The 71,831-nt window shown below is 37.0% G+C and overlaps 7 protein-coding genes across 12 annotated transcripts in view; 2 read left to right on the top strand and 5 right to left on the bottom strand.

Moving 5' to 3' along the window:
* Positions 1-4,426, bottom strand: part of LOC18793005 (disease resistance protein TAO1) — a 9,621-nt gene extending 5,195 nt beyond the window's left edge. The window contains exons 1-4 of the mRNA XM_007224709.2: positions 3,856-4,426; positions 1,219-2,329; positions 716-1,132; positions 1-613 (exon numbers count right to left, since the gene is read on the bottom strand). The exon at positions 1-613 is cut by the window's left edge and continues 965 nt beyond it. Of these exons, the coding sequence (XP_007224771.1) occupies positions 1-613; positions 716-1,132; positions 1,219-2,329; positions 3,856-4,346 (2,632 nt within the window). The 5' untranslated portion in view covers positions 4,347-4,426. The remainder of the gene's footprint in view (positions 614-715; positions 1,133-1,218; positions 2,330-3,855) is intronic.
* LOC18790045 (5-formyltetrahydrofolate cyclo-ligase, mitochondrial) lies at positions 14,375-17,295 on the bottom strand. 6 transcript variants are annotated; one of them, XM_020556657.1, is made up of 9 exons: positions 16,854-17,293; positions 16,592-16,732; positions 16,318-16,482; positions 15,734-15,802; positions 15,613-15,658; positions 15,172-15,242; positions 14,930-15,056; positions 14,746-14,827; positions 14,375-14,659 (listed from the first exon to the last, which is right to left on the bottom strand). In XM_020556657.1, exons 1-8 carry the CDS (start codon positions 17,125-17,127, stop codon positions 14,815-14,817), a joined length of 906 nt encoding a protein of 301 aa, XP_020412246.1. In that variant the 5' UTR covers positions 17,128-17,293; the 3' UTR covers positions 14,375-14,659; positions 14,746-14,814. The 6 variants fall into 6 exon arrangements, with proteins under 6 accessions (XP_020412246.1, XP_007226658.2, XP_020412131.1 ...); XM_007226596.2 differs by having other exon boundaries at positions 15,734-15,775; positions 16,854-17,290; XM_020556542.1 differs by having other exon boundaries at positions 14,742-14,827; positions 15,613-15,802; positions 16,854-17,295.
* Positions 53,369-56,946, top strand: LOC18792190 (serine/threonine-protein phosphatase PP2A catalytic subunit). The gene is made up of 6 exons (XM_007223108.2): positions 53,369-54,068; positions 54,795-54,909; positions 55,725-55,833; positions 55,926-56,003; positions 56,160-56,351; positions 56,456-56,946. The coding sequence occupies exons 1-6, from the start codon at positions 53,816-53,818 to the stop codon at positions 56,627-56,629; spliced, it is 921 nt and encodes a 306-aa protein (XP_007223170.1). The 5' UTR covers positions 53,369-53,815; the 3' UTR covers positions 56,630-56,946.
* LOC18788564 lies at positions 57,127-58,982 on the bottom strand. Its single transcript, XM_007225760.2, has 4 exons — positions 58,851-58,982; positions 58,600-58,732; positions 57,803-58,099; positions 57,127-57,549 (listed from the first exon to the last, which is right to left on the bottom strand). The coding sequence occupies exons 1-4, from the start codon at positions 58,925-58,927 to the stop codon at positions 57,433-57,435; spliced, it is 624 nt and encodes a 207-aa protein (XP_007225822.1). The 5' UTR covers positions 58,928-58,982; the 3' UTR covers positions 57,127-57,432.
* Positions 60,502-62,905, bottom strand: LOC18789128 (probable inactive receptor kinase At1g27190). Its single transcript, XM_007221986.2, has one exon. The coding sequence runs from the start codon at positions 62,563-62,565 to the stop codon at positions 60,748-60,750; it is 1,818 nt and encodes a 605-aa protein (XP_007222048.1). The 5' UTR covers positions 62,566-62,905; the 3' UTR covers positions 60,502-60,747.
* Positions 65,957-68,173, bottom strand: LOC18789693 (transcription factor MYB1R1). The gene is made up of 3 exons (XM_007222580.2): positions 67,617-68,173; positions 67,306-67,517; positions 65,957-66,991 (listed from the first exon to the last, which is right to left on the bottom strand). Exons 1-3 carry the CDS (start codon positions 67,879-67,881, stop codon positions 66,485-66,487), a joined length of 984 nt encoding a protein of 327 aa, XP_007222642.1. The 5' UTR covers positions 67,882-68,173; the 3' UTR covers positions 65,957-66,484.
* Positions 71,682-71,831, top strand: part of LOC18788203 (protein COFACTOR ASSEMBLY OF COMPLEX C SUBUNIT B CCB4, chloroplastic) — a 2,681-nt gene continuing 2,531 nt past the window's right edge. The window contains exon 1 of the mRNA XM_007223188.2: positions 71,682-71,831. This exon is cut by the window's right edge and continues 195 nt beyond it. Within this exon, the coding sequence (XP_007223250.1) occupies positions 71,749-71,831 (83 nt within the window). The 5' untranslated portion in view covers positions 71,682-71,748.

Genomic DNA, 71,831 nt, shown 5'->3' with positions numbered 1-71,831 from the left:
TTGGACTACCGTAAATATAAAACTCCATCAACGATTTGAGGTTGCCAATTGAATCGGGAATAATGCTCAGTGATGTACACCAGAGCAAACTTAGTTTCTCAAGGTTTGCCAAAGATCCCATGGAATTCGGTATTTTTTCTAATTTTTCGCACCCATTAAGGGAGATTTCTTTCAGAGAACACAACTTTCCTATCAAGTCGGGGAGCCCTTTCAAATATTTGCACCTGTTCAAACTGAGCTTTTCAAGTTTTGTAAGCCGGAAGATAGATTCGGGAAGACTTATTATAGCAGTGTCATCAAGGAGAAGTTCTTTTAATGATACCATGCGGTCCATGTTGTTTGGCAGTTGTTTCAGTTGCAAGCAACCAGAGAGGATTAGGTTCTCAAGTTTTGTCAGGCCGGAGACATCATTTGGAAGTTGAATGAGGTTGGAACATTCTCGAAGGTTCAAGTGGACTAATGTCTGCAAATTCCCAATAGAGTTGTGAAGCTTAGTGAGTCCGGTGCAATGCTCAAGAATAAGCTTTTCCAAGGCCCCATTACCAGATAAATCAGGAATACCAGTTAGATTAAAGCAGCCGGTCAGATTCAAGAGCATCAGTTTCTCAGCCACCTGGAAATAGAAAGATAAAAAAATAAAGATCAGTCATGCACATGCATACAATGTCAAAATAATAATGAAGATGATGGATCAGATAATTAAGCTTATACGTACCTTGTGACCACGCCCACGCCACAAACGTTCGAGTTTGCTGTCTGAAAGATCAAGGACGGCAAGTCGGAGAGGAAAAAAATCCAAAGCGAGAGATTTCAGGGGACAACCTTTCCACTGTAACCACTTCAACTCAGCAGGAAGAAACTTCAAGTCTCCTTCCAAATGCACATAATTAATTTGAAGCAGTCTAAGACTGACCATTGCTGCAAGGGGTTTTGAGCAAATTATAACCTCTCTTTTTTTCTCTGCTTTATTTTGATGATGTGCTTTGTATCTTTCCTTAACGTATGTAACTGCAGAGGTAAAAGTTGGGCCTCTTCGAAAGTTATTCCAAGAAATTCTGTCACCACCCGGATCCCTCACCTTCATTGTCCTTGATTCGAAGTCTAGGACTATCCCTTGTATATGTCTTGTTCCCTATTGTCAAGTAGGTATGAATATATATATATATATATAAACAATAAAAATTATTAGAATAAAATTTATCATGCTGGAATCTTTACCTTATCATCCTTGAAGACATTCATGATTTCATCACGATCCCACAGTCTAGTACGCATGCCAGGATCCAAAAGGTTTTCGTCTCTAACGATTTGCCTTCCCATGTCCCTAATCTGATCGTGCATCCACAGTGTACTGTCTTCAGTGATCTTAATAAGTGACTTTGCTGTGAGGTCAGAAATGGCTATCTCGCCCGCAAAACCACAACCCTTCAATATGTTAATTGCATCTTCTCTCTTCATGTTCATCTTTACAAATAAACATGCAATATCTAGGAAGATATACTTGTTTGGCTTGTCTAGTGCGTCATAACTTATCTTTAGCACATCGTGAAGATCACCTGGACGAATCTTGCTCAGCTTCTGCAGAGCTTCTCTCCAGTCCTCTATCTTCCTCTTATCAAAGAGGTAAGAACCAAACACTTCAAGAGCCAAGGGTAGCCCACCAGTAAGAGCCGCAATTTCCTTGGACAGATTGAAGAACTCATCTGTGGGCTTTTCTCTTCTCAGTGCATGGTAATTGAAAAGTTGTAGTGCCTTGGACGAATCCAACTCCCTCACCTCATACAACTTATTCACAAGATGACTTGGTAAGGCTTTTATATCTCTCGTGGTAACGATAATTCTGCTTCCTTTGTAAAACCATTCTGTGTTGTTGCCAACTAAAGCACTTAGTTGGCTCACATTATCAACATCATCCAGAACAAGGAGAATTTGCTTCTCATACGCAATCGCTCTGATTGCAGCAACACCAGTCTCAAGCTCATTTACAGGAGGCACCTTATTAGGGGAAAGATTACCAATGAGTTTGTTTTGAAGAGATAGCAAACCCTCATGTCCTGCTGAGATTTCTCGAACATTTGAGATCAAACTGTGGCAGTCAAAATGACCAACAAGCCTGTTGAAAAGAGCCTTGGCAAGTGTTGTCTTGCCAACCCCGCCCATGCCATGAATTCCCAGAACTCGAACTCCGCTGGATCCAACATTCAAGTCTAAAAGCCTCATCACCTCTTCAACTCGGGAATCAAGTCCCACTGTGTATGCAGCTGGGGTTTTGTTTATTTCAGTCAAAACCCTTTGGACTAAATGTTGAATGAACCCATCTGCTTCGTTGCTGTCATAAAAAATACATTTGAGTTACAAACGGGTTAAAGGGATTCTCACGTACGTATGACCAATATAATAATTAAATCTATGTTTTTAGGCTTTCTAAACCCGAACTCTAAACCCTCAAATCATATGCGAGAGGGACAACGACCAGCAAATGTTTGGACACTAGAGTGCGCATATGGAACTCCGAATCACGGACACTAGACCTGAGACCATAGAATTTGATACTAGAATTTCAACCATTGCTTAGATTAATTCTCCTTATATTTGTGATGTAGATTTAGAGTCATAAGTAGAACATTATTCTTCGTAATTAAGAAGTTTTAGGGGATGTCCCTTTCGAATTCTTAAAAAGAGAAGGTTATTTCATGTAATACACGGGCAGCCTCTGAAGGAGCTCTCTAGAGATTATTAAGAACATATTTTCCTTTATAATTAAGCAACATACCAACGAGGTCTAATTCAATGGGACAGAGCTTTGATTTGCAAATTAGAGATCTCAAGTTTGAGGCATCATAGTTGTGTATGAGAAATCCCCCTCTCCTGTAATTTAGACTATAACTTGTACTAATAAAAAAGAAGGGGAAAAAAAAACATATCCTTTAACTCCACATTATTAATTGGTCGATTGTAAAATTTGAAGAAATGATAACTAATTAGGATCCCTAATATTACTACTCCTCTTGAAATCCGGGACAGTAACGTCATGGAGCAGAGCAGGGCAAGCTTCTTGTTTAGATTTACATAAAGACTTGATTTGTTTCAACACCAACTGAATATACAAGAGGAAGAAAACACGAAGTGGTTAACAGGTGAAGAAGTCAGAAACAAAGACCCAAGTCTCGCATTTAAAGATAACCTAAATAAAAACGACACTTTAAACAAGTGGGAAAAAAATAAAGGAATGAAAATGATAGTTGAAATTTAAATAGACTATATCTTTTTTCAACTGGGGTGCACAGACATGTATGGTACTATGAATAATAAGGTGAACAGAACAGAATAATCAAGTAGGCCTTATAAAAAGCCTAACTCAATTGCTATTTTCTACAATATACAATTCATTACTTGTAATAACACACTCCAAAACCTTTTGTTAATTGTTATATTTATTTAATTAGAAAAATATCCTAATACCAAAACCCCAAAAAGTCCTCTGAAAAGTGAAAAGTCAAATCTCGACCAAATAAAACTATCAGCAAAAAGAAGGAAGAACACCAACTTATTAATTCATAAGTCCTCGTCTCTCTGCAACCTGTGTATGAATCGTTAGTTATCTCATCTCAATGTTTGTATGGCGCTCACAGCCATCACCATCATCTGACTGATCCATACGTAAAAATGAACAACATTATTATGGAGAGAGCTAGCTCGATCCAACTCTAAGCAATGCATCCTAGCTATATCTAGCTAGGGTTTCAACTTTTATTAACGCAGCAGGTTACTAAAATGCTTTAGTAAGATATGAAGAAAGCAGAGCATGCAAGTAATTGAAAAACAAAAAACCAAAAAAGAAAATATATAGGGTACCTGGTGTTGATAATATAACCCGCTATACCGCCTACTTTTTCCATGGCGCTCCGCCACCTAGGGACCTTGTCGGCGATTTCAGGCAGTTGTTCATAAACTCTAAAATGCTTTGCAAACGGTTCGTTTTGATGTCGAACGTGAGAGGGGTCCACTTGGTAGAACACAGGCAGAATCAGCCGACTCCGGCGCTCGCATATCTTAGCCAGCTCTTCCAGACACCATTTTGACTCGGCATATCTCGGCGACAGGATCACGATGGCCGCCGTCGAGTCCTCGATCGCTTCCAGCAGACTCGGGGCGATCTCGTCCCCGCGGTTCAAGGCGTCGTCGTCTCGGAAGACTCGGACGCCGCGTTTTTCGAGCCCCTCGTACAGACTCTTGGTGATTGTTGCGCGGGTGTCTTCGCCTCTGAAGCTTAGGAACACGTCCCAGCGTAGCCGGAAACCCCCCGGACTTGACGAAACGGTGTCGTTGTCATCCCCGGTCGCCATTTCAGGTTACTGGAGCTCTCCTCTATCTGCTTTTTCTGCGTGCGCTAGCTCTGAGAAATCTTTACCTACCAATTCAACGATTGAAGATTGATTTTGTGATGGAACCATATACAAGTTTTGATTACTATATTTATTTGTCTCCAATGCAACTTTACTAAAGGACCATGTGATGATGAGTTAACTTGGATTATTGTTTCCCCCACTTGCTTGACTTACCACTTATTACTAGGTTAATATTATCTCAAATCAGTTTTATATTATATAGTGCTGATCATTATGCTCATCGTCACACCACTACTACAATTTTAGCTTATACCGACGACCTAAGAGCAAGTCCAACGGCAGAGCCCAACCCGAGGCTAGGGGAAAAAAAAAAAAAAATTTGGCGTTCCACCGCGCAGCCCAGGCCTGGGGGAGGTGTGGGACCCACCAACTCGGGCCAGCCCGAAGGCGAGACGAGCCCGAGCTCCAGCCCGCGGTCGCTGACGTCAGCCCTCGCGTCACGCTGACGTCAGCTAGCGCGTTTCAAATTTTTTTACCGTTGGCGCGTGCATTGAACCAGCGCGCGCTGACGTCAGCTCCAATGGGAATAAGCCACGTGTCGCCTCCCCAGCCTTCCGATCAGCATCTTTTTAACCATCCGACGGCTGAGGCTTTTCTGGGCAATAAAAATATGAAAAAAAATCATAAATTTTTTTTAAAAATTCTAAAAAATTCTTATATTTTTTTTTCTATAAATACCTATCAATACCCTTCACTTTCAACACCAATCCTCATACATTTTCTTCTACTTCTACCATTATTCACTCTTTATGCTCAACATTTTCCTCTTTTTCATCTAGTATTTTGATTTCATATTTTTATGGCTTCTTCTATCGAAACCGGAGGGGTTTGGAGCATCATGGAAGATGTTTCCTTGTGTGAGGCTTGGCTCCAAATTTGTCATTGTCCCGTGTCCGGCAATGAGATGAAATTTTTTCATATGTGGAAAAAAATTCATGCCGAATTTTGTAAAAAAATTCCGGGGTCTACTCGTACGGAGATGACATTATCCAGTAGGTGGAAAATCCTGAATAAAGAGTCGGGAAAATGGAGAGCTGCCCTAGCAAAAGCGATGGACAACTATAGAAGCAGGGAAAATCGTACTAACGAGGTAAGTATTTTATAATTTTTGTTTTATTAAGTTTAATCTCCTAATATATATATTTTGTTAATATTGCTTGCATTTTCAATATTTTGTTAATATTTCTTGCATTATCAATATTTTGTTAATATTTCTTGCAATTTAAATATTTTGTTAATATTTCTTGCTATTTCAATATGTTGTTAATATTTCTTGCATTTCCACTTGTTTCTTAATTTTCTTGCATTTCTAATTTATTTGTAAGGTTAATTGCATTTTCATTATTATTTTTTTTGTTACTTGCATATCCAATATATTTTAAATATTTATTGCATTTTCATTTTTTTGTTAAATAGATTATACAAGCACAAATGTGGTTCGGTGCAACCGGGGGTGGCAAAAAAAGTTTCAACCATCATGAATGTTGGGAGGTGGTCAAATATTGCAAACGTTTCATAATTATTCCAACGGGTCCCGACGTTGTATTAAACGAGACTCCACTCCGTGATTCAATGGCACCGGATTCACCTCTTGATTCTCCTATGAGTCAAGACTCACCCATAGAAAAGGAGCCGAGGCCCATTGGCCGAAAGGCCGCGAAGGCAAAGAAAGTGGGTAATTCTTCCAATAATAATTCAAAGTTTTTGGAGGAAATTGCAAGGCAAAATGGCCTAAGATTGAAATGGAGCAAAAACGCCAAGATAACGAGTTGACCCTTCAAGCTGAGTATGCACGAGAAAGGGAGTATTTGCGCAAAAAAGATATAGACAAGACGGATCGGGAAACCATGGCCATGGATACAAGTCATATGTCCCCTGAAACAAAACAATTTTGGAAGCTAGAACGAAGGGATGTTATGAGAAGAAAACTTTTCCGGGATGATGGGCCTAGCAACACGGATTGGTTAAATGATGGAAACCATTAAATTTGTTAGCCTACCTTTTATGTATTTGTATTTTTCATGTTTTCTTTTAAAGTTGTTGTAATTCATGTATTTTATTTTAGTAGTAGTAATTCGTAATGACTTGTATTAGATTTCGTTATTTAATAAACAAAGTATTCAATAAATTACCTTTTTATTCAACATATTCCATACTTCAAACAAAACAAAATTAAAATTAAAAAAAAACTACAAACAAGGCACAATAATAATAACAAACCACAACCAAAGCATAATAAATAAAAATACAACACAACCAAACCATAAACCAAAGCATAATAAATAAAAATACAACACAACCAAACCATAACTAAATAAAACATAACCAAAGCATCTATGCTCCATCATTCTTCTTCATTGCCTTTCACCGCCCATAGATGCTCCATCAAGTGAACTTGATGCATTTCATGAATATACGAAGATTGCATCTCTGTATATCGATCTATCATTCGGGTCATCAAATGACCATCCCTCACCAACGGTTCCGGCTCAAATGGTTCTCCACTTGGCCCCATGAGCCTTTCATAAATCCGTGTCAAGGCCGTGTTCATTGGATCCGGTTCGTACACCTCTAAAGCATCATGATCATACTCATCCTCCACAATCATATTATGGAGGATGATGCAAGTCATCATAATACTTCTGAGGATCTCCTCATCAAACATACGGGCCGCACCTCGAATAATCAACCACCGAGCTTGAAGGATACCAAAACACCTTTCGACATCTTTCCTGTATCCCTCTTGATAGGTAGCAAATAATTTTTGCTTCTGGGATCGGGGATTCGGAATAGATTTGACAAAAGTGGTCCACCTCGGGTAGATGCCGTCAGCTAGATAATACCCCGTCTGGTACACTGTATTATTGACTTGATAGGTGATATTGGGGCCCTGGCCTCTCAATACATCGTTGAAGACCGCGGATTGACCCAGCACGTTGAGATCATTTTGGGATCCTGCAACTCCAAAGAAGGCATGTCAAACCCATGTGTCGAAGCCAGCAACGGCTTCAAGGATGATACTTTTTTGGCCTTTTCTATTTCCGTAATCACCTTGCCAGGCAGTTGGGCAATTCTTCCATTGCCAGTGCATGCAGTCGATGCTACCAATCATTCCTGGAAATCCTCGAACTTCGGCTTTTTGTAGAAGCCGTTGGAGGTCCCTGGGAGTAGGTCTACGCAGGTAGTCCCTAGTATACAGAGTTTCAACTGCTTGATAAAATCTTACCAAAGCCTCCAACGTAGTGGACTTCCCCATCCGGGCAATCTCATCCACCTGATCAGCAGATGTTCCATACGCCAACATTCGTATAACAGCTATAAGCTTTTGCTCCGAAAGAAGCCCTAAAAAACCAGTAGCATCACACTTTTGAACAAAGTATGCATCATAATTGCAAATATCATGCATGACTTTATTGAACAAATGAGGTTGCATTCTAAATCGCCTTCGAAAATCAACATCAGAGTACAAAGAAGTTGGGATAAAATAATCTTCCAAAAGATTCTTACCCCGAGAATGCCTATGTCTTTCCACATTCCGGCGGCGGCCGACTTGTGAACCACGGCGGCGACCTTGGTTCTCTTCATTTTGCAAAGCCACTGCTATGAGAACTTGCTCATCGACTTGTCTCTGCACCTCATTGATTTCATCTGCTCTACGGTTTCTCTTATTTGTTTCTCGCTCTTGCCTCTCCAAGCATCTCCTAAATTCTTCCATTGAGAATGAATGAAGTATGAAATCTAAACTTTGAGAAATGAAAATATAGAAAGATGTGGTGTGAGAGGTATGAGCTGAGCCTCTGGTTTTATAGAAAAATTTGGCAAGATAGACATGTTACGTGGCTTGATTTTATTGGATGAAAATCTTATCTGAAATTTGAAATTCATCCGAAATTTGAACCCAAATTTATCTGAATTTTGAATTTTGAAATTCATTCGAAATTTGGACCCAAAAATTTATCTGAAATTTGAATTTTGAAATTCATCCAAAATTTGAATCCAAAAATCTTATCCGAAAATTTTATCTGATTATGAATAGTCTTCACACGTAGGAATCCGGAAATCTTATCTGAAAATATTATCCAAATTAATTATTTTCATTAAAAAAATAGGGGGAAAAAATAAAAAAATGAATAGTAATTGCCCTTAGCCATGACAATGGGTGGAAACACAAAATACTATTTGCAAGGGCAACCACTATTCACGTGAATAGTGGCTGCCCTAGCTCCACCCTTGCCATGGCTAAGGGCAAATGGGTGGAGTTGCTCTAATACTGACGAAGGAGCAGTTTAGCCAGTATTAGGAACCATTACTGGCCAAGTAAAGTGGTTTGCCACTACTAAATAATACTGGCAAAGTCTTTCGTTAGTACTAGTTTTACTGACGAGCGACAGCGCCAGCCCCTTTAAGGGCGGGAAGCCAAAATATTGAGCGCCCAAATTTGAGTTGGTTTGCCAGTACTAGACTTAAATATAATTTTTTTACTTAAACTTTCTCTTTACTTCCTTCAAATCGACTATCTCTCTCTCATTGACCATAAAAGACCATATCTTCTCTCTCGTCTTTTTCTTTCGTTTTTGGGTTTTGCTCTCTGTCACTCACTCTCCCTTCCTTTTTTTTTTTTTTCCTTTTTTTCATTGAAGAAGAAATTGTTTTCTTCCTTAGAGCTATTGGAGTTAGAGGAATCATGTGGTATTGATTTTCGTATCAGTTGGTTCAGATTGACAGAGAGATTCAATTTGGGGATTTTCTTTGCTCTTTTTAGTTGGGATTGATTCCCTATTCTGGTGAGATTTTTGTTCCTACTTATTTTATTTTTTTTCAAGTATTTGAGTATAGGCAATGACCCACAAATCCTTCTGATTAGTTATAAATTAGAATACAAATTTTAAGATGCAGACATGGACGATGTACCAGTTGTATAGATGAAAGGCTGATTATATCCTTTAATTTTTTAAAGCTCTTGTTTCAATCTTTTATTATTTGTTGATGAAGTCTGGGGCTTGTTTGTTTGTTTTTGGGAGCTTTGTTTTCTGTTTTGCTTTGTTTGGGTTGTGGTTCTGTTTTCTTTTTCTGTTGGGGCTCTGGTGGTTTGCCCTGGGGGATTTTTGTCCTCTTTCTTGTTCTTAATAAAATTGTTTCTATTAGAAATAAAGTATTGGGGGTATTTTGCTTTTATATATGTGTGAGTTGATATATTTCGGTTAATATGCATTGATAATACCTGTAGGATGACTAAAAATGCCTAGAGGAGGGTGAATAGGCCAATTTAAGATTATAATCAAATAAGTAAAAATAAACTTAGGTAGCATGATTGATATGACTTATCAATCCTGAAACGTGCTGAGCATAAAATAAAAGAACACGCAGAGAATTATTTTACGTGGTAAAACCCCACCTCTGGGGAAAATTCACGGGACTCCTCAGTCCAACACAAATCCACTATAGAATGATAATTACAAGAAGTACTCACACACTTATCCTAGACACATTCTAGATAATGTTTACCGACTTCTTCGTAACTCAACTTCTGTCATGGGATGATCTTCGACACTCCTTATGTTGAACGCAATACTGGCCACGATTGCTTGAAGCTCGCCGGAGGAAAACCGCCACCACGGTCTTGGTGCCCTCAACCGTATGAGTCACCGAACAATGCAAATGAATGCAATATGAATGATTAAAGTGTTTGATAAATCACCAAGTAAAACATGGAACACTTGATGATTTATCTCAAAAATATGCACAGTAGCTTTCTTAAGAATTTTAGATGCTCAAACAAAATATGGGAAAGCTATACAAAACCAAAGAGATGCAAACTACTTTTATTCAAAGCTTCCTATACCTAGTCAGATGGCAGCACACGAGTACCAAACCCACTTCAATTATAACTATGAACTTTTAGCTTAATTTGGACTGTTATGAAGACCACAATTGGTTTTCAAACATGAATATTAGTTCAATATGGATTCTTATTGAAAAATGCCAACCAACCAATTTTTAATAGAAAAACAATATCTATTAAAACAAATGAATTAGACCAATCAAGTAAGAGAAGAAGATTTCAACGTGCAAGTCATAATAGGAAAAGATAATATTTTAACTTAAATCAGAATAGAGTCCAACTAAAAAAGTAATCTTAAGAGATAAAGTCTAATCCTATTAAAAATAAGATTAACATAAAAATACTTGATTGAAAAAAACTCAAACTAGGAATCCTATAATGAATGCATGATTATGTCATGATTTACCTGAAATCAAGTTTTTCATATTGGTCAAGTCAAGCCTCGGATGTATGGGGTTGAATGAGTTGTGCCAAAACATCCAGTAACAATTCTTCACACACTAATTTTCAACCTATGCTAGAGTCTAGGAAATGACAATACAAATTTCATACTAACATGCATACTTTATTTGTTTGTTATAACGTGGTCTACTTGTTTGGTGTTATTTCTTCTTTTCTTCAGTTCAATGAATGTACAATTTCTTGTTTAATTTGGTTTTGCTTGTGAGTTGAAGTAGATGGTGTTGGGGATCATCCAATTGAGAGACAATAGATTGTTTTGTATTAAAATGCTGAAGTAATAGGTTTTTTTTTTTTTACCAATGATGTTTGATTAATTTGTTACCACTTTAGATGAGTAGTTCTAGAGATAGGTCACAAGAAGGGCTCAATGTTGACTTGGGGGATGGTTCTGCAAGTGGTACTAGTGTTTTTTCTTTTGATAAACTGGTATGTTTAAATCATTATATAAATATATTGTATATGGGATATATGAGAAACTTATTCCCTTTGTATTGAACAGTTAAAATTAATTTTTCATGTAGGCAATGAGACAAAGCAAGGTCGGGGTCAAGGGATATGCAACTGGTGTCTAAATAACATGAGAAAAAGTATCAGACTCCAGCAAACTTGATGAGTGGGACACTCTCGTGTTTCTTATTCCTAAAATTATTGAATACTTAGTGCACGTATGTGAGTTTATTAGTTATATATTTTAGAGTTGATGTAAGACTACCTTATTGTGGATTCAGGGCACCATTGAATTTTGTCCTGAACAGCAGCCTTTGATTCATGTCTTCAAGGGTGTATGTATAAATGAAGAATAATGAAAAATTGTGGAGAAGTGTCAAGAATGATTTGAAGTAAGCTTATTATAAACCTTTCGAAGGAAGTAAAAGACGGTGGCAATGTGAGGATTCTCGTGTAGACCCAGACCAGTTGCGACTGTTGTTTGAACATTAGGAAAAAGATGAGACTGCAGTACGTATTATTACACAACAGTCAATATATATATAATCTGTGCAATGATTAAGTATGTTTTACTTTTGCGAATAGCAGGAACAAGCTAAATGAAATGCTGAAAATTGAAGTAAACAAATGTTGAATCACACATTTGGCACAAAGTCTTATGCTCGAAGCAAAGCACAATATGTAAGCTTATGATGCACTTGAATGTTTATTCTTTTTTCTTGTTCATTGTTCTTTATGTTCTTTTATTTGTTCAAGTATATGAAAAACTGAAATGTAGAGGTCCAGAAGACTAATAGTACAATTCATCATTGTAGATTTTATTGGTTTGGTTAATCTACGATGACCATAGAATTTGATGGAGAATGATGAACTGAATATGCATCTTTGTTTTTTGTTAGGCTGAAATGCAGGAAAACTTTAAGGGATTAGTTGAAGATGAATATCCTGATAATTTAAAGGCACGAAGAAGAGCTTAGGTTGGGCAACTAAAGTTATGGAACTCTACTGATGTAGGCAGACCTTTGTAATATTTGGCTATTGTAAATTGTAATCCACATTAGTACTTTATATTTTATAAGAATGGTTGTTGTATCTTGTATGGTTCAATCTTTCAGTACTGTACTTATAATTGTCATTACATTTTTAATATCAATTAAAAAAAATTTAGGAATGAAAAATGTGCAGATTATATTACAAAACAAAAGGCATTTGAAGGAAGTATATTTAATGGTGCATTAGCTTAGAAAAGAATTGAATTGACAAACAATCCTGGCATTTTTTATTTTGGTTAAGAAACAATCCTGGCGAATGTTTGGCCACTAGTATCGAAACAATAATCCTCACAAAAGCTTCTTTAATACTGGCCATTTGTTTTGTCAGTAATAAATTGAAGTCACTTTATGACTCGTGTTAGAGACAAACCTATACTGACGAATAAGTTGCAAAAGTTGGTCAGTATTAGTATTACTGATAGGACTTTTACTGTCATTATTGACGAATTCTCGCCAGTAATGAGGTTTCTACCGACCATAGAGTGTTGTCGGTTAAACTAAAATTGTAGTAATAACCATACCCGCGGATTCATGTATTTAGAAAATGAACATTTCCGATTATGTTTAATGTCAAGATTCGTTAATCACAATGGAATGGTTATGAAAGTAAAGTGCACTCAAGTGTTGTTCCATATACCCTAAATTATTTTACCTTTTTTTTATCCTTTTAAATGTAAACATCTATAGTTTCTTCTAGCCAAAAAGCGTTGCCATAATATCATGCCCAGCAAAAAGCTTCCAGCCGAAAAAGCTTTTCAAAATAATCGGCAGCAACCTGCTGCTTCCTCTCGGCGCTCTCGGCAATTCAATTTCCCTCTGAATTAAAGAGGCCCTCCCGCTCCCGCACCTTGTTCTTCCTTCTCCTAAGAGCATCTCCACCCATAAGGGCTAGGGCAAGGGCAAGGGCAAGTAAGGGCTGCCACTATTCATGCCTTGCCTTTTTTGGTTCCACCCCAAAAGGCTAGGGCAAGGGCAAGAAAAAAAAAAAGAATATACAACAAAATATAAATTTGTTATGTATTTATAGGGAAAGTGAATAAAATTGTTATGTATTTATAGGGAAAACATCCATAATTTTTTGGTATTTTTTTTTAAAAAAAATTTGATTTTTTTTTTCCATTTTTTTCAATTTTTTTGACTCGCTGACGTCAGCGTGACATCACCACTGACATCAGCGCCCTAGGACTGAAGCCCAGGCAAAATCTGCCCTTGGGCTTGCCCAGGCTGGTGGGACCCAGGGCTTGCCCGGGCTGCAGGTCGTGCGCTGGAGGGTCTTTTGGGCTGGCAGGGGGCCTTTTGCCCGGATTGGTGGCATGCGCTGGACATGCTCTAATGATTGTGATAGGGTGGAAGAATTTTGTATTTCTAGGGACGGAGTCAGCATAGGCTCACTGGGTGTGGATGCCCAGCTAAATTTTTTGTTGGGAAAAGAAATTCTATAGGTATATCCACTGGTTTACTTGCTTGTAACATTAGCATTGATTTTACCCGTTGCTATTGTCATCGTCGAAAGAGCATTTTCAGCCATGAATATTTTGAAGAATCAATTGTGAAATTGGATAGGAAATCAATGCATGAATGATAACATACATAGAGAGGCATATTTGATGGCATTGATAATGAAGCCATTATGCTACGGTTTCAGAACATGAAAATGCGTAGAGGAAGATTGTAATGTATTTCATGTAAAACATTATGGATTAATATATAAACTTTGTCTTCAGTATTGTTGAATTTTTTACTCTTACTTTGTTGTTTGGAGAGCCCCCATTGGAATTTTTTTTTTTCTGGCTACGTCCTTGCCCCTCCCTCAACCATTTACTTCTGGATTTCTTTTGCAGAATAAAGCTTCTTGCTCAAGCATAGCGTCAAAGCTCTCGTTCTATAAATTTCGAAGGAAAAGGGTAAATATCATGCATCTGCGTTTACTGTGTTACCATAATCCCATGCATCTTTTATGTTGGATTCAGTAATGTTGCTATGGTAGTTCTCCTCTCTTATCCATCCTCTCTTTTCTCCCTCTCTAGTTGCTCGAACGACAGAGGCATGATAGCAACCAATGACTAGTACTGTCTACTTAGTGACCAACTAACCAGAACAACTTGGGGTTGGTATTTTAGTCTTTATAGGGTATTTTAGTCAGTTTGTATTGAGACTTCAGATTTTGGAAATGCTGGTTAGTTTTATCAAGCTACTTAAAAGTAGTATACAACTTGGTTAAAGATACATATACAAATCCTGCTTCTAGTGTTCCTTCTGTAACAAAATATTCAGAAATTACAAGGGGCACTAATCTAGCAAAAACAAGGTTCTTATACCTTATGCACCTCCAAATTTAGTCAATTAGCAATGAGACAGGACTGCAGTAAGGTGGCTATATCCCCTTGCTTGTTCTTAGTAGTTGACAAGATTATCTTCCAAGACACATGAAGCAGCTAACCATATTCCTGCAACAAGAATGGTGTTTTATCCAATGCAAGAGAATTGTCTCAAAAACTTTATAAACGAAGGAAAAAGCATGAGAGATACCCACTCTTATCCACTTTACGTACATTCCATCTTCAAAACACAAATTGATCAACTGTGATGAACCGTACCAGGTTTAACCCATGCTCCTGTTAGATTAGAGGTAGATAAAACGAGAACTGTGAGTTTCCAATCAGCCCTTACCAATTTTAGAGACACAGTGAATCTAGAAATCACTTTTCAAGCTTCACCTCTCCCAAGCAGCAGGGCTTATCGGAATGACACCGGCTGGAGATACAAGAGCATCCACAGAAACATCATTTGAAGTGACAGCTATGGCTCCTTCCTCCACGATCTGTATAGAATATGAAAGTGCAACTGCAACAAAATAATAGAGAAGCAGTCATCATAACAAAACTGTAGTATCAAGCAGTAAGTTCAAAACCATTTATAGTTACGAATTACTATTGAACTAGCAACATTGAGTATTTACCACGAAGGGGCTCCTTCCATTTTCGTTCCTTTGTAAGCTCTTGGTACTTCTTTAGGAACAAATCATAGTAGCTTCAAGATTTAACCAGGCAATCAAATAATGGAGCAAAAATTTACCGGTAACTTAATAAAGATATGAACCTATAAGATGCATTACAGTATTAAAGCACACGTGTACAGAGGCATTTCTTTATGCCTAGTTCTTAGGTAGCTTCCATGTTCAACAATTCAAATCCATGTCTCAACACTCACATGAAACCAGCCATTACTAGCAAACAGAAACACCATTATGGTTTATAACTTGCAAATCATCCATTAGCTTCAATATACCACATGAAAGAAGTAACAAATTTTATAAAAGATATAATATTCTAACTGCCAATCCGCCATTGTTGTAAATAAAGATAATGTGAAACTCTGAAGCGAGGATGCAACAACCCACCCTCCACTACGGCCTAAACGCCTTCCACATCTGTCAAATGCAAGCCCTAGAATAAAGATTGAAGTGAGACAACATAAAACTATACAATATAAATAATTATGAGCAGGGTTAAAAATATCACCAGGTAGGATGAACAAGTCAACTGGATCCCTTGCCTCCATAACTGTAACAAATAGGTCCTTCAGGTCCTCTAAATAATTAACCGTCATTACCAACCAACGAAAAAGGAACATAAATGCCTAATACTTATAACTACTTTATTCAGGACATTATTATCCAAATTTATCACGGAAAACACACAAATTTGTGATCATCAACATGAATAACAAAAATTCCACCTGCCAGAAATAGGAGCAGGATTGAGATCTCGAAATAGATAAGTCCAGTTTCACTAGATATTTTAAAATATTAAAGGAACTAATACTTCTTCTCCGAAATGTTTACTATGAAAGAACACATGGAATAAAATGGCAGACGACCCAAACCTAGGTTTCACTACACACAAAAATTCCGATAGGCTTCGATTAATTTCAAATGCATTAATCTCAAACTACTTTATGTTGCATACACTAGAAGAACACTAGGACAATAATCCCTTAAGAGGTAACTATTCAAAAAAAAAAACAAATTATAACAATTGGATGTATAAACGGATTTTGAATATTTACTCGAGCCCGAGCAACTTATAGGTTAGAAAAAGGGTACCATCTTCATGCTGCTTCCCCTCAGAATCTGAAAGAGCTGGTTCCAAAATGTTCATTGAGTTCACAATCAAATCATCAACACTGGAAATCCTGAGCATTCTCATATTGCTATTCCTATCCTCTACACGAGGAACATAAAGCTTTTTCCTGTTCGGCACATCACTCCCTTGAATTCAAATAAATAATAAGCTGTAAGAATCTCCACGAGTTTTAAGAACAAAAAAAACAACAACATTGCATGAGAATATGAACATAAAATGCAAACACGCACGCACCATTGGCTGGTTTGGATAAAATTTCTGAAACAATTCTTGTCGTATCGACTTCTCGTAAAGCAGGGGAGCTAATGTAAGCACATACACTCTTGCTAGATTTGAACCAGGGATTATTTACAACAATGCTCTGAATTGCAGCATCTGAGAATCCACAGAAAGAAAAAGAATCACATTTTCATCTTCAGTCAGACAAAAACACAAACACTTAGGGATCAAATTGAAAGAATGCCAGTATGAGGATGCTGGAACTCGAAAAGACTACCTTCTTCGGATCTTCGAACCGGGTCCATGTTTCTGAGCTCTTTGCGCATTCTGGACCGGAGCGAGCGCTTCTGCTGGAATAGAGCTTCGATTGGGTCGTCGTTCCGGTTCATGGTGGCGAAGGAGCGGTGAGATTGGGACGCAAGGTGTTCGTTAGCGGGGCGCGAGGTGAAAAGGGGAGGAGAAGCTAACGTGCGCGGCTGGGTGATGAGCGTCACTGCCTCCTTTGCCCTGTTTATGAGCTCGCTCGCGCTTGCTCTACTGTGACTGAACATATTTCGCGGCTCGTGCTTTGCGGTTTTTTCCGTTAGAATTAGGCGCTCTTGGTTGCGAGTCGGGACAGGATTTGGTTAAGGTCCTCAATCCAAGTGGACAGATGACGGCTGTAAGATTATAAGAGCAACTCCACCCATTTGCTCTTAGTCATGATAAGGGTGGAGCTAGGGCAGTTACTATTCACGTGAATAGTAGTTACCTTTGCAAATGGTATTTTGTGTTTCCACCCATTGTCATGGCTAAGGACAATTACTATTTATTTTTTTGTTTTTTCCCCCTATTTTTTAATGAAAATAATTAATTTGGGTAATATTTTCAGATAAGATTTCGAGATTTCTACGTGTCAAGACTATTCATAATCATATAAAATTTCCGGATAAGATTTTTGGATTCAAATTTCGGATGAATTTCAAAATTCAAATTTTAGATAAATTTTTGGGTTCAAATTTCGAATGAATTTCAAAATTCAAATTTCATACAAATTAGGGTTCAAATTTCGGATGAATTTCAAATTTCAGATAAGATTTTCATCCAATAAAATCAAGCCACGTGGCATGTCTATCTTGCCAAATTTTTCTATAAAACCAGAGGCTCAGCTCATACCTCTCACACCACATCTTTCTATATTTTCATTTCTCAGAGTTTAGATTTCATACTTCATTCATTCTCAATGGAAGAATTTAGGAGATGCTTGGAGAGGCAAGAGCGAGAAACAAATGAGAGAAACCGTAGAGCAGATGAAATCAATGAGTTGCATCATCCTCCATAATATGATTGTGGAGGATAAGTATGATTATGATGCTTTAGAGGTCTACGAACCGGATCCAATGAACACGGTCTTGACACGGATTTATGAAAGGCCCATGGGGCCAAGTGGAGAACCATTTGAGCCGGAACCGTTGGTGAGGGATGGTCATTTGATGACCCGAATGATAGATCGATATACAGAGATGCAATCTTCCTATATTCATGAAATGCGTCAAGTTCACTTGATGGAGCATCTATGGGCGGTGAAAGGCAATGAAGAAGAATGATGGAGCATAGATGCTTTGGTTATGTTTTATTTAGTTATGGTTTGGTTGTGTTGTATTTTTATTTATTATGCTTTGGTTGTGGTTTGTTATTATTATTGTGCCTTGTTTGTAGTTTATTTTTATTTTTATTTTGTTTTGTTTGAAGTATGGAATATGTTGAATAAAAAGGTAATTTATTGAATGCTTTGTTTATTAAATAACGAAATCTAATACAAGTCATTACGAATTACTACTACTAAAATAAAATACATGAATTACAACAACTTTAAAAGAAAACATGAAAAATACAAATACATAAAAGGTAGGCTAACAAATTTAATGGTTTCCATCATTTAACCAATCCGTGTTGCTAGGCTCATCATCCCGGAAAAGTCTTCTTCTCATAACATCCCTTCGTTCTAGCTTCCAAAATTGTTTTGTTTCAGGGGACATATGACTTGTATCCATGGCCATGGTTTCCCAATCCGTCTTGTCTATATCTTTTTTGCGCAAATACTCCCTTTCTCGTGCATACTCAGCTTGAAGGGTCAACTCGTTATCTTGGCCTTTTTGCTCCATTTCAATTCTTAGGCCATTTTGCCTTGCAATTTCCTCCAAAAACTTTGAATTATTATTGCTTGAATTACCCACTTTCTTTGCCTTCACGGCCTTTCTGCCAATGGGCCTCGGCTCCTTTTCCATGGGTGAGTCTTGACTCATAGGAGAATCGAGAGGTGAATCCGATGCCATTGAATCACGGAGTGACGTCTCGTTTAATACAACGGCGGGACCCGTTGGAATAATTATGAAGCGTTTGCAATATTTCACCACCTCCCAACATTTATGATGGTTGAAACTTTTTTTGCCACCCCCGGTTGCACCGAACCACATTTGTGCTTATATCATCTATTTAACAAAAAAATGGAAATGCAATAAATATTTAAAATATATTGGATATGCAAGTAACAAAAAAAATAATTATGGAAATGCAATTAACCTTACAAATAAATTAGAAGTGCAAGAAAATTAAGAAACAAGTGGAAATGCAAGAAATATTAACAACATATTGAAAATGCAAGAAATATTAACAAAATATTGAAAATGCAAGAAATATGAACAAAATATTTAAATTGCAAGAAATATTAACAAAATATTGATAATGCAAGAAATATGAACAAAATATTTAAAATGCAAGAAATATTAACAAAATATTGAAAATGCAAGCAATATTAACAAAATATATATATTAGGAGATTAAACTTAATAAAATAAAAATTATAAAATACTTACCTCGTTAGTACGATTTTCCCCTCTTCTATAGTTGTCCATCGCTTTTGCTAGGGCAGCTCTCCAATTTCCCAACTCTTTATTCAGGATTTTCCACCTACTGAATAATGCCATCTCCGTACGAGTAGACCCCGGAATTTTTTCACAAAATTCGGCATGAATTTTTTTCCACATATGAAAAAATTTCATCTCATTGCCGGACACGGGACAATGACAAATTTGGAGCCAAGCCTCACACAAGGAAATATCTTCCATGGTGCTCCAAGCCCCTCCGGTTTCGATAAAAGAAGCCATAAAAATATGAAATCAAAATACTAGATGAAAAAGAGGAAAATGTTGAGTAAAGAGTGAATAATAGTAGAAGTATAAAATGATATGTATGAGGATTGGTGTTGAAAGTGAAGGGTATTTATAGGCATTTATAGAAAAAAATATATATCAGAATTTTTTAGAATTTTTTAAAAAAATTTACGATTTTTTTTCATATTTTTATTGCCCAAAAAAGCCTCAGCCGTAGGATGGATTCGGAGATGCTGATTGGAGGGCTGGGGAGGCGACATGTGGCTTATTCCCGTTGGAGCTGGCATCGCGCTGACGTCAGCGTGACGCGAGGGCTGACGTCAGCGACCGCGGGCTGGAGCTCGGGCTCGTCTCGCCTTCGGGCTGGCCCGAGTTGGTGGGTCCCACACCCCCCCGGGCCTGGGCTGCGCGGTGGAACGCCATTTTTTTTTTCCCCTCGTATCGGGCTGGGCCCTTCCGTTGGACTTGCTCTAAAGGGTTAATTACATAAAATTCCCCGAATTTTGGGGTCGTTTCAAATTGGTATCTGACATTTCAAATGTTGCATATGAGTACTTGAAGTGACGAAAAACATACAAAAAAAGTCATGTGTTACTCAGACCGTCAGTAACTCTTGTACCCTCTTACACAGTTTAAAAGTCGAGTACTAATTTAAAATGACCTCCAAAGTTCAAGGGGTTTTGTATAGCTAACACAAGATATTTTAAATGTGGTTAATTATGAACTATCACAATGTTTTGTCAAGAAAACATCTTATTCCGCTGCATTACACCTACTATAGTGTACCTAGTGTACCGATACACCCAGATTTTTTTTTAAAACGAAACATGTTGTTCAAGTTGCCATATTTAATGCCAACGGGGTCTAGTCCAGTAGAAAAGGGTCTTGACTTGCAGACTAGAGGTCTCATGACAGGACCCGATCCCAATTCCACTTTGGAATTCGAACCAAGTCCTGTGCGTGTCCGACACCTGGCGAATGTCGGGCACAAATGACCTTTTTACCCTTCCTGTTACAATTACTATTAAAACTTCCCTTAGACTCCTGTCAAAAATTCGGCAGAGTCTCCCTTGTATTTTGTCTAAACCCAAAATCTTCCACCTGTTAAACAAGCAAATAATTTTCCACCAACTGCCAGAATAAAATAACCAAGCATTCACCAGATCAAGTTTCCCACTAAAACGAGATATCAGAGCATTTTCTACTAATTTACAAGATTTCAAGAACTTTTACAATAAAATCCTACGTTTCTTGGTGGTGCGGAAGCTAGGAGTGGCCCGGTGGTGGATGCCTGCGCACTTCTACAGCCTGGGGGTGAAAAACAAGTTTGAAAATGTGAGTGGACAAAAATAATGTTCTTGAAATCAGTTTATAATCACAATAACCCCCATGGTAAAAATAACTTGCTAAGTAAGGCTAAAGTTCAACTGTGTTTAATATAAGGTATTCATCTAACTATATATAAATGTATGTATATAAATTCGTAAAACTGAACAATTATATGGAGATATAAAACATGCACGAACATTGAGAAAACTTATATAAAATGACTGAAAGCAATAGCTGTATAAAAGTACTCAAATTTCTTTAAACTACCACCTAAATGTACCCCTGTAAAATCCGTCAAATCCCTTGGCAGGTCTCGGCGACACAAAGTCTATCCGAGCTGCAAACTGGCAGGATTCAGGGGACTATGGTCAGCCTGATCCGCCGGTAGGTCTCGATGACACCAAGTCGACTCGAGCCGCTCTGGCAAGATACAAGGGGCCGTAGTCAGCCTGATCCGCAATCCTGACAGGTCTCGGGGACACAGAGTCAGCCGAGCTGCTAATCCTGGCAGGTCTCGAGACACCAAGTCTGCCGAGCCGCAAATCCTGGTAGGTCTCGGGGACACAGAGTCAGCCGAGCCGTAAATCCTGGCAGGCCTTCGGGGACACAGAGTCAGCTGAGCCGCAAATCCTGGCAGGTCTCGGGGACACAGAGTCAGCCGAGCCGCAAATCCTGGCAGGTCTCGGGGACACCGAGTCAGCCGAGCCGCAAATCCTGGCACTCAAAGTCCGAGCGTCCCCGAAACTCGTGAGGCAATGTCAAGTGCACTGACAGAACTGTAAACAGACTGGATGTCCGTAGACATCGGTCTGTCTGAGGGTAATCACTAAAAACAAGCGGGTACATGGTGGTTCTAATTTATAAAAATCTGATAATTCTCCGAAATCTGATAAATCTAAGCTAAGTTACTATTTCTGTATCAAAGATCTCAAGTCTGCTGTTCAACTAAGTATTATAAAAATAAAGATATTTCACAATGCAGTTCAGGCTCAGAAAATATGTAATAACACTTGTTCAAGATCAAATATAAAAGTTAATTATAAAATCGTTTAAGAAAGAAAAGTCCACTCACTGCTGGTCCGAGCTAGCTGAACCCTTTGAAGGTCCCTCCTGTGGTTCTGCCGGTCCTTTGGTGCCTTATTACCCATAAAGATTAAATTAAAAAAACTACTCAATAAAAGAATTAAATTAAACACCTTGCCCCCGGCTCCTAGAAATGCGTGTACTCATTTTAAAGTCACTCCTATGCCCACTTTAGCCTTTCAGACAATTAGAACGGCCTTGAAAGACTTGAAGCTGTTCCAAGCGATAAACTGTCAGACCGGTCGATCCGGAACCTCGTGGGGTCCACGATCTCCGATGGCCAATCTGGGATTCTCTAAAGGTTCTTTACAGAGAAATACCCATGTCCTGCGAGTTTGGTCCAAAACGGACGGTCGGATTAGCCAAAATTGCATTAACGCTTAAAACCCAAACTCTAGCCCCAGGGTTCGGGATTTTGGAGTATCCGGGACTCCGATTTCGCAATCCGTCAAATCCTACACGATCCTGAAATCATGTAGAACTGCACCCAAGGATCGACGACACTGCACCCAAGGATCGCGTAATATGAAAAATCTGTTCGGGGCTCAAACGGACTCCAAATCGAGATCCGCGAAATCCTACGCGCTCGTGACAACACGAGGATCGCAAAACTACTCAGAGTCACTTCACTACCCTCACCCACGCGCTGCCACACGGGCGGGCAGTTTGGGTGTCCAAAGCGATACCGGGTTGCCGGAAAAACTCGAAACCAAGACTCCAAACTCCTATCCTAGGTAAAACACCCCATTTGGAGTCACTTTTGTTCTTGGACATACTCCAAAAAGTGGCCGAAAATGGCCTATCATGGCGGCCGAAGTTCGGCCGATTTTCAATTCGAAAATCGAGTGATCTCGAGGTAAAATCGATCAAAACCCAGCCAACCATCAGTTAAAGCATGAAAAATAGCTGAGAAACCATACCTTACTCGAACGATTTGGTTGAGAAACGAAGGAGATCGAGGAGCTTGAAGTTTTGACTGAAAACCGGCGGTTTTCGCCAGTTTCCGGTGAACTCCGGGCGGTGCCGAGGCTGAGACCGGTCGGGAAAGGACGGCGGCGGCGAGGCGGTTCCAACCGTACCGGTGCTGTAGATCGGCTCGGGCTGTGGCGTCGGCTGGAGGAGCTGGAAGGCGCGGGGTCGCTGGCGCGCGGGAGAAGAGAGAGAGAGGAGAAAGGGATAAATATCTGACTTTTTGTCCAAATTACCGTTTTGCCCTTCGCGGTATTTTGACCGTAATTTCTTCGTTACAATTCCGATTCGAGTCTACTCCGTGTCTACGAACTCGTTTCGCCGTGCTCTACGCAACGGCGTAAGCGAAATTGCCAAATTCCTTCTCAATCAAAAAGTCAACTTTTTCCCTATTAATTAATGCGAGGGCAAAATCGTCTTTTTGCTAGAATAAATTAATTCTAATTTTTAGATATTTTGTTTTGGGTTATTACATCTCAAGTTCAAACCCCCATAGCATCATAGTTGTGTGTGTATGTGAGAAATCATAATTCCCTCTAATTTAGACTATTGTTTGTACTCAACCAAAAAAAAAAAAAAAAAAGTTGCCATATTTAATCTTTGTCTTATTCAATTTTTAGATAAAGTCATCTTAACCCAACTAACCCAATCAAATTTTATAACTTTATATAAATCCAATCAACCAAATTGACTTTTTTTTTTGTTAACTTGTAACCAAAAACAATAATAATTACAAATTTATTGGGTATAAAATAATTATTTTAATTACCCTTCAATTTAAAAAAACTTAAGAAAAACAAATAGAACAACACTGCAACTGTTCACAGTCCCATGGTGTTATGGTTTTCTTTTTTCTTTTTTTTTTTACTTTTTCTAAATTAATGTAATACCAAAAATTTTAAAATAATACTTTTATAATGAACAAACTTGTAAAAAAAAAAATTTAAACACCTTTTTTTTTATAAAAAAAAAAAAAAAGAAACATTGATTGAGTTTGCTTATAAAATAATTGAGTTCAAATAAAAACTTCCCTAAAAAATTTTAATTACTAAATAGACTAGAGTTAAAAATTGATTACGATTCATCTACTGTATTATCCAACATGGTTCTAAATCTTTTGTACATAAAATGCAATTGCAGTCCAATAAGCAGCTCATTTATGCAATTACTATCTCCTTGTTTGGTAATTGCAGAAGTAAGGGTGGACCTTTGAGAAGAAGTTTTCATTCATAAGCAAAAACGACTTTCAAAGATTGACATGATACAGTAGCCTCATTAAAACCTTCCTAGGAAAACCATTTGGGACAAACCCAAGGATAGGAAAGTGTACCACACATGCCAGTGACTAACAAGAGAGTCTGACCCATAACACAAAATACCATTACAAAAATAGAAAAAACTAACTAACACCAACACGGAAGACCCACCAAGAGAATTGCATCGCATCCCAACTGTCAAAATAAGCCATCTATGAAAAAAAACTCATAGTCTTTTGACCACTCACAAACTGCAAAAACAAACCAAGGGTAGAAACTCAAGAGAGCACACGGAGGAAGATCACAAAAACAATAACAAGAGAGGCCCCTGAAAAGCACCCCAACTCAACTCAGAACCTGACAAAGAAACTCCACAATGTAAAACTGCCAAAGAAAACCTCTGATGCACGCATAGTTTTTTGTACATTGCATAACAATGAGCGTCAGAGCAGAGACAGCAAAAGCACCAAAAACCATCTCCTTATTTCTTAATCTAGACCCTTAACCAACAAGGCAGGGGGGCAAGATTGGCCACTTAGCATGACAAACTTCCAACAGAAGATCATCAGAGTAGGAACGTTTATTGAATACCAAGCCCACAAAAGTTCCAATGAACACATCAGGGAAACTGGGGAGACCCCTCTAGGCTAGTCTCTATCACCTTCACAACACAGGCTTTGAGGCAAATTTTACTCTCACTAAAAGAATCCATGATAGCTTCCCTCAGATCCACAAACCCCATCACAAAAAAAACCAACCGAAGAGATAGCACCCAACAGTCCTAACCAAGCCATGGCCATCGCCGAGAAGAGGAGCATCAAAAACAGAGATCTAATATCGTAAAACAGCCATGTGACCCCAAGAAAACCCAAGCCCTAACCACCACTACCATCCACCAAAAACTTGTTCTCCCGTAGCCCTCTTGTCCAAGTACCGGAATTGCAGATTGCCACAAAAGACCATAGGCATACCCGACCTCCTCTCAAATAGTACCATAGAGAAAATAAAACCTGAAACAAGATAACCTAGCCGACACGTGTGATTCTCCTCGCGAGTGAAGCAAAACCATCACAAGAAAAACCTTAGCAGTGTAACATACGAAAGGGGAGGAAGAGGCACCGAAGACCACTGGCGAGATATGAGATCACTTGGAGTCCGATGGAGGTGATGGTGCCATAACTTGAGAAAAAACCCAAACCCTAAAAAATATTGCTTCGCTCTTCTCGTGTGCGTACAAGAAAAATGGCGACCACACTGCAACCCACTACACAGGAAGCACCGCCACCAATCACAGAAAAACCAACCATCACAGGAAAAAGTCACACCACCTCAACCCAAATCTAACTAAAAATCCCTAAAAACACACAACCAGCAGAAAAATACCCTAATTCAAAAACCCCATAACCCCAAATCACCACTGTAGCCCACCACTCCTAGACGACACTACAAGGACCAACCATCACAGTAGTGAAACCACCCCACCATGATCCCGATCAAAAGCCCGGAGATAGGAGCGACAATGAGGCACACCGACGACGAAACCCTAACCCTAGATTTTTATGTAGTGGACCTCATCGCATAGGAGAGTGCATCAAGGGTGGACCTTGCATAAGTAAATGTGGTATTTATTCTTGTAAACACAAGGATTTACAATATTAAGAACCCATTTTACAATGTTTTGGACCTCAACATTCCATAAACTAGTAAAATGTATCCACAATCTTGTAATACTATGATTTACAATAGAAAGGATCCCCAATACGAGGTTAAGGAAAGAGTGAACCTTGGAGAAGTAAAGGTGGTCGTTATTGTCGCAGGAGCAAAGGGGGTGGATCAAGACATATATTACAATTTAATTTGTTATTTCATGAGGTATTATTATTTTCTTATTTATGTAATTTTAGGATATCTTTTATTATCTATGTGTGATTTTATAATTAATTAGTTTACTTTTGGACCAAGTAGCCTTGGTGCCCAAATCTTGTAAAGCCTATAAATAAGACTAATGTAATAGTTGCAAAGAAGTTTTATGTTGATCATTAATGAAATAGTTTATTTGTGGCATGCATTTGCTACGATATATGTGAGTTTGCATTAATCCTAAATTTCGTTGCTCGTGTGTTGTTGGTGACCTATGTCCTGACCCCTATCCCCATCAATTGCTATAAGAGCTAGGGCTCAATATCCACGTTCTCAAGGAGGTTTTTGGATGGAGGGTCGTGTCGACACCTACAATGACATGGAGGAAATTAGGAGGGTGCTATGGCAACTTATAGAGCGCATTGCTCGCATTTAAGCTCAAACCCGGATAGGTAAAAGTTCTGACGAGGAGGGATGTGTGAACCCTTATCTGAACCGAATAGCTCGCATCGACACTCTAAGCCGTGGGAGTCTCGACAGGGAGTACGAAGAAGATTGCCTTTTTCATTGTTACATTGTCACACCCCAACCTACGAATTTATGTAACCTTGGGTTATGACGTGATTCACACCTTAATTATAGAATTTAATAATAATAAATCTATAACTAAAATGTGAAGAAACATTTAAATAAAATAAAATAAATATTTCACATAGAATATTCAGCGGAAACGACAACATCTGAAATCTTATAATTTTTATATAGTTAAAACTATTCAAGAGTTCACTAAAAGAGTAGCTCATTATTCATCCACAAGCTATGTACATAATACACTATATAGATATGCCAAAATCATCACAAGCTCTAGATTTCAAGTTCAGTACGTAGCTGCAAAATCTGTTAGGAGGTGAGCGAAACCACAACTCAGTAGGGACATAAACCTTTTGAGGGTAAATTGATATAACTAAATTAAGTGATATACAAACACACAACCAAATATCATATTAATAAAATTAATGCACGAATGCTCTTTATCTAATCCCGTTAATTCATATAACTCAACAAGCAAACCTGCACGACTCATACCATGCTTATACCACTTGGTCCCAAATGCCTATTTATATGAACTATCCCCCATCTAAATCATCACATAAATCCCCTTTTGTTAATCATCTTGTCTAACTCCCTGTCGCCAATCCTGTATCACCCAATAAAAATCATGTGCACTATAGGATCTCTCAGATCTGGTACCTGCCAAGAATTAGACTCAACTACACAAAAGATCATTTCCATTACCCTCTGTTTCCATCATTATTTTCCTAACCCAACAATTCCAACCAATTTCCATGACATGATATAATTATGGCTTTTACATATCCTCACAACAATGTAACCATTTAAAACATTACTAATGTATATATAATTATGCCAACATTGTTCAAATAGTTAAGAATACGTAAACACCCAATACAAGGAATGTCAACCAAACTGTAATACCATGCATAATATAATGCTCATGAAATTTAATTAAATCAATCTTTGTAAAAGGCCCCCAAGAAACCGCTAACTTGACACCAAAGCTTTTGCTAGAAATGTTAGGTGTTTCTCAATTTTTCACCACATTCAAAAACTCAGTCTTCTGCTCTATTTCCCTCCAATACTTCTTCTTATCTCTACCTGTCTTACTATCTTTCCTTCTTTCTATTTTCTTTCCTCTCTGTTTTTTTTTCTCTTCGCATGTATTACTGTGCAAGTTCTGATCAGTGCATAATTGTATATAATTTTGTATCCTTCTAGCTTATAATTTCGTTATGTTTTTTAGTTAAACGTGTGCCTTTAATCTCTTTTATGTTAGTTTCAGTGTATAAAGCTTTGGGACTCATTTAATGAATTTTGGAGTCAAGTTAGTTCAAAATTGTGTCTGCAGATCAGTCAACTTCACGAATTGGACTGTACATGCTCAGGAAGAACCAGCTAATGAGCCTAACACCATCGGAAAGATGTGGGAGTCTAGATTCTGGAGCATTTTACGGTTCATGATTTTGAGTCTTGTAGAGGAAGTTATGCAAGTTTTGGCAGCTTCGGCAGCATCTGCATTACTGTGCCAAAAATGACATTTAAAGGCCTTTCCTATTTTTCCTTGAATTGGGCTACATATGGTTGGAAAGATAAGACAAAGAGATTCAAGACCCATATTGTTCCATAATTTTATGAATGGAGGAACAAGCTCAAAACAAGCCTACATGTAGACTGCAATGCATTGTCATGCACGACATATGCATGAGCTAATTAATTTTTGTGGGGAAGTTAGGTAAAGTTGGTGAAGTGGGTGTTGTAGGTAGAAGCAATACTCAATTCAGATTTTTACTTCCATTAGGCCTATAAATAGTGAGATTCTCCAGCTTTCAAGCACACCCCAAGTGAGGGAGCTCTTAAACACCTCTCTAGAGCTCCTCTCCCTTCTCTTCATCAAATTCTCTAAGTTCTCAAACACCTCTCCCTTCTCTTCATCAAATTCTCTAAGTTCTTAAACATCTCTCCATTCTTTCCCTCAAATTCTCTTAGTTTTTATTTCAAGTTCTCAATTGTTGTAACAAAACCTTTTTGCTAAATTTTCCTTTACGTTTTTCTCAGTTGTACTTTATTTTTCATTGTAATGTAATTTCTTATTTTAAGTTTTCAAGTTTGATTAGTTCCCAAGTTTCAATTATGGTTCTTGTTCTTATTCATTATGCTTATAAATTAATATGCTTGTTTGAATGATTGATCACCATTAAAACTTGTATGTTAGCTATCTTGGTTGAAATTAAGAGTAGACACCATATGCTTTAATGCGAATTGAACTATGGATAGGAAGAGTATGTATGGACATTCGAAAACATGGATTAGATACATGCTTGGTTGTTTAAAACATTCTTCTATACTTAATGGATTTCTAATGCTTTAATTAGGTTTGACAACAGAGGATCACATTAGAGAATTAGGACTACAAGGTTAGGACCAGACACTATGGCTTAATCATACTTTAACTAGAATCAATCCGTGAATCTAAATTAAACTTGTTAACTGATTTGCTTGAGCTAGTTATTTTTTTCTTTTATTTAAGTGTTTACTTTCGTCATTCAAGTTTTGTTTTTGTTTTCCTTACCTAATCAGAACACCCAATTTCTATTTTTCATAGGGAATCGAATTGAATCAATCTATCATCAATCCTCGTGGGATCGACCTTGCACTTACATATGCTATACTACTGAACGGTCGTGCACTTGCGAGTATCACAAGTTGAGGATGCAGCTGAATCTATTTTGGTGCAGCCCATACGATAAACCACAAGTTCTTAACGTAGAAGGTTTCCTATTTAAACAACAAAAGAGGCGGCAATCCAATGTACCTATTGGCTGGTAACAACTTGTTATCAATGGTAGCCACTTGTTATCAATGGTACCTATTTGGATAACTTCTTCAAATTAATGACAGTAAGAAAAGATATACATGTAAAGAAACAAAATATCTTTCATACTCTAATATTAATGGTAGCCACTTGTAAGTCATTTACGAAATTTGCATGTACTAAAGCCACCTCATTCTTTAACATGCACTCTGCTGTGTGAGTCAAGTGAAGAGGGGTATATTGATTCTCATTGTGTTTTTTAATGTACAAATGGATTTAGTAATTTTGGTGCATCTTGTTCTTCGTCACAATTATTAAATTTAGACTTGCCTCCAATATTTGATCCTTGCAATTGTGAAAATTGCAATGAAAATTATTTGGGTCGTGGCCCGTGAGAATCAATGAGAGATCAATATTGCATTAAATATGGAGAATTGGAAGGGAACATTCCATGCTTTTCCCATATTCTTAAAATTCCAACAATCGAAGAAAATTTCCGAAGATATTATTGCTTTTACGGACCTTAATGTTTTCGCCTGGGAGGTTGCTAAGAATCTTGTTGATTTTGTCAGTATGTTCACGGTTCTAGAGAGAAACATTTGCATTGTTAGAGGGAGTAAGAAGAAGCCTAGAATAACAAATATTATAAATATCTTTTTTATTTGGGAAGGAAGGTTTCAATTGGGTACTAAAAGATCCAGAATTAATATGAAGCAATTGAAGATTCTATTCGGATTTTCCTCAATCAACGGCTTGAATTCGTGGATGAATTCTTTCCAAACAGGGAAGTCTGATGCAGGAGCAAATGTGGTGGATCAAGACAAATATTACCATTTAATTTTTTATTTTATGGGATATTATTATTTTCTTATTTATGTAATTTTAGGATATCTTTTATTATTTATGTGTGATTTTATAATTAATTAGTTTACTTTTGGACCAAGTAGCATTGGTGCCCAAGTCTTGTAAAAGCTATAAATACGACTAATGTAATAGTTATAGAGAAGTTTTATGTTTGATGATTAATGAAATAGTTTATTTGTGGCATGGATTTGCTGCAATATATGTGAGTTTGCACTAGCCCTAGATTTTGATGCTCGTGTGTGTTGTTTGTGACCTATGTCCGGACCCTAATCACCATATGTTATTCTTATAAACACAACAGCTTACAATATTAAGGAATCCTATCACAATGCTTTGGACATCAACTTTCCATAAACTTGTAAAGTATGTCCATAATGTTGTAATACTATAATTTACAATAGAAAGGATCCTCATTATGAGGTTAAGGCAAGTGTGGACCTTGGAGAAGTAAATGTGGTCGTTATTCTTATAAATACAAAGTTTTACGACATTAAGAACTAGTTCTACAACATTTTGGACGTAAGCATTCCATAACCTTGTAAAGTGGATTCATAATCTCGTAGATTACAAGATTTGGTCCCATATACATATTAATGGATATAGAATTTGTGTCATAATTCATGAATTAATTATAGAATTTTTTTCATACGTGAAATAAACGGGTTATTGATATTTCTACAATAAGTATTTTATTGAAGAATTAAGTTATTACTCAACAAAGAAGAATTAAAATTCTTATTGAAATTATTAAAGTTAAAGAAAGGGTAAGATCGATTCAGAAGTACTTTTTTTATTTATTATTAAATAATTATAACAGACAGAATTCAATTGGTCTCATTTAGGACCGTCCAATAGATTTTGACTTTATCCGTGCTACTTTGAAATCTGATGGTGTTTTTTGTAGCAGTCCAAGGGGTTGGTTTACTTTTGGGCATGCTTGGTTTGCTTTGCTCTTCTTCTTCGGACACATTTGGCATGGCGCTAGAACCTTGTTTAGAGATGTTTTTGCTGGTATTCGTTGTGGTCGGACTCTATTATGGATTTCTGACCACATTCTCCATAGGGCCCTTGTGTTTACAAGAATAAAGACCACATTTGTTTCTCCAAGGTCCACATTTACCTTAACATTATAAGGGGGATCATTTCTATTGTAAATTAGGGTATTACAAGATTATGCATTATGATAAACCTTAAAACTATAATCATGGTGCACAAAATCATAAATGAGAACCCAAATCTTGTAATCTACGAGATTAAGGATCCATTTTACAAGTTTATAGAACTTTTACGTCCAAACTATTGTAGTACGAGTTTTAAATGTTGTAAACTATTGCATTTACAAGAATAAAGACCAATTTTACATCTCCAAGGTCCACTATACCTTAACTTAGAGATCATTTCTATTGTAATTCATAATATTACAAGTTTATGGAATGCTGAGGTCAAATAAATTGTAAAATGGATACTTAATACTGTAAACCTTACAAGAATAAGGACCGCATTTATTTCTCCAAGGCCCACCCCTACCTTAATATTGTAAGAGGGATCCTTTTTATTGTAAATTAGGGTATTACAAGATTATGGATTATGAAGAACCTTAAAGTTATAATCATGGTGCAAAAACTTATAAATGAGAACCCAAATCTTGTAATCTATGAGATTAAGGATCTACTGTACAAGTTTATGGAACACTTACGTCCAAACCATTGTAATACGAGTCATTAATGTTGTGAACCGTTGCATTTACAAGAATAAGGACTAGTGTTACAATATTTGGGACTAAGAATTCCATAACATTGTAAAGTTGATCCCTAATCTTGAAAAAACAAGGGTTTACAAGATTAAGGACTCATGTTATAGTATTTGTGACTTGAGAGTTCCATAACATTGTAAACTCTATCCATTATCTTGTAAAACCAAGGGTTTACAACATTAATGACTCGTGTTACAGCGTTTGGGACATGAGGGTTCCCAAACCTTGTAAATTTTATCCCTAATCTTGTAAAAACATGAGTTTACAACATTAACGTTTATCCCTAATCTTGTAGATTATAATATTTGGGTTCGAATGTACGAGATTTGACTTCATTATTAAAACTTTAAGGTTCACTTTGATCCATAATATTGTAATAACCTAATTTACAATGAAAGGGATCTCAGTTACAATATTAAGGTATTGTTGGACTTTTTTTTTAGAAGAGAAATTTCATTAATATTCCAAGAACAATGCAATAGAACCTGCACGTAGAAATGCAGCTTCATTAAAACCTTCCAAGTACAACCATATGGGAAACTCTGGGGAGGAAAAAGAGTGTCACACATGCATTAGACTACAAGAGAGTCAAAGAACAAAGACCAAAAATGAAATAACATAGAGCACAACTACAAGCTCAGCAAATAACATCCACCATAATGTAAAACTGTCAAAGAATGACTTCTATGCTCGTATAGTTCTTTGTATAATGCCAAAAACCTATCGTGAGCATCAAAGACAGAACAAGCAGAAGCACCAAATGATATCTCCCCAAAATCCAAACAAAACAAAACACAGCTTCAAGCCCAACAAAGAGCATCTCACCATAATGTAATATTGTCAAAGAAAACCTCCTATGCACACATAGTTCTTTGTATACAGCATAATAATAAGCGTCATAGCAGAGCCAGCCGAAGCACCTAAACCATCTCCTTATCTCCTAATCCATACTCCTAACCGTCAAGTTAGGGGGATCAAGATTGGCCTCTTAGCATGACGAACTTTCAACATAAGATCATCATAGTAGGAACGTTTATCATATGTCAAGCCCACAAGTGTTCCAGCAAACACATCTGGGAGACCTGGGAGACCCTCTAGGCTAGTCCCCGTTGCCTTATCAACAAAATATGCGATGCAAATTCTATACTCACCAGAAGAATTCATGAGCACAAGGTGTCTTCTAAAACATTGCTTAAGATCACCAAGGGCTCGACAACCACCCGGATCTGTGGTCCCTATCATAGAGAAATCAAATAGAACCGTAAACAAGGGTACAAAGATGGCACCCCACATCCCAAGCTGCTTGAAGTCTTGCCCAACCCCGAGAAAAGGAAGGTCAAAACCAGAAGGCCGAGATTGCAGTAGATCCATACAACCCAATAAAAATTCAACCGCCAACCTCCGCTAGACCCAAGTTAGCACCACCAACAAATCACAACACAAGAGAGCAAACTCCACAAATACCAAAACAAATCGTAAAGCCCGCATAAAAAAAAACCCAACAACGAAGGAGACCATACAAAGAGTTACCGTTACACCAAGAGGAAACCCCACAACCACTGCATCGTGAAAATCGTACTCGCAACAAAACCAATCGTAACTAGAAAGTGGTGCGACGATGAAAAGTAGGGATCAACACTCCTTATTCTGATAAGCTAGTGACGACAGCGGACCGAAGAAGGAAAAAGAAAAACTTAAACCCTAATGTTTTCGCTTGGCTCTCCTTGCGTGTGAGAGTAGGGGTGGGCACGGTTCGGTTTGGACCGGTTTTTGCCTAAAATTAGAACCGATCCGGTACTATTCATCCGGTTTGGTTCGGTTCGGTTTTAATAAAAAAAATTTCAAAAACTGTCCGGTTCGGTTTGAACCGGTTTCGGTCCGGTTCCGGTTCCGGTTCGGTTTTGAACCGGATTATAAAAATTATTTTTTTAAATTATTTTTTAATACAATTCTCAACTGAAATATTATTTTTTTACTTGAAAATTAACAAATTACTCAATTTCATATAAAAAAATAAATATTAAAGTAAGAAAAGAGAGATATTTTGACATTGAACTTGGATAAATATTAGGTTTTTTTTAGTGAAATTAAAAATATAGCATTAAATATAAATATATATTGAAATTATATATTTTTTTAGTTTCACCGGTTCGGTTCGGCCCGGTTCGGTTTTTGAAGACATGGAACCGGATCCGGAACCGGTCCAAACCGGTCCGGTTCGGTTTTTGACCGGTTTTTGACTTTTTGGTCAACTCGGTTTTTTTTCGGTTTGGTTCGGTACGGTTCGGCTCGGATTTCCGATTCGCCGGTTTGAGTGCCCACCCCTATGTGAGAGAGCATCCTTATCTTCTCATTTAGCACATTCCTTAAAATTCAATTTTTTTTTCGATATTGTTGGACCTTGAAGAAGTAAAATTGGGTCTTTATTTTGTAAAAACCAAGGTTTACAATAGTAAGAATTCATGTTACACTGTTTTGGACATGAAAATTCCATAAACTCGTAAATTGTATCCATAAACTCGTAGATCTCATTTACAATATTTCGCATCTTCTTTACAACACAAAGGTTTACCATATAATACATAATATTGTAATAGCCTAAAAAACAATGAAAATTATCTCAATTGCTATGATTTTGATTTAACTATTAGTTTTGTGAGTAGTTTGAAGTAATTAAACCTATGAGCAATTTGGAGCTCAAATGACAGAGGTCATTTAGCAATTGCCACTTAGGAAGTCGGTTTTCGCAAATTGAAAGTGCGATTACGTAGTTCCTGTTTGTTGATTGCCAACTTGACGTGGCTGAGCGAAAATAAAATAGGCAATTTCACTAACTTATAACCAAATAATAATAATAATAATAAATAAAAAAAACTTAGGTAGCTTTATATAAATCCAAATAGCCAAACTGAAATTATTTTTGTTAGTACTTGTAACAAAAAACAATATAAAAAAATTGGTATTTGCATACTAGCAATGCAAAGGTTGTTCCTTAAATTGGCAATTGCATATTGGGATTCCAAACACTACCTTACTGTTCAGTAATTGCATACAAAAAGTAGTGAGTATGATATATGTCTAACTTATCATCTATCAAATCCTCACATATGTAGCAACATGGTGTATCCAAGTCCTCAAGATTTGCCCATGTCATTTTGTCTCAATTTAAGGGTTTATATCCTTTGGAGATTGTAGAATTTTCCATGATTATTGAAAATTGGCATATGACGTAAATAATAAAACAACCTTTGTTTATTTGAATTTCGTCTCTAAGCTTTCCCTTTAGTGCTCGCTGAAACTTGTTTCCTTGAATTTTAGTTTTCTATTTGAATAGAAATCTCCCTTCCTAATATATAATATAAAAAGTGGACGGTATATTTCCATAATGCTTAAAGTTTTGTAATTTCTCACACTAGCTACAAGTGTGGACACAACCCTAATCATTATATTTTCGCTAATTTTTGTTTTCCCCAATCTATGATTTGGTTCAATTTTAGGAAAAAAGAGCGTTGGCACTAATTTGGTCAATGTAGTATGGATTAGAACACTTCCATCCATTTGCCATGGTGAAGGGCAAGGGCTATTACTATTTACGTGAATAATGGCAGCCCTTGCAAAAGGCTTGTTGTGTTTCCATCTATTGCCATGGCAATCCAAGGGCAACCACTATTCACATGAGATATGAGGAGAAGAATTTGTACGGAGTTTGGTGTGTGAAGTGATAAATATGGCTAGGTATTTATTAATTAAAAAAATCTGAAATTTTTGGTTTTTTTTTTAAAAAAAATTTCGTTGCTAACGTCAGCAGCCCCCAAGCACGAGCTCGGGCTCGTTTTGCCTTTGGGCTTGCCCAATTGCTTGGACCCACCTCCTACCCGAGCTGCTAAAACCCGTTGGAAGCAAGACATGGGGCTTGAGCCCCCTCATGCCCGAGCTAAACTGCAGTGTGGAAGTGCTCTTAGTGTTGCTATTGGTATGAATTTTACCAATTCAATTTATTTCAAATTGACTAGTTTTATTTTTCAAGACTTTATGAAAAATATATCATAAAGTACTTTGCACATGTTACGTGTTCATTATCTATTATTGAAAATTACTCAAATAATATAATATAAGTATGTGTGAAATCATTTATATAAAAAATAAAAAAAAGTAAATAGGTGTGATATTATTCACAATTTTACATATAATACATAACTAGCCTCTCTGCACGCGCTTCAGCGCATGCGAGAGGTTTTTTTTTTAAAATTTTTTTAATTTATTTTAGAATTAAAAAAGATAATGGATATTTGTGTTCCATAAAAATAGGATCCATTATCTGAATTTTCTTTTAATTTTAATTTTTTTAATACGAAAAATTGTGAATTTACTATATTATCCTCATTTAATTAATAATTTTAATTTTTAATGTTTGCATTAACCAAGGGCATTTTCTGGTATTTTGAATGTTTCACCATTCTCTGTCTTTTGCTTTATATATATATAGATCATTGCCAGCTTGCAACATAGTCACCTTAAATTTCTCCAACTCACTATGCACTACATTTTATTCAATTCTTCTTTTATTTTGGTCAAAAGAATATATAATTAACTAAATGAATATTTTTTAAAATTTTAATATTTTTATTTTATCGATATCGATAATTTGACAAATATTTCAGTCCTGGCCAAAAGGCATTTTTCGTATATACAAAAATTTATATTAGGATGAGTGTGCATAGCTGAGTAAATGTTATTACTTTATTTATTTATATTGGATTCATTGTCAAATACAATACAAGTTTATATTCAAAGAACTTGGTGTGAAAATCGTTCAACCTAATTAATAGATTAAAATAATCCAAAGTAAAACCTAGGGTACAAGTAAAGGATCGTTCCCGAAAATAAATAACTTAAACTAAAGAAACTCCTATAAAACGGTAAATGTTACCTTAGGATTGTGGTAATTGTAGGTTCCATTAGGGTTACATAATGTGTAGGTTACATTAGGATTATGGAATGTGTAAATTACATTGGAGTTACAATAATTATAGGCTACATTAAGATTATGGTAATTGTATGTTATATTAAGGTAAGTATATATAACTTGTTTATGATTTCCATTAACGACATTATGTAAAATCAACATATTGAAATTGATGTCTTTATCACATTTTACATAAACATGTAGCTGGATATGGTTAATATTATTTTTCTTTTACAAAACCAAATGATATGGATGTCACTAACTCAAAATTATCCTCACAAGTAAACATAAGAAACCCAATGCGATTTGAGCCTTCAGGATTTTTCTCTACTTGTGGTATATTGTTCATGTTGAAAATTTTGTGACTCATTGTAAAAATAAACTGCTTTTGCAATGAGTCACAAAATTTTGAAAATATTGTTCATGCTTAGATACCAATTCTTTTCTCTTTTCCTTTTTTGAAATACAGCGATTACAAATTACAATAAGGGGAGGGGGCTCAAAGACAACCTGAGATTTCGATCTTAGGTGCTAAGCAAGGGGAGAAAAGTGGAGAAAAGCATATATGTACTATATGCTCAACACTCTTGAAGAGTGAATAAATTTAAACAAGATAGTTGATAAGCCTCCATTTTGTAAGAGTTGTTGACGTGTTAATTAAAGAATCTTGCACGAGAAAAATGACTGGAAATGACCCCTCTCTCTCTCTCTCTCTCTCTCTCTCTCTCTCTCTCTCTCTCTCTCTCTCTCTCTCTGATAGTTTTTTTAAGCATGCTTCTTTAGTGAGGGTTGGAATATATAGCATGGTACGTAGTGCATGAATGCAATGCAAAAGCACAGAATAAATATCGCTTGGAGGGCCCTTAATTTGTTGCCAATTATACATGCTGATTTATATTCGAGCCTTAAACATATCGAATAAGTAGGAACATTTCACTAAGTTGTCGTGTACGAATCCATAAACGATGAGATTTATATGAATATGATATGCTAGCTAGCAGCCCTAAGTACATACAGCTATAAGCCAACCAAAATTAAGTCCACCTCTATCTCTATGATATATATATATATATATATATATATATTCTCAAGAGTATATATAAGGATGGAATGAAACTACGTAGAAAAGATTGATTGACAGAATCTCATACATCTTTTTTCTTTTTTTAATTTAAGGTTTCAACCTTAATTAGCTAGATAGGTTTAGGTTTTGCAATATATAATATTTCCATTTAACCATCAAGTTGACTAAGAGTTCATTTGGGAGTGATTCTGGATAGGCCAATAATCACTTTTATAGAGAATCACTTTTACATATAATCAATTTAAGTGATTTTATGGAAAAGCACATAGGAGGTGCTTCTCCCCAAAATCACTTAAAATCACTAAAAATGATTTTCTGGAGAAGCACGTGGGAGTTGCTTCTTCCCATAAGTGATTTTGGTCTATCCAAAATCACTTCCAAATGAGCCCTAATTTTGTCTCCATCAACTTTCCTAATTTGTTCACAAACCCACCAATAATAATTATATTCAAATCTTGGGTAATCTAATTTTTCTTGATGATCTCGATTTGCGATATATACAGCAGCCGTAAAGATTATGCATTGCAATTTGCATGCCATTGGGTGGGAAGAACAAGACTACTTTTCTGCATTATTGGTGGATATGGTTTTCAACTGGACTGTTTTGTACCAAAGGGATAAGCCAATTTAGAATGGATTCCATATCCCAATTCCCGAACGACAGATTTATATCGAAATTATAAGGACGATACCTCTCATGTTTCTTTTCCTTATATATTCTTTATTGGACCATTCCACTATCTAGATTTGTCTCTAATATATTATGCAAAGCAGCCAACTGCCAAGGAATGTGTGTGTACATATAAATAAGCCGCCATTCAAATAATCAAGACAAAACAACCCTATGGAATTGTGACACCTTTTGATATAGGATTTTAGATAAAAGGAATTTGTAACTTAAGTACAAATGAATAAATTATTGTATGTGATGGTAGTCCACATCTTACTTTACGTAAAAAAAAAAAAAAAAAAAAAAAAAAAAAAAAAAAGGGGTATCGTACATCATATATAATGTGTTCTTCCTTTGTTGTAGACGAATTTCAAATCAATCTGACACGAGTGTATAAAAAGTTTCTTTTAATGAGTCATTTCTGTTACATGTCGACATCCCATATCTTGTACATCATTATATAGTTAGCTTAGTTTGGTTCTGCTTGATATTGAAGTATTTATTTTGATTTGTTGTAGTTTCTTTGTATTCTCGTGTCAACATCATCTATAGTACTATATGATATTTGGAAGCTTGGCCTGTGCAATATTATAGTGCCTGCACCAGCATGGCGCAAAAAAGAAAATGGAAGCTATATATATAAAGAGAGTCGAAGTATATAAAGGATTAACCTTTGGCTTTAGCTGGTTAGTTTATGTAGCTTTATTTACCTTCAACAAGAAGCTAATACAGTGATGATGAGAAGCATTTGATTCGCTTCCAACAAGAATTTTTAGTGTTTCTACTGTTCTCCTGTTAGATTCATATAGAATGGATAAGACAAAATGTGCGAAATGCGAATGCCTTTGGCCTTGTGGAGTGGAGAGAGAGAGAGAGAGAGAGAGAGAGAGAGAGAGAGAGGGAGAGAGTGAGGCCCTGCTCTATATATATATATATATATATATATATTCTCCCTAATCAAAACCACCTCTTGCAAAGAACCAGCTTCTATATATGTGCAGTCTATTCAGAGCTCATGTTCATGGACAATCATGTTATAAAATCCTTCTTCTATATATATATATATATATATAGATATTCCCAAAGGATCGTGTGCTGAAATTCCAAGGGAAAGGTTGCAGGATATTTAACGTATTAAATTAGCAAGAGTCCCCAACTAAAGAGTGGTTCAAGTTATCAAAGCATAATTTTGTGGACCATGCCTGGCCGGAATTTTAAAGTACATAATAATATTATTGAATTGATCAACTCTGAACTCTATAGTTATGTTTTGGAGTACTGGATTCTTGCAGGCGTCTTAATGGCAACTTTTTTATAAATAAATTTTTTTACCAAGATAAGTTTCATTAGATAAACTTTAACAGTACAATCAAAGACATCAACATGACATTTAAAGTACCAATCCCAATAGGGCAATAAACTAACATGTCAAAAACTAAACTAAAACGGACAAAAACTGTACTAAAATTATTAGGCCACATCACCACAATTAATCATAAGTCCAAACAAAATCCACAAACTCAACATGACCGAAACCTTAAAGCAACCAAAAAGGTGACATATTAAATCAACAGAAAGAAAGAGAGTACAAGGGACGAAAGGCCATTCCAATAACAGTACGGTGGACATGGATAAAACCTTCACCAGTGTTGTTAATTTGGATCATATACATCCACAATATCTGATTAGCATAAAAACATTTCCCAAAATATTATATCAATACTAATTATTAATTGAACATACACAAATTTTCCCTTGGGGTAATTATTTTTGTTATAATCCACATTATGGTATTATATTTTTCAATTATGAAAAAGTAGGGTATGCGACCGGACTGTTAATTACGGTTAACAGATTTTTACCAACTTTAAATATGAGTTGTGACAGCTTCAATTCAGAGTTCAAATGCCCAAAAAAATTTCCAGTTGAATGAGTGACTGGTTCTTGTTTTCACTTGACTTTAACCTTTGAATCTATCTTTTTGTACACAATTAAAGAATTCATTTTGAATTTCATTTTAAACTTAAAATCAATCATACTGTAATGTTGTTTCGCTTGACAAGAATATATGTTTAACCACCTAATTACAAACCCAACGTTATTCGTTTGCTCTCTTTAATTATAAATAATCCAATTCCAATCAGCTCACTCCACCGGGATGGCCCCACGTTTAGATGTAAATCCATTATATATTAGTTTTATTCTACCTATATATGCCCTTTTATATGGAGATTATGGACCAAGAGACATGGAGATTTGATGTCACAGTGGACAACCCCAATATCCCTTTTTAGGTTTTTGCTTTCATCCTGTTGTACGTAAGGGATGGTCTTTTGGCATCGTAGAGATGCATGAAAATACACAAACCAAAGCAAAGCAAAAGAAGAGTGTCGTATCGGGACCTTCTCAGTCAGTATAAAGCAAAGTTGTTCTCTCCCCATGTCACGTTCCAAACCAGCTAAGCCCCTCTCTCTCTTTCTTTCTTTCTCTCTTTCTCTCTCTCAACGTTCGAGAAAGTGCAACATAAACCCTCAATCCTATAAAGATAACCAACCACCCCAACCCCATGAAGTAAAAATTAAACTGCCCCCTCCACCCAAAGAAAAAGAAACTTCTCCTCAAGTTCTCCCTTCTCTTACTTTCTTCTGTCCTTAACCTCTTGCATCTAGACGTTCTATTATTTCACCACAATCATCAAGCAGTGATGATTTTTATCTCCTTCTTCTAATTTTCCCTTCATCCATGCATGCCCTAGCTACAAGGAATCTTTCTTATAGCTAGTATATATATTGGAATAAAGGGGAACAAAAAAATTAATATGGCTAGTAGTGGTGGTGTTTCTTGCTTTTTAAAGCTATTCTTTGGAACGCTTGCAGTGATGGGGTTTATTTGTGTTTTGTTAGTTGGTACCCTAGAAACTCAAGGAGGGCTGACTAAAACAGCAACCTCAACGGCGGCAGCGCCAGAGTCATTTTCAGAAAAGCCTGCGGATGTGGTAGGAAGAGAGAACAAGCTTGTTCATCCAGAGTTGGATCTCAACTATATGAGTAAAAGAAGAGTTCCCAATGGACCAGATCCTATTCACAACAGGTTGGTTTTGTATAGCTAGCATCGTTCTTCAATTTTTCGTTGTAATTAATTAGTTTTTTTTTTTTGAAGCTTTTTATGAGTTGTGATAACCAGCATAATTAGAAAGAAAAAATTATAGGGTTGAGTGTGTATATACTCCGTCTCTCTCACATTTGTCTATCCTGTAATAGAATGATTGTGAGAAGAGACGTATACACCTTTTTTCACGTGGAGAGCTTGACATGCATGTAATAAAATAAGGGCAATTAGAACATGATTTTTTTTGTGTTCTCTTCTATCTTTCTTGTAAAATAACACTACAGAGATGCTAAATATTATATGTATCAATGTATTCTATCTTCTAAAAGAAACTTTCTTAGATAGACTTGTTCTAAATGATACATCATATATATATGACATATATATATATATATGTCATGTGTCCTTTATCCTTTTTTTTTCTCCTCATAAAATTTGAAAAATATGTAATTTAACTATATACATACATCTATGAAGTCGACTCGATGGAGCATATGCACCCAAAAGAAAGAAAAAGATAACTATTATGTGCTCTATGCTTTAACTGTTACATTGATTTGCTTCATCAGTAAAAGCACGATTAGCTACAATTTTTAATCCCCATTTACTCACTCCAAGAAAAGAAAAATAAAGTACACCACTTCACTTTATTCCATTCCTTAATGATGTTTAATAAAAGCTAATTAACATTTTCACTTGTTCTCTGCATTTATATATAAACCTTCTACCTTTACATTGTGTCTTTTCTTTCCCCTCTCTTTTTTTTTTTTTGCCTTTCCTTTATTAGGAGTTGTATTAGTGAGAGCTGCTATGCTAATTACCTTATTAGGCTTTAATTATTCTCAATAATTTTTTCATGTATATATAATAGGAGAGCCGGGAGCTCGGGACGGCCCCCTGGTCAAGCTTAGCCATTAAAGTGCTTCAAGAAGCTTCAGAAGGAAGGCAGAAGAAGATGGTGCACAGGATGGAGATACATATGTCTGCCCTTAGGCTTATGTATGTATGTGTTTTTTTAAGAAAAATATTTGGAAATCCCAGCTGTATGCATATGTGCAAGCTTCTTTTTCACTGACAGAAATGGCTTTGGGAGGTGTTCGGGGAAATGAAGATTGTCACTCACACAAAATTAAGTACGCTCTCAAAAGAATCTAGACAGGAAAAAAAAATTACTCTGCAACTTTTTTTTTTTTTGAGTGTGAGAGAGAGAGAGAGAGAGACCAATTTTTAGTAGATAGAGAGATATCAATGTCTTTGCATGTAAAAAAGCCAATTATATTTATATATATGGAGCATAAAGGTTTGGCATGTACAAGATTCTCAAATATATATTAGTTTAATTTATCAAGAACAAAATTTAAATTTAAATAGAGTTCCAAAAACTAAAGTGAATCCCACCAATTAAAGGTGAAAATAAAGGTGCTAATAATATTGCATCTTGTATATGTGTAAAGTCTTTTTTGACCTTTGATTCTTTGGTGAATTGCTGGGACGTTCGTACTGTTTTGGTCTTTGGTCCATTCAAACTTATTTGCATATCAGCAGAATCTTTCGGTCTCGTGGCCTAAACAGAAAAGAAGAGAGATTAAAGGAAAGGAAAAAAAAGAAGGAACTATACGGTCTTCAATCTCTTCAAAGTGAAGCTTTTTATCCTCCTTTCTCTTTTCTGTTTTGTTTTTTAAATGAGAAGCAAAGAAGCCAAGGACCGAGTCTAAAGGGAGATGGGTTCAAAATGGGGCAATTTCCAAAAAAGGAAAAAGAAAAAAAAAAGAACTTGGAAGTGGTGCTCTTTCTAGCATGCGAGGGTAGTGAGACTAAGGTATAGCTTAAGAGGATGAGAATATCACCAACTACCTCTTGATTTAGGGCCAGTTTGGCATTGTTATGCTGTAAAAATAATCACTGTAAAATTTACTGTGAGATAAATCAGCTGTGAGAGAAAGCAGTTTGGCGTTTGGTAAACATTTTGTTAGAAGTGTTGTTGGTACTAATTTCCTGAATAATCAGAAATTGATTGCCGCATAAACATTAAAACCAGCGTCTCTTTGAAACTAATTCCTGCATAATCAGAAAATGAAAGTACATCATTAGCTGCTTTTACCTATAGCTTTCTCTCACATTAATTTTTAATAGTAAGTGATTTTCTCATAGTTTACCAAACGGGCTGGGCTTCCCAAAATTTTTAAAAAATCACTTATCACTCCAAATAGACAATGTCAAACGGGCACTTAGTGTATGTATTTTTCAAAGTTGGAAGTAACCACAAGTTGAAATTTGTCTTCTTCATTAATGAAAGAAATTAAAAGAAGCGAATACCACATTAACTGGGCATTGCCATTGGTTTTCTTATTGTTTATTTTGTAGAGTCATTGAAATATAGGCCCTTATAACTCAAAAACTCTAGACAATAATCCACCTATTTTATTACTTCCAAATATAATCCAAATTTGAATAGAATGCCAAAATGTTAATGTATTATGACTTATTTACAAATCATGCCATCAACCTCTTTTTGTTGCTGGATGTTTTTCCCTAAACAAATCCCTTAATTTTAGCATTTAAATCACTGGGGACTTTGGCTAGTCATTCAAATTCAACATTGTTTCAAGGTTTAGAGTTTAGCCATGTATTTATATTATAGTTTAGCCATGTATTTATAGTTTCCTTACTTGGCTAGGGTTTGAAGAATAATTCTTATGTAATTAGGATTATTCTTACTAAAAAAGATGATAGGAATTAATGAAAGAGATTGGCTGGAAATTGGTTCTTTCATTTAGGGAAATGAAGATACTCCTATCTTAAATCAAAGATGATTTCCTAATTAAAAATTTAATTAGGGTAATTAGTTTACCAAAGAAATATTCTTGTTTCCACATGTCATCTTCTTATTGGTTGCTGAAATATATGTTCCCACACTAAACGAACCTTAAAATTAATTGAGTATACCCTATGATCTAAGTACACTCTAATATTTAAATCAAAATGTAAAATTAACTAAGTACACCATATTTATCTACCATAAATACCCCTATTATACCATAATACACTCTATCACACAACACCCTAATACCAATCTAGGTTTCTCTTTTTATATGAATTCATAAGCTGCATCAACATCTTTAATTTCGTAAGCTGCTATGGGAGTAGATTTACTAGCTCCTTCAATTCAAAGCTTGATTCTTGTACATCCTTATGATTTTCTTTATTTATTTTTTATTTTTGAATTGAACTTGTTGCCCTCCAAACCAACCCATCCTCCTCAAAATCCCATATAAATAGAGAAAACCCACCTCCAAAATCTCAAAATCCTGAAATTGAAACCAACCCATCTCCACCAGAACCCTATACAAATGTCTAAGGACACAATTTGCCCCTAAATCATGTAATTAAGGGCTTCCTCTTAGCCATTGTGATTAGTGTCCTTAGTTACAGTCAGCACATCCACCCAAAGCTCGTCTTCGTTGCTTGTACATATACCTTCTTCTAGAAATCTAACTAATCATTGTAGCAACCCTCGCTTGGAGACTTTTAGGTTTAGATATCAAATCCCATTTCAACAAGGCATATCTCTCCACTTCTCTGCAAAACTTCTAGGGCAGAAGATGGAACCTCGTGGTTGTCTATATCTTACACTCATCTATATACGAACCCAAAAGGCCAGCATAAGCGACACCTCCTCGCAGAACTCAGGAGATACTTGGTCAACCTGAGACACATTCTTCACTCATCACGGTCCGGGTATCCCTAGGACTCGCGTGGCAACTGTCAAATGTGCGCTGACTCAACCGAAAACAACTAGGATGTCCATGGACATCATTATATCCGAAGGCAACAGTTTATTTGAAGGCAACATTTTGGGTACCTATGGGGATTTGAAAACCTTTCCTGAAAAATTATAATATTGTTTCTCACTCAATTCTTAAATCCTGTTACCATTTCCTTTTCTACTTTCCAAGCCATTCACATTTAATCATAAACAAAATTTTATAAAAGCATTTGAATTCAAACTGTATGCTTGGAAAGCAAAAATCGTAAATAATTCATTCATGATCAATTAATAAAACTTTTACCATATAAAACTCATTTGTAAAACAAACATCCACTCACTATGTGTTCGAGCTTGCCTGACCCTTCAAGGGTCCTTCTCGAGGGTATGATCGAGCCTGAGTACCTATTTAAGAGATTAAAATATTTAATTAATAAAATAGCTCAACCACAAATTATTTAGTCAAAACCTTAACCCCGAGCCTTAAAATGCGTGTGCGTAACTTAAGAAAGTTCCTAGGTCCATTTTCGATAGTTCTGATAGTTGGAATAGTCTTAAAAGACCTAAGATTAAAGATACGATTAAATCCTTATAATGGTTAACCAGATCCCCCGTGGGATCCACGACCTCCGATTAATAATCTGAAGCTCCTATGGGTTCAATAAAATTTACTAAACACATCCTGCGAGTTTGGTCCAGATCAAGCGGTCTAATCGCTCACGATCGCACGATCAGAAGGTCACCGTTTTATATAATCCTTAAATCATTGAATAGGAGCATCTGGGACTCTGATTCTCGATCCATGAATTCCTACATGATCCTAGAGTTCCTAGATCAGCATATTTGGAAATGGAGTCAATCTAACAGTCTGAACATATTGAACTCGGGTATCGCCTAATATGTAAAAATCCGTTCGACAATCAAACGATAACCAAATTTGAATCCAAGCATACCGTCATGCTCGGGACGACATTGGGATCATTTTAGGACCAAATGGACCACCCAAACTTGGCCCAAGCGCCAGCCGCACGTGGGTTGCTTGAGAAAATTCTGGCGATCAAAAAAATCTCAAAATACCCAACAATACCTATACCTACGTGATCAGGACAACTAGTGGATCAACTTTTGTTCTTGGGCCACGGCCAAAAAGTGACCAAAACTTACAGGAAATTCGAGCCGAAAATTGGTCAAAACTTTAAGTCGTAAATCGAACCTCAAAACTCCAAAATCAATCATAACCAACCCAACCATCAACTAAGTCACGTTGAAGGATAAGAAAGCATAATTGGATCGACAAATTTGGTGGCCAGAATCGTCGAAAAGTTTTGAAGAAATCCAGCGGTTTTTGAGCTATTTCCGGCAATGTTGCAGCGGAGAAGGGGTAGGTCAGAGAGATGAGGTTGAGCCGGTTCTAACGCAAGTGGTCTTGTGGCCAACGGTGGCTGGAGGAGGGAGTTGTCGCTGGCCAAAGATCCAGTGGCTGTTTTGCGAGAGAGAGAGAGAGAGAGAGAGAGAGAGAGAGAGAGAGAGAGAGAGAGAGAGAAATCTTGGTTTTTAAAAAATCTGACTTCAAAATATTTACGGCTGTGCCACTGCACTATCGTTGATAGTAATTTCTTCATTCGAAGCGCTCCATGCAAGATACTACTAAAATTCCCAAATTCTTTCCCGAACAAAAAGTCAACTTCAAATCTATTAAAATACTCTCTGGGTAAATTTGTCGTTTACTTGAATAATTTAAGAATTAATTATTAATTTAGGATCGTATTTTCACAATCTACCCCCTTAAAAAAATTTCGTCCTCAAAATTTCATACCTGTCACTCAAAGAGATAAGGATGTTGGGCCCGCATATGCTCCTCGGGTACCCAATTGGCCTCCTCCACTGAACTTTCACAAGTGGGATTTCTCTAGAACGTAGTACTTGTATCTTTCAGTCCAAAATCTAAACAGGTTGCTCTATATAACTCAAATCATCCTTCAATTCTATTGGTTGCTATTCCAAAACATGATAAGGATCTGAAACATACTTTTGGAGCATGGAGACGTGGAATACGTCATGTAACCGAGAAAGTTCCAAAGGTAATGCAATTATATACGCCACTAGGCCCACACGCTTCAAGATTTCATATGGCCCAATATAACGAACACTTAACTTTCCCTGCTTCCCAAATCTCACTACACCTTTCCAAGGCGACAACTTTAAGAATACCCAGTCACCAACTTCAAACTGAAGATCCTTCCTTCTGTTGCCTGCATAGCTCTTTTGTCGGTCTTGTACAAAAGTGAAGGTTATCAATATAAAGTAATATTTAACAAAATTGAAATCTAACCTTAAAGTAATCTTCCCATACTTCTTTAGTAGCTGTGAATTTCTTTGAGACAGAGTCCCACTCAAATCCAGAACTATGATGCATAAGCTGAGTAAAACAGTGATATCTTGTCTTAAACCATTTCAAACGGCTCTGATATTGAAGATAAGGTTTTTGGCATCCAAGTTTTGCATTAAGAACATGGAGTATCTTGCTTTCTACTATTTTCTTGCTTAGCAAACCATTAGAATCGCACATCTACAGTTGGCATCATCAACCATTAGTTCTAACAGCATATTGCTCTCTTTCGATGAAACGACACCATGGTTTGCCATCATATATATGTATATATATATATATATATATTGTACAGAAAACAACGCCATGGTTACCCACAACCAAAATATAAAATATTAAAAAATGAAAAATTAGAAAAAATAATTGGGATGCTTATGTACATGGATATACAACAACAACTATTGAAAGACTATCAACCATACGATTGCAAGAAGAGGGGTATCAAAGATCATACATATCGTATAACAAGAAAAGAAATTTTTTACCTCTACTTAACAAGCACACACGTTTTGGAAAGCATAGAGCATGTTCAAAGTTTCTAGGGTTGACATAAGATTTGTCAAGGCCTTTTCTATTTATACTTGCCACTTTAAATTCTAACGAAATTGAGCAACTCATTAATTTCTTCAAAATAAATAACTTTTTTGAATACACCTAAACTTTGTTTGACTTCTAAAAAGTCATAATTGAATACACCTAGATTTCGATGTGTTTTTTTAAAATCAATGGAAATCTGAATTGAATACACCCCCTTAGTGACATTTGAAATTCAAATATTTTATCTTCTGGATAGTCTTTTGAGTTAGTTTTTTTTGTATAGGACTCAAAGTCTACCTCATATGCTCTCCTGGTTTGTAGAAGCGGTTCTTCTTTTGAATATTGTAATCATCCATACTTTTGTATAAATATACAGCTGCAACCACGAAGGCTAAGCAAGCTTTTCACCTGCATTCAAAGTCTTTTCGTTGTCGTCATGGTATGTAGTCACCGTATTTTGGCCCACATACATAAGGAATTGGTTTCCTTTGACATGGTTTGGAGCTCTAAAGAGGGGAAGATGTCCGATTGGGTTTGGGTTTGGGTTTGGGTTTGGGTTTATCCAGTGTGGGACTATGTGGTGGTGATCTTGTTTCTTAGTTTTGTTTTAGTCTAATAATTTTCAGAAACTCTTTAGCAGTTTGCTATTATTTGTTTTCTATTTAGGATTTTTATTTATTTTTAGCTTTTGGATTTCAATACGAATTTGTTGTTTATGCCGTTACGCAGCAGATCTGTATTGTAGGTATGAGCAAGGTCTACAATATCTATGATTTCGGAAATATCAGTAGTCCAAAAACACGAAAATTTTGATGGAATTATCAGGATATTATCGATATCGATAAAAATTGAATAAAAAACATGAAAATTCAAAGACAAACTTTGAAATTTTTCTTGGAACTTTGGAGGATGTTTATTTAGTCAATTATCTATTACTTTATCACAAAAAAGTGGAAGGAAATGCATTGCATGATGGGTTTAATTGATTTAAGTTGATTATATAACGAGCTGACAAATACTGCGAGTGTAGAAATTATATAGTAATTAATGAAAGAAGATTAAATACACCATAATCATTTATTTATAATGATTTACTACAATATTTTACACTTTATACATTGCATGGTAAAATACATGAATGACTTAATACCATATTGAGTTTCTATAGGCCCAGTTTGGTGGGCTGGCTTGGACTGGTTAGGATGGGCTTCGAAACATTGGATTGGTCTGGCTTGGACTAGTTAGGCTTTGAGTCCAGTTATGTTCATTTTTACACCAAACAACAGACCCGAAATAACTTTTTTTATTTTTTAAAAAATCAGATTTTTATTTTATTTTTATTAAAAATTAAAATTTTCAATTTTTTGCCTCAGATTGAAGAAAAACCCTGGAAGCATATGCAAAATCCTAAACAAATCAAGAAGAGAACTCATAACATCAATAATCAAACCCAAAATCAAACTCATATCAAGATTTTTTTTATAAAAAAAACAGAAAATCAAACTCATATCAAGATTTAAAAAACTGAAAAGAAATAGAAAATCAAACTCATATCAAGTTTAGAAAAAAGAAAAGAAAAAATATATATAATCTATTGCTAGTTGTTTTCCTTCTTCGTCTCTGTTTTCTCTTATTCCTGCGGCTATTGGGCTTTGTTTGATTTTATTTTCGAAGTGGATTTATACATAGGTACTAGGTTAGTCAACATGATAGACGACTGAGATTTCTTCAATCTTTACATTGCCCTGGTAATGCCTTGCAGGAGAGAGCATGTCACATCCCGGGATCAACTCCGCCGTAGTACGATATTGTCCGCTTTGGGCCCCCCCTCTCTGGCCCTCATGGTTTTGTTTCTAGGAGCTCACGACCAACTTCCCAGTAGGTCACCCATCCTGGGACTGCTCTGGCCCCCAACTCGCTTAACTTCGGAGTTCCTACGACTCCGAAGCCAATGAGCTCCCAAAAGGTCTCCTGCTAGATGGATGCGGGTGTGCACAAATAAGGCACATCACCCCCTCTCCGTTGGTTGATGTGGGATCTTACAATCCACCCCCCTTAAGGCCCCGACATCCTCGTCGGCACACTCGCACCACACGGCAGAGTGGCTCTGATACCAAATTGTCACATCCCGAGATCAACTCCGTCGTAGCACGATATTGTCCGCTGTGGGCCCCCTCTCTCTGGCCCTCACGGTTTTGTTTCTGGGAGCTCACGACTAACTTCCCAGTGGGTCACCCATCCTGGGATTGCTCTGGTCCCCAAGTCGCTTAACTTCGGAGTTCCTACGACTCCAAAGCCAGTGAGCTCCCAAAAAGCCTCGTGCTAGATGGATGCGGGTGTGCACAAATAAGGCACATCACCCCATTTCCGTTGGTTGATGTGGGATCTCACAGAGCATACCGCAGAGGTGATGACTCTGGCGATGGGTCGATAGTGGTGGAATAGAGAGAGACGAACGAGATTGGACATAAGATAAAGGGGAGAGAGAGAGAGAGAGAGAGAGAGAGAGAGAGAGAGAGAGAGGAGAAAGAGAAGAAGGCAACGAGATGGATGGGAAGGAGAAAGACGACGACGGAGGGTTTCACTATAAACCCATATCTGTGGTTGGGTTTCATAACCCTAGTTATTTGGGACATGGATCCGAAGGCCCGTATCCAGTCTCATATACATTTAAGTCCACCAAACAATGGTTAGGATCCATATCCATTTTAATTAGAAATATCTCATCCAGTCTAACCCACCAAATAGGGCCATAATGTTCAATTTTGAGTTATTTACACTAACACCTCTTAAGGTTTTTGGCTTTTTCACAAAACTCCTTGAGGTTTTAGAAATTACAAGAACACCCCTTGATGTTTTAAATTGTTTTCACAAAACTACTTTTCATTGATTTTTCATCCAAAGATTGATGATTCTATACCAAATAAAAATCTCCAAATGACAAAGTTGACCTTTGAGATTAGATTGCATATACTTCATTGAGGTTAATTTTGTCATTTGCATAAGTTTTTTTTCAATGAAATCATCAATTTTTGGACAAACAATCAATGAAAATAGGTTTTGTGAAAATAAACTGAAACTTCATGGGTGTTCATGTAATTTTTGAGACATGAGGGGGTTTTATGAAAACACAAGAAACCTCAGGGGTTGTTAGTGTAAATAACTCTTCAAATTTGTCATGGTCTTCATCATCTCGATAGTATCGATATTTTAGCGATTTTTGGCCAAATATTGCTGAAGTGTGAGAGAAATTATCGACGTCGATATTTTTCGATATTATCAATATTTATATTATATGTGTATAGATACGTTCCAAAATATCATTGACCCGAAAAAACAATAATATCCTCGATATTATTGATATTTTAGACTATGGGTATGAGTACATGTGCTTCTGGTTGCGTGCAATTCTCATTGTATACCGTTATCTGTCTAGATCAATCTTGTGTTTGGTCACTGGAGAAATTTTACCCACATTCGGCACATAGTTGCTTTGTACTTTTGTTTCTTCATCAATAATATACTATCACTTTTTTTATATATATAAAGTAATTATCTCTTGAATTTGGTTATACCTCATTGGATACCGTTATCTGTCTATATCTCTCATCATATGATAGAGAAATGGTGATATACAACAAGGGATATGCAAGTTATTGGCCTCCCTTAAGCTACAATTCATGTAATTAGGCTTCTTGTGACCCAAGACTAGCTGAATTTAATTTTAGGCCTCGTGTCCTACCTAAGCCCAATCTAACGATCTTGGTCTCGTTCATTAATATTTTTGTGTGAATAATTTTATCTGAACTCAAAATAATTACTAAGTAACAAAAACTTAAAATAAAAAATAAAAATTATCTCACTTACACAGCCAAAATTTTCCTTTCTCCCTTCTTATTGCTTCATATTATTACTAATTAAAATTGATTTCGACATTTATAGATGTTCATCATGAGAAATTAACAAGTGTGTCTATAGAATTTAAAACTAAAATCAAGCGTATACTTGAACAAACAACCTCTTAATTTAGTGATTATGTTCTAAATGTCAAAGAGAAACTCTAAATTCGAATCTCCTTTTTATCAATTAAAATAATAAAAAATATAAATACTTTGAAAACACACCGAACCTACGATTTGTACATTGCCACGAATCCGTCGGCAATTCATTTAGATTATGTCACCACCAAGCATATAAATGTAGTCAAACGTCTCAAAAGTCTACCTTCAAAAGGCTGAATGAATCTTTGGTGTGATTTCTTTTTCTTGGACCAAATAAAACTGGAAACATTGCCCTTTTGTCTTTGGTTGGTTTCTTTGCTGTTTTTCTTTTGGGACCAAATAAACTCAAAACAATTCCATCCTGGTTTCTTTTTTTATTGACTAATCAACAATCCCCCTGGCCTCCTTCAAAAGTTGGTTCATAAAATTAAAAATAATTAAAAATAAAAAGGAAAAAAAACAGAAATATCGAATGGTGGGGGCCAGCAGAGCTTAGAAGGTTGAACAGTCCAAAAAGAGCAGCTGGAGCTGACACGTGTCGGTCCTCTATGATGTTGACTCGGCGGAGCCACCGGAGAGAGAAAATGTTTCTTCCTTACAATATTGACGAAAAAAAAAAATTAATCATCTAACGAATTCCATTGAACAAAAACATCGCAAAATTCTAATCTGCTTTTTTCATTTGCATCTGGGTTTCATTTGCATTTCATTTCGCTGCCTCCCTGCCTCTCTTCATTATTTCCCTCCCCGCATGTCATTTCCCTCGTCTTTTCCTACATTCACATAAATACAATTTCAATTTAATTCCCCTTTTTCCTCCTTTTTTCTTTTAAAACAAATAAAAGAACACAGAGCGAGGAATGATAGAAGAAAGGTCGAAACTCGACCGATCTCCAAAACGACTCGTTTCGCTCTGCGCGTCGCGATCCGGAACCCCGACCCCAGCGCCGCTTCACAAATTGCTCACTGCGTCGAGATCGCTCCGCCGGCGTTGAGTTCGCGCGCATCGGATTGGATCTGAGAAATCGGTGATCGGATCTGAGGGCGGCGGTGGTGGAACGATGCCGGCTCACGCGGATCTGGACCGTCAGATCGAGCATCTGATGGAGTGCAAGACGTTGCCGGAGGCAGAGGTGAAGACGCTGTGCGAGCAAGCCAGGGCGATCCTCGTGGAGGAGTGGAACGTACAGCCGGTGAAGTGCCCCGTTACGGTGTGTGGAGATATTCACGGCCAGTTCTACGACCTCATTGAGCTCTTTCGGATAGGAGGCAACGCCCCCGACACTAATTACCTTTTTATGGGTGATTATGTAGGTCAGTTTCTTTTTATTTTTTCTTTCCTTTTCTGCTTTATGCTTCTTTTCTTTTACCTTTCTATTTTATCTTTATTTATTTTTTTGTTTTGATCGTTTAACGTTTTTCCGATCGCTTTTAATCTATTTATGGAAATGAATGAGGCTCTGGAATTGGTTTACTGGGACATTTTTGGCTTCTGCGTGTCTTGTTTGGATGCGGATTGTTGTAGAATTACTCAATTTGTGTTTTGGCGTTGGTATTGAGTTGCGGATTATCCTTGTTATGAATTTGAATCACATGTGCGGTACTATATGCTATGATCCGGTTTTCCTTCTTTGTTTGATGAAAATGGATGTATGTGTAATTTGATATTATGTCCTCGATCTTGACTTGCTTTCCCCCTTGGTTTCGTTAACGGTTTATGCAATATAATGGTTGAGTTGGAATCACTGTAATATATTCAAGCTTCTCTAGGGTCAATCTTACTTCAATAGTGATCATGGGAATTGGTTAGCTGGGTTTCTATTGCTTCTATAATTTTCTTATGTATCTAAGATCTGTTGAAATGTGAAAGAATAATTTTCCCTAAGTGGAAAAAATTGCTTGTGCTGGGCTTTATGTGTTGTGTTCTTCAGCTTAGGTCAGGGTTAACATTGTTTTAGACTGTGGAACATGCGTCTATTTGATGTTTTACGTTTACTTATGTACTATTGTTTTCTTAACGTCTTGGCCATACAAATGCAGATCGTGGGTACTATTCTGTGGAGACTGTCACACTTCTGGTGGCCCTGAAAGTCCGTTATAGAGATAGAATTACAATTCTCAGAGGAAATCACGAGAGTCGGCAAATTACTCAAGTGTAAGAATGTTTAGTATATTTCAAATCTGTTGTTCATAGTTTTACCAATTTTTGTTATACCAATCAAAAAATGGGGAGCTGTGACTAAAATTTCGTATGAATATTAAGAGTTTTCAATTTTGTCCTTTCACTGTGTCTGGTTTTGTTGATTCACTCACAAATTTTTACAAAAAAGTAACGTAGAGAACTCTTAAAAATGCCAGGCTAGTATTAAGCTTTTTTTTTCTTCCTTATTCTTTTTCCTAAGCTTAATCTCTTGATGATAACGTCTTTTGACATGGATTTCTTTTTTCTTTTAAAACAAATAGATACCTGTTTTTATTAGGTAGATATAATTTGGTTTTGGTGGGACTGTTGGCACTCCAGACTAAAGGTGGGATTGTTATATGTGTTGCGTAGACGATATTTCTGTGTTTCAGATGGATTGTTATATGGGACCTTCAAGGCTCCTACCTCATGTTCCTATCAAAAAAAAGGCCCCTACCTTATGGTAACATTTTGTAAAATACTTTATATATCTAATCCATCCGTAGTATTTTATGTCTGGGGTTGATGGGATTCCATGGATACTTGAACTAAGGCTAAAGTAACAAATTACTTTTTTAACATGGCTGCGTGGCAGAAATTAAGCTTTTGAATTCTGACCCCAAAAAAAACCTAAAAAGATTTGAAGATACTACAAGCTGATAGTTGAAACAGCCACACTCCATTAACTTTGACAAGTTCTTTGTTGATTGACAGAGAGATTGAATTTATTCTTGGTTTGCTCCTATGTTTTATTCATTTTTTGTCTCACATTTGTCACTTTTTTCCAGGTATGGTTTTTATGATGAGTGCTTGAGAAAATATGGGAATGCCAATGTCTGGAAGTTCTTTACCGATTTATTTGATTATCTTCCCCTCACAGCCCTTATTGAGAGTCAGGTGAAGTTAAATGTTTTGCTGACAATTTGGTGAACTTCTTGAAGGACAAGTTAGTTGTATTAATTTTTTACAGCTTCTGGTATCTCTTGTAGATTTTCTGTTTGCATGGGGGCCTTTCCCCATCTTTGGACACATTGGACAATATCCGAGCCTTGGATCGTATACAGGAGGTAATTTATTTATTTTTTTCCAAATAAGTGATCAGAGGTTGTGATTGCTGTTATGATGTTTGCATTTTCTGTTTCCATTTGTATGGTTGCATCATTTTGCATCTTACAAGCTTGTGTTGGTCATTCTTGCATCATGACGTGTTTCTTCATGAGCAGGTTCCACACGAAGGACCAATGTGCGATCTCTTGTGGTCTGATCCAGATGACCGCTGTGGATGGGGAATATCTCCACGTGGTGCTGGTTATACATTTGGACAGGATATAGCTGCTCAGTTCAACCATACCAATGGACTCAGTCTCATTTCAAGAGCTCATCAGCTTGTAATGGAAGGATACAATTGGTGTCAGGTGCGAAAACCCGAATGGCACTACAAATTATTATTTTTTGTTTCTCATTTTGTGTCATCATTTTCAGCTGTATGTTTAACTTTCATGGTAACCTTGTGTTCCAGGAAAAGAATGTGGTGACTGTTTTTAGCGCTCCAAACTATTGTTATAGGTGTGGGAATATGGCTGCAATATTGGAAATTGGGGAGAACATGGACCAGAATTTCCTGCAGTTTGACCCGGCCCCACGTCAAATTGAGCCCGACAACACACGCAAGACTCCAGATTATTTTTTGTAATTTCATTATCTTACAGGGGGCTGTTTGTAATCCATGTTTTCTGCCATGTTACTGTAGATGTGTCTTTAAGGGGAGTTGAGTTCCGTTGTTTAAGTTGAGGGTTGTGGTCAACATGATTCTTTGTTTGGAGTTTTTGTCCCTGCTGCTGCTGCTTTGTTGAATTTCTGAAGAAACTCGTTAGGAGAACTGACATTAGTCACCAATGGCCTGTGGCTCTTGTCTTTGTATATTTTTCTGAGAGGAAACGTCAATAACATGGTATATCTCGTTCTGTAATTTTTCCAACTTCAACATAGAAAAAGCTGATTTTTCAAACATTGTGATTTTACAACCACAAACGTTTATAAGTTGAGCGCATATTGGGTATTGCCTACTTCAACCCCTCTCTATGTTTTCATAGGCGGGGGGGGGGGGGCTGCTACAAATTGATTTGCTATAGAACACAAAAACAAGTTCCAAATTGCCACGAACCGAAGCCCCTAAAGTTCACTTGTTAGTTGTATTGGATCATATTGAACTGAATCATACTGAATTATATTGTACTTTCTGAGGCCCTTTAGCACAACTGCATTATAGTTGACAGCGACAAGATGGACCAACATAGAGTAACAAGGTTTTTGCATTACATTCCTAACCAAAGAATTGTACGCCGTATGAACAAAATATTACCGAACGGAGAAAAAAAAGATAAAAGAATCCTCTCAATGCGAGACATACTATGCAGTGAGAGAATTGAAGCCGGCAAATGGTACGGTTGGATGCCCCTCGAATGAGCGGCTTCTGATGTGGCACAGGATTTCCGTTTAAAACCTAGAGTTGCTCTGAATTCGCCCTGCTCCGAAGCCCGTCATGGAAACAGTCTGCTTTCTTCTGAAGTATACAACCGAACCGCTGATGAGTAAGAAGAACAGCACAATCATCTGTCCCAGCAGTTCATAAAACATTCGTTAACATGGACATAAAAGAAATGTATATAGCTGAACTAGCTTTACACGAATACAAAAAACTATAATCATGTAGTTTGCTACTGTTCTTTCTCTTCCATTCTGAATACACTCTGATCAACTAATTTAATCAAACATATTACCACAACAAACCAGCCTCTTTATTATCAGATATCAACAAACAAAAAGGTAACAAAATATAGAACAATTATCAAAAGATACTACATACCTCGAAACCAAGCACTGACAGCTTCTCTTCACTAACTGCTGGTATACAGCTTCTGTAAGTAATGTAAGCCTGTGGTCCATCCTCTAGTGTGGCTGAATCATCAAGTAAACTTCTATGCTTTACAGAAGTGCCGAGTTCTTCCGCATTATGCAATTCTGCATCGTTGTGATAGATCTCCAGCGTAGATCGACTCTTTTGAGAACCTTTTGCTTTTTCATCCTTCAAACTACGTTTAGTTTCCACACATTTCAAAGGGATGCGATAGCCGGTCTCACTGCAGCGATATTTCTCATCCTTCTACAAGAGAAACAAATACTTACAACTAGAATATTCAAAACAAATACTTAGACACATGGAGATAAAAGAATATTCAATCTGCAAAGTGCAGAATACGAAAGCAACTTATCATATAGTCATTTGGTTACATCTTCTGAGATACAAAAATACCTTAATCATGGCAGTATAAGAACAAAATATTACCCATCTGGGCTCATTCAAACACCATATCAAACAAATATGGAAGTACTTCAGTTTCCATTCAGTATCAATCAAATCAATATATTTCATCCCTGTTCTTAACTTTTAGCATTTTCAACACAAATTGCAGAGATAAATTAGACCAGACCATACTGTTCAAATTTTGTTCCTAAAAGCTCAAATCAAATCGAAGTAAGCTCAAACGACAATTCAATGCTCAAGATATTCTATGAAAACCACAAAACATTCAGCACAAGCTGCATCTGAATCGAATTGAAAAAATAATCATTTGGGCAAACTGAAATGAAATGAAAAGAAACCTTCTCAGAGTAAAGGCAAGGAACGCAAGGACCAGCTGGAGAGCATTCGAAGGTAGTGTTACTTCCGCGAGGGGTTTCTTTTAGACTCAGCAGCGCTCTGCGCCCAATCCCTTCGCTTTCATCGCCTTGGATTCTGAATATCAAAACCAAACCAAAAAATTTCTAAATTCAACTGCACTTGATCACATAAATCAAATATTCACGCGCATACATACATGTACACACATAAATATTCTAGTGTTAGGGCTTACGTGGCGTGGCCTACTGAGAGCAGAGCGAAGGCTACGAAGAAGAAAAGCAAGAGAAAGAGTGATGAATCTGGAGGCATAATTGCTCTCTCTTCGCCCCTAGCTTTCTCTTCTCTTCTGCTAAATTAGGAGGAGTTTTCATATTTTTTATTTATTTCACTGGAGTCCCCTGATGTTCTTGATATTATAAAACTGCCCCCGTATTTTGCAGACTCACTTTTGGGCCGCAAGAGTTGGGCTACGGCTCTTGACTTTGGGCTTTCGCAACTAACCGCAGTTTAATGAGATTACGACATCTCCTTTCCGTTCCCCCCATATATCTAACTCCAGCCCACCCCAGTTACGGTGAAGTCCTTTTTTAACCATTTTTTTAAGGGAGATTCACTATTATACCCAATATGGGGGCCCAAATTATAAAAATATCATATATAAAATGGACTTTAGAAACACACCCAAAGCCCATTTACAACATAACAAAAAAGCTTTTAACTTCTTATAAATTACAAAACTGCCATCAATTTCTTAAAACAAGCCCAACTCCAAAATCTCATAAAAATACCCAAAGCACTCAATAGGGCATCAAAGTAATTTAATAATCAATATTAAATTCAATAAGGCCAGCTATCATTTTTTGGGTCTTTTTTGGGTTTGTTTATAGGAATTCAATTGTGTATGGTTTATTTATAATATTAGTGCTAGAAATGGGTATATCACTAAATATCTCTTTTTTTAATTATACAAGCGATACTTTAAATTAATCTACGTCGAGCTTTATTGATTGCAATCACGTAGGGGGTGAGCCAATTCAAACGTCACAGGGTTGGCTTACTCCATATACCCAATGGGGTTGGGGATTGGGGACCATGTGGTCAAGCATATCTCAACGCACCCGACTTCAACCAGGCACATAAAATCGCCAAAATGTCGAAAAATGACATTTCATACCGCCCCACATGGCAGGGTCTGTTTGGGTCGGGTCAATTAAATTAAAGCCCCATCATATCATACGAAATGAACCCCACTGAAGCTGAAAGATACGTCATAAATATTTGGGTTAAATGATGACCCAGATGATGATGATGATTCTTAAATCTTTTTCAGCACAAAAGTTTTAATGCTATCACGAGAAGACCGCGGTGGCCTTTTTACTTTTTTCTTCTTTATTATATGGTATGAAAAGAAGAAAAGAAAACGTCATTGAATACAAGACGTATATGATTTGTTTCATTGAATTCCATCCAGGCTTTATATGCTGCTGTGCTGTGTGTTGAGTTGTTGATATGAGCGGAGGGTGAAAATGTAAAGAAAAATACAAAACGGTCTTGACTCTAAATATAATTGACACTTGCAAAGTGGTTGGCCCAGGGTTTAGGGTACCAATCAGAGATTGGATAAAATTCATAAAGTATGAGAAGGTGACTTCTTTGCTGGATTTGAATGCTTCCAATTATGAGAAGACGGAGGAAGGCTGAGATGCATTCACACTGGTATTGCCTTTTGAAATCATGAGATCCAGAAAATAAAAGGTTCCAGATCTAAACATGGATGACAAATTGGATTTACCAAATGCAGAACCTAATGAAGGAACTTCATCATCAAAACACCTAGCATTAAGAATCCATGCATGCATGATGAAAATGGAAAAAAGGCTGGAGAAATTAGAACAGATGAGGGAGCAATTTTATAACTGAAAACAGAGATTTTCTGGATTACATAAATGTTACAATGCATAATGCTTCTTTATAATACACAATGATTCAACAAACGGAAATCATGCCCAACCGACCGGAAACCATACCAATTGCAGAAAATGCCTCCCATAATAATACAATGAAGGCATGCCCAAATGCTGCAGTATCTTGCACTTTTAGTACTCTCCCTTCCTGACTATTGTATAAAATCAAGATTCAGGAACCTGCTTGCCAAAGACCAATGGAAATTCATCATACTGTTCGAAGAAACCATGTTTCTCAGCAAGGACCTTCAATGACTCATAAACCTGATACATGGAAGGCCTGTCCTTTGGCCTAGCAACCACGCAAGTACAAGCAACCCTCATGAACTGCAAAATTTCATCATCGTGACCTTTCCCTGCTAAGATATTGTCTATGGCATCCATGCTTCGACCAGCGTTTGATAAATGATTCACCCAATCCACCAAATTCCCCTTGAATCCTTCCACTGCATTACCAATTTCTAGAGGCTTCTGTCCAGTCACCAATTCCAGAAGAACCACCCCGAACCCATACACATCCCCTTTCAACGATGCCACCATTGTGCTCGAGTACTCAGGAGCCACATAACCAAACTCTCCCAAATCCCCATTGACAAACGAGCTATCATTGGAATCACGAGAAGCAACCAGCCTCGCCAGCCCAAAATCCGTTATACGAGCTTCAAAATCATAGTCAAGAAGAATCACATTCGAGCTAATGTTCTGGTGCATATAAGGCGGCTGACACGCATGGTGAAGCCAGGCAAGTCCTCTGGCTGCACCTACGCCAATCCTTAGGCGTGTTGGCCAATCCAAAAAACCATACTGGCTGTTCACATTACCACTTCCGTGCAACTGAGAGTGCAATGTGCCATTGTACATGTGCTTATACACCAAAAGCTTCTCTTCCTCCACAACACAAAACCCCAACAAAGGCACCAAATTGGGATGCCTAAGCTGCCCCAACCTATTAATCTCTAACCTAAATTGCTTCTCACCAAGCTTACACGCATTAAGCCGCTTAATCGCCATTGCCGAACCATCAGGCAACACAGCCTTATATGAAACACCGGTTCTCGTGGAAATGACAATGTTTTGGGGATCAAAACTGTTGGTGGCCGCCAACAGATCAGCCAACCGGACTTTCACAATGGGTTTTTGAAACAGAGACACCTGAACAGCCTTATGAGACCTCAACAACCCAACCCAACCACTCTCATACTTATCACCACCAACACCACCATCAAAGCTTCGCTTTTTCTGACTCACCCTAACAAATAACCACCACCAAATCCCCAAACCCAAGATCAAAGACCCAGCAGCACCAATTGCACCGGCGGCGATTATAATGCCGAGGCTTTTGCTGCTCAGTCCACCACATTTAGACCCAAGAGGCTTCCCGCACAGCCCACTGTTCCCATCAAAGTCATCCTTCTCAAATTTAGACAAGTCCAGAGGTATCGTACCAGAGAGACCATTATTAGCGACGGAGATTCTCTTCAACCTATCGAGCAGGCCAAGTTCATAGGGCAAAGAACCGGAGAGACGGTTATCGTTCAAAATGAGGGTGTTGAGGAACTTACAGTTGACAATCTCCGGAGGGATGGAACCGGAGAGATGGTTGTTGGAGAGATCTAGGGTTACGAGATAAGGGAGCCAAGTGCAGATTTGGGGAGGGATGGAACCGGAGAGAGCGTTACCGGAGAGATCCAGGCTCTGGAGGCTATGGCAGAACTTGAGAGACTCAGGGAGCTCACCGGCGAGCTCCATTGAAGGAAGCTGGAGGCTGATGAGTCGATTCTCCTTCTCATTCCAGCACGACACTCCGACCAGCTTGCAGATGGAGGCTACCGACCTATTGCCCAAGTCCCATTGGCTCAGCCTCCCTTGTGGGTCTGTGAGTGAGGTCTTGACCCCCTCAAGGCAAGTGAGGTCGTCTTCAATGGAGTAGCAGAGGAGGGAGTTGCAGAGCACCAGTGAGACAATGCCCAAAAAGATCTTCATTTTTAGGGTTTTTCTGTTTTTTTTTTAATTTACTTCTGGAGGTGGGATTTAGGGCAGCGAAGAGCTTGGGTGTTGTGGTGGAGATGATGGCGATGGTGGAGGTTGAGGTAGATGGGAAATGGAACAGGCCATTTGACTGTGGTTTTCAGTCTACAGAGGAGAGGACCAGCTCTTGGAGTTTTGACTGCTAGCCACCTGATATTTGGGCTTTTTATGGGGCTTACGGCGTCGTTTTGTCCGTAACTTGGCTTAAATGGCAGGCCAACTAATTAATTTAGGGACGCTAATCTAATTAATTACTTAATTAATGATGTTTAATCTTGGGTTTAAGTTGAGTGGAGTGGAGACAAACAAGGACTGAAAGCTCCAGTTTTTAAAGAGTAGTTTGATTAATAAGCTCTAAATCCACCCACTCATCATCGCTTATCATTTGTTTGGAATATCTTCGTCATCCTTTTTTAAGGTAAAATGATACTTTTCACTTATTTTCCCTTTTTTTAATTATTACTATCCTCTTCGCATGCTTCCATGCCTGTGATAGGCTTTTTTTATCAAATTTAAATTTATTTAAGAATTAAAAAAGATAATGGGTAGTTGTATTTCATAAATATATGATCCATTATCTGATTTTTCTTTTAATTTTATATTTAAAAATTAAAATTTTACCATATTATCTTTATTTAATTAATAATTTTAATTTTTAATGTTTGTATTAACTAAGGACATTTTCTGGTATATATATATATATATATATATATATTATGATGTTAGTTTAAGGTGGGCTTTAACGGCTGTAGGATTACTGTTGGGCCCCACACTTGGGTTAGGCCATCACTCTCACGTTGATTTTTGGGTTAGATTAGGGCCTCTTCCCTGAATGCTAGTTTATTGGGCCTATATCGGCACCTTTTTTATTGGGCCAAATTTGACAAGTATGAAATGATTGGGAATCTCTTTCTGTTTTTGTTTTTAAATTCAACAATAGTAGTTTATTATATTTAAAATCCGAAATTACTTTAGCAAATTAAAGATTGAATACCACTAGACCAAACGATGATTGACATAATGTGATTTAGGAACTTTTCCGTTTAGGTTAGAGATATTAACAGTTGATTGTGTACATGCTCATGTTTATGAGTAGTGCCTAAGAGACCGAATTCCCAAGAAACAAGGAGAGACACCGAATCTCCTAGCAACTTCTGCCTCATGCTTGAAAACGAAATTGAAGATAAAAAGGAGGATGTGGTAGAAAAAGAAGATAAAATGATGCTAGAATTGATGACCATGAAAGAGAATTGAAGGCATTACATCAGATAACACATAGATTATGAAATGAGGCATATGCCGTTGATTTGAAATGTGAACACAACCAAACTGCACAGAAAGATTTGGATCTTAGGCACTAGACGTCGACAACCAGCTCATTAGAAAGAAAAACAGTAGTCTTTTCGAGGGACCAAAAGATATATGTTTGTGTTTGCGGTGGCCATAGAAGAACCAATCAAAATGATCAGAAAGCAATGGCTCTTGAAAATGGAAAAAAGAGAGAATCATGATCAAACTTTCTTTTATTAACTTGATGACTAATTAAACTCCTACTAAAGTAGTGAAGGTTCTAACAGTATAGTAGTTTGGATTAATTACTCCCTCAGATAAAGTCCTAGATTCGAGTCATAGTATCTGTGTTGTGTGTGTGTCTAATATATTATCGCCCCTCTTAATAAGAAACGTGCTTATAAAAAAATATAAAAAAAACTCCTACTAAAGTATAAGTAAAAGCATTTGATATAGATTAAGACAGAGCACACACACATAAAATGTCAGAATCTAGTTCTCCTTTGCCACCTTTTCCGAAGGATATTCAAAATGGAAATAAAGTATTATAAAGTATTGATAATCCACTCTTCTTCTTTCCTTCTCGTTGCAATTTGCAATACAAATAGATAGTGTCCATCATCATCTAGTTTGATCAGGAACCCCACAGAAGAGAACAGAACAATTTGACTTTGCTTCCTTTTTCTTTTTTTCAGTTACGTTTCCGTTATATTTATTTTGTTTATATATATGGAGTATCGATTATAAGCTGATCATCATAAGTTCATAACCATTTAAAAACACTATATTTCGTTGTTATTTCTTTGCTGCAATTTTAGCTTAGGAAAACGAAGTAGCTCATCGATCAGGAAGCCATGAAACACAAGGGTGGACAATGCTCTCTATGTGAGAAATCAATGGTGTTGGTGGCAAACGTCATCAAACTTTCATCTCTGTCTCTGGCTAAAATCAATTTTGGAGCAACGTCGTCCGTCAGATCACTTGAGCCTGCTCATGATCGTAAAATGACCAAAGTAGACGTGGTGATGCAAGTACCAATTACAGAGAAGAATAGTAAGGGTGAATCTCCTGTGGTGGATGTGGATGAGAAAGCTGAAGATTTTATCAAAAGGATACGTGACAAAATTCACAAGAACCAAAACGATTAGCACGTATTGGGATAAAGTAAGTATATATTGTACTTGTAAGAACGTCCTCTTGCATGCATCAATTTGTTAATTAATTATGATGTCTTATATTTAATCTAGCTTGTTCATGTTTCTTATATTCACTTATGCATATCTGTATGTAAGTTTACGATTGTAATTGTAGATTATTTACACAAAACCTTTAGTTTCTGACATTCATTGATGTATCCTAAATTAATTGATGTATATAAACCTACGTATAAACCCTTAAGTAAAGTGTGTGATGGCATGGAAAAAAAAAAAATGCTTGCTGATTGATTGATTTGAGAGATTATACTCAATAACCATAAGTATTTGTATCCGAAAAGGACGTAATCTATATATATAAAGCAAAAGGCAGAGAATGGTGAAACATTCAAAATACCAGAAAATGCCCTTTGTTAATTCAAACATTAAGAATTGAAATTATTAATTAAATGAGGATAATATCGTAAATTCATATTTTTTAATATTAAAAAAATTAAAATTAAAAACAAAATAAGATAATAGGTCCTACTTTTATGGAACATAACTACCCTGTTATTTTTTTTTAATTCTAAAAATAAAAATAAAAAAGAAAAAGAAAACCAATTGGCACATGCGTGAGCATGTGTCAAGGGGCTAGTATATTATAAAACTAATAAACAATTAGTCCACCGACACCTATTTAGTATTTCGAGTCATATTAAAGAGGTTGTATTTTATATACCACTTTTTAACTCGCCAATTCACAAAATGGTATATAAAATATGATTTACCTAACATTTTCCTAGTATTTCTCATACGCACTTAAGTTGCTTATCGATTTTATTGTATTATATGTAACAAGATTCAATCTTGATTACATGACAGATTTCTAGTGCTAGCTAGTTTTCAAAGAAAACAAGGACGACAAAATATATGTATGCACATATAAATATTATAAGTTGTACATAAACAGATCGAATATTGAGATATTTTTTTGTGCTAGTTGAAAGTGCAAGCAAAGGGTCGAGAGGAAGAGGACCAAATAACAATGCGCACCTGGTGCTCTTTTATCATTCCACCACAAAAGGAAGCAGACAAAATTAAAACAAGAATCCCCACACAGAGAGAAGTCTGAGATCGACATCCCATCTTGTCCTAATAATAATATAACTCTTTCTAAATTAAACCCAACCCAATCCCTGTACAAAAAAGAAAAAGAAATTAATCACCTAAATCACCTAGCTACATAAACCTAACCCCCTTTTAGAGTACTCTAATTACTCCACCTAAATCCACTTTTATCTTATCCATCTAATTAATTAGGATTTAGGCCCACCAATAATTAATCTTCATTTCCCATCATGCTGCTTGGCTAGTTTACTACAGCCGGCCGTATATATATAACACACACACGTACGACATACATCCACATCAACTTGTTCATTACTTAATTAAGCCACGCTGATGATGCTATCTGAGCCACTGGACATGCCTTGAAACGCAGACGAGTGAGACGACGTCGTATTAGGTGACTGCTCCTCGGACGACGTCGTTGCGAGCTTGAGCGACAAAGGCGTTGGATCCCTTTTGGGTGACGGCGTGTACTTGTTATTCAAATTAAGACCGGCCATTTTGGAAGATGGGGGAGGGAGCACCGGATGAAGTGGAATCGGACGGATGAGCTTAGCCGACAACGTCGTTGGTGCTCCTTTCGCCTGCTGCGGCACGTCGTTCTGTAAATTCAAATTTGGTCCTATTGATGACGTCAGATTGTCCACTGATGAGGTTTCACCAGAGACGGGTAGGACCCCCGGAGACAGCGCCATGGGAAAAGTCGAAACTGGAAACCCTCCAAGAATGTGGCGACCCAAATTCATTTGTGGCTGTGGCAACGCTGTTGCTGTTTCTTGGTGCTGCTGCTGGCCTATGTGTTCTTCATCCATCAATGAATTCGTCAACTGCAACCATTCAAAATATGATACACATTTAATATACAAACTCATGGATAACAACGAGAAGTGTAAAAGTATTCTTCTCGTGTCAAATTTGTATTGCTAGCTAGACAATGATATATTGTCTGCTGCTCGACCACGGACTGTGATGCCGTACCGCACATTTTGACAAAAAAATTATTCTTATCGTTAACATTTATTTCTTTGTAAAAGTAAAATGAAAAATTAATTAACGCACAAAAGACAAATAATACTCAAAACATAAGGCATGAATTAATCAGTGATTCCCTTAATTAATTAAAAATAATGAAAGTACATACTGGGGTATCAGTGGTGATGTCAAAAAGACTAGATCTGCGGCGTCTTCGGTTGTGGTTGTTACGCCTGAGGAAGTACTTCTGAGCATGACTCGCCACCTGAGTCGGCGTCCGAGTCTTCACGAAGTTTCTAGAAATCCCCCTCCAATCTCCTTTCCCCACCTTCTGCAAACCCAACAAGAACAGCCTGTGCTCCTCCTCCGTCCACGCAACACCTTAAACCAAAACAAAACAAAAAATGATTAACAAATTAATCAAAAAAAAAAAAAAGAAGTAATCGCTATAAACCCAGATCAGGATAAAACAAAGGCTACCTCTCTTGCGCTCGCGGCGGTGGCCCGAGGCATGTACGACGTCGTCTGAGGCGTAGCCGGCGTCGCCGTTTGAGTCGGCCTGCAGGGTCTGCTCATACTGGGAGAGATTGTTCATGCTGGCGCTCTTCCTGAACGCGTTTCCCTCCGTGACTCTCACGCCGAATAGCATGATGCCGTTTTTAGCAGCCGAGGCGGCGCCGCTGGCTTCGGTGCATGTGCGCGAGTTATGGCCGTTGTTCCCACACTGAGAGCACGTGCGAGACATGATCTCCTTCTACGACGTCGTACTCACTTACACGTTGTTGTTGGTGTTCTGCTTCTGGAGAGAAGACGACGGGTAAAACTAATTTAAGAGAAAATTAAAAAGTGATGCAAGAAAGAAAGAAAGAAAGAAAGGTTATGAGGGAAAAAGGTGGGAAATTGGTTTGTGTAATGAAAGAGAAAAAAGAGGTCTGCGTTGGCTCATATATAGTTGCAGTTGCAGCTGCAGCTGCAAAATAATATGCCCGTATACTATTTTAGGGTTGCTCCCTTGTGTTTATTCTATCTGTGACAAGTTAACAACATGGACCGTGGAACTCCAGGAAATGTTACAGTGCTTCGCAATAGCATCGCATTAATGTATCTGTAGCTCGCGTGCTTAATATCTTCTTTAAATCGTGAATCAGGGCCGTTGAATATGGTAGACAATGTCGATACAACCAAGCCTCTGTGTCATAGTAATGTCCAAATACAATGGGCCAGGTGTTTTCTGGACGAGCTTTATCCTGTGCGCCATCCATAGGATAAAATTTTAAAAATTATCTCCACCGTTTATCATGTAGCGGATCACACTGTCTCTAGTTATTTGGAGGGTTTGGTAGGGATTTTTCCTTAATTATTTATTTCCCTTAATTATAATTTAGATGTAACCCTAATTTTATATCATCCATGATCCATCCTTCCCACAAGAAGGCATTATTGTTAATGAAGACTGTGGTAGAGATTTTTTTTGTATTAAAATAATTGGAGATGAAAAAATATATATATAATAGAAAAAGCGATGGTGGAGGAGCAAAGTATTCTGTGCACCGTCAACTGGGCATATTCGCTGGCTCTTTGAGAAAGATATCGTTGTCTCAATGCTTCACGTTAATTAAATCCATTCGCTGATTGGCTGGAAGTACATAGTCTAGTCTCTTGGTGGTGTTGGTGGAGGATGTGGTTGTGGATGGGACGATAAGTAAAGATTAGGCCCCACCCATCAACTACACACCTTCTCTCTTTACCCTACCTTTTTTTTGTGGCTCTATGCATCCCTTTGCCGTTCGTGGTGGATTGATGCCTTTTTACTTTCCTCGCTCCTTTTCTTTTCTCTTTATTTCTTCTTCCTACCTTTTTCCTAGCTTGGTGTGTTCGTACAGAAAAATTTGTGTGAAATGAAAATAACATTATTTTGCTTTTTTCGACTAATTATAGAATATTACATAAAAAATTTATCACGCTTAGTATATCATGATTGACTAAGATAATAAAATTATGTTATTCAAATCTCACACAAGTATTTCTCATGTTCTTAGAACAGTGAAACAATTTTATTCCGTTTGACACTAATGTTTTTCTTGAGCGAGACTAGTAAAGTAAAGTGACAAAGTTTGTCCACCATAAACTCTCAAAGCCAATGAGGTGAAGCCACATAAGTGGTAGTGTAGAAAACAGGGGGCTGCAACTGTGAGCTATTGGGCTGTGTTGTAAAGCAGCAGAGGAGTCGTGTCAGTTTATGGGCGCTCTTTGTAAGCACGCGGTCCTCACTTATTGGTTCATTTGATCCTTTTCTTTTTCTTCTTACCATTGCCATGCAGTTAATGGCAAAATCCAGTACACCATCGGGGCGGCTAATGTTACTTTCATTTTTCAACTCCCAGTTTCTCCAACTGTTTACATATTGTCCTGCCTTCGTCTTCCTCTTTAATCATTCAGTTTCCCCTAAACTACAAACTACAAACTACATTTAATTATTTGGCTAATCTAATGTTTTATAAGTTTCGCCTCGATTATTAAAATGAGTTTATCATAATCCGAGGAGAGAGGTACACAATTCAAACCATCATGAAAGAAGAAAGAAGATACATAATTATTATATGAAGAATATTATTTAAAAGAGTTTTCTACCGTCCAATCTGTTGACTCCATGTACGTCGTTGACATATAAAATATCTGCTTCTCACATGAGAAACCTTTAGTTCTCACGTATATCACATGATGGAATAAAAATAGGCAGAAACATGCAGCTATAATATCTCCACGACTCTCGGATTTATTTAGCCCATCCTATATGGATAATCCCCGCTTTATGACGGTGAGGTGGGGAGGAAAGGAAGACAAAATTTAAAGGACTTTGATTAACTTGAAGTACAATAACATATTCAACACGGAACAACCTTAGTCTCGTAGCGAAGTATGATATATTCGTACTGTTGTAGGCTGTAGGGTGAGCAAAGCAATGGTCATTAATATTATCACACAAAAACAAGGTGCATCTCATATCCACGTTGGGATAAGTTTCTGACCTTCACTGCCCATTCAATCAAATTGATTGGTGCGTTTGGTATCGTCCATCTCACAGAGGATTTAGGACAATATGTCTTGAGATTGGATCACAGGTCAAACAACGCTTCTTATTTATTTGTAATTGCATTTTTTATCCGTGTAATCGGGAGATGCCAGTTGGAAAAAGACTTGTAACTCAAATACTTAAGCAGTCACTATCAATTTATGAACTAAAAACATACAAATTTCATTCTAATTTAGCCTTAAAATTCCTCATCAAAAATCTCATTGGAATCATTGCCGTTCATTCAAGTGATGGTACTAATGAACAGGGTTGATGTCCGGCAGCCTGCAACAACATGTTGGATGTAGACCCTACAAAGAAATAACAGAGTTGATTATGGGACCATGTCTTTTGTCTTCTTCTTCTTATGTCTCCGGAACCGACCTTTGATATTTAAACTTGACCAAAAACTTTGATCCACTTGGACTTGGAATTTCTATGGCTCTGAATTTGCATTTATGAGGATATAATAGGCCAATTATATGCGTCCAGCATATACACTACATCCAAGCTGCAAGATAACTAACAACTAGGGCATCGTGCATTGATGGATAGAGAGATGGCATCTGTAAAATGAAGAGTTAATATCCTAGTTATCGTACGTGGTCTTTTTGGGCTATCTTTTATCTAATGAAGCCTTCTTTTTTTCTTTCTTTTTTAACAAAACGATATTCTACTCTAATGTAAAAAGAAATTGGTGTACTGTTTTAGTCAACTAACCTAACTCATATATGTCTATTTAATAAAACCTATTCACTTCATTTCATTTTTTTGATTCAGTGAGGCTAGAGCCCAAAACAACACTAAACAAAAACAAATTTATGCCTTAAAAGGTCACTCTTATCGTCATCAAGAATACTCTTCATCTGATCAGGAGGAGCAGAAAAATCATGGTAGCCCAAATTGGTCTCTCTATAAGCATGAGTAATAATGCAATCCCATAGTCTCTTCCACAGCTCTCTACATCTGAATAGCATAACATACATACGATGAGTGGTCAACTGCATTTAACATAAAAAGTTAACAAAATTGACTGCTGGACTATTTATCCTTACAAAAGTGAAATTAAAGGACCACGGAAACGATTTTGGAAATTGAAGAACTTAAATGTAAATCAGATCTAAATTCAAGGACTAATAAAACGATTAACCCTTTATGAAAAAAATTTGACACACTAAGCTATATGCTAGTTGGTTTTTTAACCTTTCTTCTTCATAAGAAATATTTTTGTCGCTTAGTCCGGTAAAAATGCCTACAACCAATGAGCCAACGAGCCTTATGATTGCATTATGGGCCTCAAGCCCAAAAGATTTAGTGAGAACTTAGAGCCTTTTTCTTGAAACCATACGAGTTGACTGACGTTTGAAACCAAGTCGGCAAGTCCAAACCTTATCCCAATGCATTGCCCGTCAACATCAGGCTTGTCTTTCGCCGTTGGATGCACAAAGCAACAAATTGAACGAAACGGCTGACCGTATCCAATCCCCAAGCAAATGATCAAAAATATTAACGGCCCTGTCACCTATTCTACAGTTTTCGATGGAAGCGGGAAGCCTTCTCCGTAGTCCAATTCCATGGACCATAAAACGCCCTCTCCGACGTCGTCTTGGCCCCACTTTCCC

The sequence above is a fragment of the Prunus persica genome, chromosome G1 (genome assembly GCF_000346465.2).
Source record: "Prunus persica cultivar Lovell chromosome G1, Prunus_persica_NCBIv2, whole genome shotgun sequence".
NCBI lineage: Eukaryota > Viridiplantae > Streptophyta > Magnoliopsida > Rosales > Rosaceae > Prunus > Prunus persica.
Note: the sequence above shows the minus strand (reverse complement) of the source record. Positions and strands in the feature narration are given on the sequence as shown.

Bases quoted from the DNA above. Each gene is read 5' to 3' on its own strand.
- LOC18790045 (XM_020556542.1), bottom strand. From the start codon at position 17,127: ATGTTCAGTCACAGTAGAGCAAGCGCGAGCGAGCTCATAAACAGGGCA. The intron at 15,243-15,612 runs GTGGGTTGTTGC...TAAATCTTGAAG, and splicing joins CGTTTAGGCCGTAGTGGAGG to CTACTATGATTTGTTCCTAA. The intron at 15,057-15,171 runs GTAAATACTCAA...ATTTTGTTGCAG, and splicing joins ATGGAAGGAGCCCCTTCGTG to TTGCACTTTCATATTCTATA.
- LOC18792190 (XM_007223108.2), top strand. From the start codon at position 53,816: ATGCCGGCTCACGCGGATCTGGACCGTCAGATCGAGCATCTGATGGAG. The intron at 56,004-56,159 runs GTAATTTATTTA...CTTCATGAGCAG, and splicing joins CCTTGGATCGTATACAGGAG to GTTCCACACGAAGGACCAAT. The intron at 56,352-56,455 runs GTGCGAAAACCC...CTTGTGTTCCAG, and splicing joins AAGGATACAATTGGTGTCAG to GAAAAGAATGTGGTGACTGT.
- LOC18788564 (XM_007225760.2), bottom strand. From the start codon at position 58,927: ATGCCTCCAGATTCATCACTCTTTCTCTTGCTTTTCTTCTTCGTAGCC. The intron at 58,733-58,850 runs GTAAGCCCTAAC...TTTGATATTCAG, and splicing joins CTCTCAGTAGGCCACGCCAC to AATCCAAGGCGATGAAAGCG. The intron at 58,100-58,599 runs GTTTCTTTTCAT...TTTCTCTTGTAG, and splicing joins CTTGCCTTTACTCTGAGAAG to AAGGATGAGAAATATCGCTG.
- LOC18789128 (XM_007221986.2), bottom strand. From the start codon at position 62,565: ATGAAGATCTTTTTGGGCATTGTCTCACTGGTGCTCTGCAACTCCCTC.
- LOC18789693 (XM_007222580.2), bottom strand. From the start codon at position 67,881: ATGTCTCGCACGTGCTCTCAGTGTGGGAACAACGGCCATAACTCGCGC. The intron at 67,518-67,616 runs GTAGCCTTTGTT...TTTTGGTTTAAG, and splicing joins CCGCCGCGAGCGCAAGAGAG to GTGTTGCGTGGACGGAGGAG. The intron at 66,992-67,305 runs GTATGTACTTTC...GAATGGTTGCAG, and splicing joins ACATCACCACTGATACCCCA to TTGACGAATTCATTGATGGA.